The following is a 72,089-nucleotide window of genomic DNA, read 5'->3' on the forward strand; positions in this document are numbered from 1 at the left end:
ATCTATCTTATATGACACAAGAGGTGGTTTCTAGTTGGTGGATACATTGATTGACTTGTTTTTCGAGTGGACTTTGGATGTTCGAACCGAGGAGATGCGAAGCCAAGATTTGGTCTCCAATCGCATTTGCTTTTTTCTTCGGAGTGATGAGAAGAGTATCGTTTATTTTCAAAGGTGGGACGGGTTTTCAAGACTTTCGCTACTTTCCAAAATGGTCTAGTTCGTTCATCGAGACTTTGCACAAGCTTTTCGAAGTTTTCATTTCGGATAGAGGCCATAGGGATGCAATGCACTTATTCAAATTGATTACTTCACGTTTGATTTCAAGGTTTCGAGATTTTTGAAACTGGCGTCTACGGATGTTTCTCAAACGGATCATAATCTGGGTATGGGATTCTAAGTTGATGAACTTACCCCTCACAGGAACTTGTCGAACGCACCTCGTTTCGGCCACTGCTATGACACGTTGGAACTCTTGAATGGCTTCGTCGATGCCCTCTTTAGAGTTGATTGGCGGGTCATCGCTGATGTTGTCGTCCACCACTCGACCGAAATGCACCCAGTTCACGTGATGGTAGTCCTTGCGCTGGTATCTTGGGGTTGGAGCTATGTTGACATCGACTTCAGCCACCACCGGTTGGTGATCGGAGCTTAGGTAGTTGTGCGCTACCGGCTTGGTAACGCTGATGTTCGTCAAGAAGAAGTCCAGCGTGGAAAGATTTCCCGCCGGAGAGATGAAAGTGGGCTCGTCTGGGAACTGCACCGTATACAGTCCGTGCTGAGAGTGATCGAACAGCAAGCGCCCGTTTTGATTTTGCTGGTAATTGCGCCATGCTGCGTGGCGAGCGTTGAGGTCGCCACGACGAAACGGGAACTGTTGCGAGTGATGGCCGTCAGGTCACGCTTGAATTTGACCGCTAGGTCGTTGCTGGCTGTACAATGTCGGGGAAAGTACACAGCGATGGCTTGATGACACAGATGATGTTTGCACTTCCACACCAAGAGACTCTATCACCGAAGAGCGGAAGTGTGGCAGGATAAGGTACTGGATACCCTTTCTCACGATGATCGCAACACCACCACCCTGGAGCTGGTGCGATCAAGTCGGATGATGTTGTGGTCTGGCATCCAGAAGCTGTCGCCTGATTTTAGGTAGTTTTCCGTAAGGAGGCCCACATCGATGCTGTGCTTGCGGAGGAAATCAGCAAGCTCGATTGCTTTCGCTCTGATGGAGCGTTCCAGGTGAAGATGATTAATGGTTTAGCAGCAAAGGTACTGGATGATGAATTTGCCGAGCACTTGGATTTGCTCCGGTTTGCTGCGACACTTGCGTAAAGCGCCGGACATGTTGACGAAGATTTCCATCAGTTTGTCCGCAGAGAACAGATGAGAGTTGTTGTTTGAGGGAGTTGGTTGCCATCTGAAGGCAGGGATTGTTGGCCAACAGGGGGGTTGATTGATGGTTTGGGGTCCAGGCTGCGGGTCTGAAGGCCAGGGAAATTTGCTTCAGTGAAAGCCGGGGGGGTTCATTTTCTGTTTCGACCAAGCTGATGGTTGTTTGATGCATGTTGAGAAAAAAAAAAAAAACATTTTGATGCATGTTTTCGGATTTGTTTGAACTCCTCGCGTTTGGGGCATTGGCGATCCGAACCTTGGTGCGCACCTCCGCAGTTGGAGCATGTAAACACTGCTGCTTCCGCCACCGGACAGCATGTTACAATTTCGAGTGCCATGACCAAAGCCTAGGCACCGTTGGCACTGTGTGACGTCACGATGACCACCACAGTGCGGCTCTCACCGGACGATGATGGAGAAGAGGGAACGGACAACTTGTCAAGCGTTGAGCGTGACTGTCCCCTTCTGGAAGTGGACCAGAAAAAGACAATCCGGGTGTTTTCGGGTGCTTTCATTTTTCCGCGTTATGCGGAAAACTCACGTCGGTTTCGATGTTAGGAAGCCCCCGGATAGCCACCTTGAATGGTTTTTCACCAGGGATGTCGTGGGTGAGGAACTCCTTGAGAATCTTCGTGGCTCGAACGAAACCGTCCTTGACATAAAGTACAACTTTTATGCCAATCTACGTAAGCTTGTACTCGGCGTGGGCGTTCACTGATGCTAATATGCTGACCAGCTTGTTGAGGGGGACATCCTTCACCACCAGTGGCTGAAGCTTTATTTTGGTTGGAGTAATCAGGTTTCCGGCAGGCTTGGGAACTGGAGAGCGCGGCTGCGCCACGCTGGGTGTTTAGTGTGAAACAGATGCACTGGTCTCACTAGCGGGATCCATGCTCTCCGATCCGCGTGATGGACGGTCGCTTCTCGAGCGAACATGGCTTGGGGGGCATTTTCGTTTTGGAGAGCTCTGAAGTGACGCGCGACCCGAAGACTGCTTGCCACCATCAGGGTCGGGCCTCTTTTTTCGCTTACTGTTTTTCCCTTTGCCCATCTTGGGCGGGCGGGGGAATGCAACTTAATTACAGGTTTGAAAAAAACCGCGATTCACAATGCCTCTTGAAGCACGAAATAATGTTCTGAAAAGAACAACTCTTTCTTATTTCGGCTCCAGCTAGCAATTTAAACGCAACGACAACGAAAAGTGAACTGAACTGCTCAACTGTCGAGCGAAGAATGAAAACTAACTAAGTTTAACAGAATAGCGATACGCTGTTTTATAACATAGATACAGATGAAATAAAATTACTTTCTTTTTTGAAGACCGATCTCAAAATTATAGCAGATACACCATACTGCGGGGTGACCACGAACAATTGCTCTGTGAAGTAGTTCCACTTCCCCGTGGTGCAGTGTGGAAACGTGTCTGCCTTATTGCAGATGTACGGCCGAGATCACAAGTCAATTTATTGCTTAAAATATAATAAATATCTTTATTGATAAGTGTGTTTTCATGTTTTGGAAAGGGTGATTCCAAAATTTTAGCCGGCGGTGTACTATTAATGACCTGGAAGAAAAACCAACGCGACGGATCGAAGCAAGCTTTTGTTCGTCGATACTCTCTCTGCACGTGTGTCCACCCTTTTTTCGTTATTATGCTTTGCAACATACCTACATTTTGCGTTCGCTATGATATTTTCGGCATATAAAACAAAAATTTGAGCGAAGTTGATTAGTTTCTCAGCAACTTTTGTACTTAAAACATGCAAATTGAACTCGGACTTGCCTTACTTTATCGCCTTTGCGATAGTTTAGCAAAGCTTAGGAGGTTGACGCTGTTCTGGCGCTTTAACTTGTTGCAGTATTAAGGCTAGTCCAAACTAGGAAACAGTTGATCTCGAGACGGTCTAAATGTCTCCCATTTTATTCTGGTGAGACTGAGATTGTCTCATGTTTCCAACAACAGACAACAAAGTTCGTCTCACAACGAACTTGCAGTTCAAGTTGCCTTGTGTGGATGAGGCGCTAAGGTGTTAAGGTTGACTAAAAACGCCACTTGCGATAGCAAGAATAAATTATATGAACTAGAATTAGAAGAACTAATGAATGCCAAAAATTGTATATGAAAGTCAAAAGGAATCAAAAACGATAAACTCGTAATAAAAAATTTATTAAGTTTTCGAGAAAAGGTAGGGGAGAGTGGGGTATCATGGGCCACTTTTTTCTTTGTTTCATAACTTTTTTGTTATAAAAGATAAAAAGAAAATAAAAATGGAAAGGTTTTCTATATTTTTAAGGTATCATTAGGCATGTTTTTTTTTATTTAAATACATTAATTTCCCGAGTTCTGACTGTTTCAAAAAAAATTATTTTTTGGATTTTGAAAAACTGTTGGGAAACGTGGGCCACCTCATCCAAATTGACAAGATAACATGCAAAGTTTATGATTTGACCCAAAAATGAAATTTCATAATTCATTTAGTTATTTCAAAGCAATTTCAGATGAGGAAATGAAAAAGAGAGTTGTGTATGATCGAATAGTTCCTAAAACCTGGTTCGAGAGCGTTTTGGCAAAATTCCATATATAGAATTTATGTTTGTCTCTATCGCATTAGAAAAGATGGACAAATCATTTTTCAAAACTCTTAATTTGGCATAAGTAAACTTTACATATAGTAATAACGAAAACAGCCACATATAGGTGGCCCAAGATACCCCACAAAATGTGGCCCACGATTCCCCACAAGCTATGATTTGAAAATTGGTTGCGTTTTTGTGATTTATTGATGTTTCATCGAAAATTCGTTTTCCACGTAAAGAACATGACAAAACTAAGATCATAAGCGTATGGGCATATTTTTGTTTTGTACCTTAGGTCTCATACGGATGCAATTTTGCGGGTGCTTGTTTAATTTTGTAAGTACATTTTTCTAGGCTAGTTAAATTTATTTTTATCTCAACACACAGCTGAGATATTAAGAGAGGCCCACGTTTCCCCATGGCCCACGTTACCCCACTCTTCCCTACGAAAAACCGTAATTATACGTAATTCTTGTGATTGTGTCTTATGTACATACAACCTCTCTAACTTTTTTCTTCAACAGATTATAAGCATACATATATGAAAAATATAAAAAAAGCTTCAAGAATGAAGTATTTGCGTACATTAAACATTGCTTTATGTCCGATACTCATTTAATAACTCCGCGTATTGGCTTTATACCTTAGAAACTTTGGAAGAATTTTTTTGCTATCAAGTTTATTTATCCTTAAAACATTTCCAACAGATTTTGTTTAACTTCTTCAAAAATCATCAATCGTAATGGATTTCACTGAAGACTTTTTGATACAAGGATTTATCGAAGAGTATGAAGAGTGATATGCAGAAACAATATCTTCTAGAGGATTCTGAGAACGACACCCGGAATGTCGAAAGTTTATTTTGCATCAAAATAAATGTTTCCATCGGGGAGCCCAAAGGACAATCGAGTAAATCGCATGTAGGATACTGGATCATAAACACGGACTTGGTTAACAATTCCCTGCACAAGATTTGGAATCACACCAAAAACCATCTTGTTCGTGAGGTCATGAGCTTAAAAAGAAATCTCCCGAGAAATAACATTTCGTCAGGGGCCATTGAGGACTCTGTGAATGTTACAGAAAATGAAATGAGTGATATATTGGCTGATCAAGTTACTGATCAACTAATATAATGCTAATATAATTCCTTTTTTTATTTGCTGATAAATGAATTTTTAAATAATTAATTTACATTTTTATTTATTTTTCAATTTATTTCAAATTCCGTTCCGGTCGGTCAATAAAGTTTACAATTTTTTTTTTGAATTTTGAATTTTTGAACTAATGTAATCATTCAGGCGTTCATTTGCAATGCTCAGAAAACAAATGTATCGCTTCAATTTTTTCAAACACTAACGAAATGATTAAAAAATAACATAAATCATTAAATAATCGCAAAAATACAAACTCTAAAAACCAGAGAAATCGGAAATTTCCGATAATATGCCATCTTCAATTAGGGCGGCGATAACACAGCTCATGACACCAACAAGCCAACGTTCAATAGATTCGAGCTTTAATTAATCGCCCGAGAAATCTTCACGTAGCGTTTCCCATCATTACAGTCAATTGGTGTGCACCACGAGAAATAAATACATGCTCGAAACGTGACTTTGGTGAAGCGAAACTATCGCTGAGGAAGAAATTTCAGCTCTGCGCTGCTATACCAAGTTACTGTTAGTCTACGCCTTGTATGTTGGTGGGGAAGATGAAGATTTGGGTCTTGAATTGTTTCTCGTTCGTTTTTTCGAAAAGAAAAATCATCTCTCCTTGCAAAGACAAAGGGTGCAGGTTGGTGTTATATCGGAAAACAACCTGTTTATTCAATTGAAACGCAATCGATTCCTGTCAACGTTTTATCATTCTCAACATTGATCGAACTTTAATTCCATGCAGAGCTTTTCCTCAGTTGTATTGCTTGCTACAGTTTTTGATTTGGATGAAAAAATGCTTCAATCTAACTAGATCTTTAAAACTACTCAAGTTGGTGTTGACTGATGCAAGCGTGCGACTAAATGACGAAATGATAAAGACTTTTTTATATTTCAACACAATTATGCCCCTTTCGAATCACAATCGAATCGAAGAGCTGTTGAACGGTTTAAGCATGTTACAAAGAAATAATGAAGCAACATGTGGTAGGGAACACTAGTTATTAATCTTATTTAGAAGCTGAATAACTTAAGGTTGTATTCCATTATTTATTTTATTATTTATTTACATAGTATTCCGTCTCACGACATAACTTGACGAACATAATTCCTATAATTCACTCGGTCCATGGCAACCGTTCTCCAATTTCTCGGGCACCCCACGTTCGCCAGATCACGCTCCACTTGGTCTAACCACCTCGCTCGTTGCGCCCCCGCTCGTCTTGTTCCTACCGGATTCATAGCGAACATCTGTTTTGCAGGACAGTCGTCCGGCATTCTCGCAACATGTCCCGCCCAGCGTATCCGGCCAGCTTTTACCACCTTCTGGATACTGGGTTCGCCGTAGAGTCGCGCGAGCTCGTGGTTCATCCTTCGCCTCCACACTCCGTTCTCCTGTACGCCGCCAAAGATGGTTCTTAACACGCCAAAGATGGTTCTTGTGCACGTTGATGATGCTGATGTTGAAGAACCGGCCCTTGATTCTCAACCGGCACATTCGAGAGTTGATCGGCCACCACCCGATCACGCGCTTTTGCATCTTTCCCATCACTATGAAAGCTGTTCCAAGCTCGTGTGTGTTGCCGCAGCTCTGGTAGATGGCACGACCATCTGGGTACGTTCGTACCGTGGAGCCCTTCCAGCATACCTCCTGCAGCGCTACGATGTCGAATTTGCGGCTCTTCAATTCGTTGGAGAGCACGTGGGTACTGCCCACAAAATTTAGAGATCGGCAGTTCCATGTTCCAAGTTTCCAATCGCTAGTCCCTTTTCGTCGCGTGGGTCTTTGCCGATTTCCATCCGAAATTTGTTGTTCGTTGTTCGTTGCTTATGTTTTTTGAAGTCACAGGCTCGCAAGGCCCGCAGCTAACCCCACTATCTCGCAGGAGGACCGTCGTGATGTTGCTGTTTTGGGTCCCGAACACCACCAGGACGCTGTTGCACTCCGCACGCCGCCCCTAACATGGAGAACAGACGCGTACGAAGCCCCCTGACTCAGTCTGCATGCGACCAAAGCATCCACCGGGGTTGGGTACCCGATCTCCGCTAAGGTTGCTCGCACCCCAGCTAGCACCACGGGGAGGTAGAGAATCGGAGTTGCAGACAAGAGGTGATATGACCACTACCCGAAGGTTGGGTGTATGGGGTCTCGAGTTGCACATTGTCTACAGTTCACTAGGTTGTATTCCAATAAGTTTTTAATTCATACGAACCCGATGATCCTGCGCAGATCACAGAACAATAATTTTTCATGAGTATGGGAGAATGAGGATACTTGATCTCTTGAATGTCTTACAAAGATCAAATGTTCTAGAAAAATGTGCCAAAATGAACAAAATAACAATGCTTGTAGTTTAAATTTTTTTAACAAAATAATTGTTTGAGTAATTGAACTTTGTTTGAAAAATTTCACGAAATGTAACTTGAAGATCTTTTTGCATCACTTTAAAATGTTCCTTACATGGGAAAATTATGAAAAAAATATTTGTTCCAGAATGTATCAATCGTTCGAGCGTAAAATGAACTTCATAATGCCATATTTTCAAAGCAATGGAAAACTCTCAACTTTTTTCAGAAAAAGTTTTCTAAAATGTTGATTATGGGTACAATTGATCCCCTAGAGTTGGGTACAATTGATCCCCCTTCCAAACGGCATATTCTTCTTCTGAATTGATCGTTTTGATTGCTGATTACGAAATTACTAATATTTATCCAGAAACTAATATTTATCCAGAAACTAATATTTATCAAACAATTGTCTGAAGAAAAGAGCAAACATAATTAATTTACTCTTGATTATAAAAAATAGCGCCTTTTAGTATGCAATGTTATTAGCGTTGAGACAAAGTTGTAGAATTTTCTTCTTATGTCTCCTATAAATTGTGAAACGAGAACAAACATGACCAAAATAGTCAATTTACATTCTATCTTGGGGTTTTGTTTGATTATTATACAAGGATTAGGGCTTCCTGAATAAAAGATCAAGTCTCCTTCAATAGGGGATCAAGTCTCCCCTAACTTCAGAAAAATCGCATTTTTTTTACTTCCACGAAAATGCTTCTAGTTCATCAACGGGTTCAAGTTTCGTTCTAATTTTAGGAGCATAGAAACTTGAAGTTACAAGCTGTCAAAAAATGTCAAAGACGGCGAGTTGCTAAATTTTTCCAAAAAGATATGGTGAAAATAAGCAAAAGGGATCAAGTATCCCCACTCTCCCCTAATAATTAGAAGACAAGATCTCCAGTCAGTGAAAATATGAGAAAATTTATTTCTTAATATATTATGTATTTGTTTGAACCCTACTCGCTATGCGAAACGGACAAGACCAATAATTCATTATACAGTTTTTTTAAAATATATTTCATACGGCGCTTAAGCTGGGTGTAAAGGGTGGTATTGTAAAGGGTGATAAGGTCAAAATTTGTTCAATGGAAATCGCGTGTAAATCGGTGAAATCGTTTATTTAAAAAATCAAATTAAATTTCTTTTTCAAGTTTAATTTGTATAAAATTCAGGAAAAATATTCAGGAGTAGGTTGCGTTGAGCTGACATCACGTCTCTAATTTTCGTCCGATTTTTTCTCCCCAATAACGAGAAGTAAAAACGGTTTTATTTAAATGATATTTTGCTGTAAAGGATTTATAAATTGTGGCTGTTATATTTGAGTGCTGTGTTTTAGGGTTGTTAACAGTATAAAAGTGGAATTTCGTGAAGAGGGCTGATCCTACGCGAACGAGATCAAGGAGGTTTTCCGAAGAAGGAGCCGTGCGCTAAGAAAAACGGATCTTAAGATAAGTCAGATCGTTTCCATTTTTCTGTATCTATATTTTTTCAAATTTATCTTCTTAAGTTAATTAGGAAAAAAAGAATATTTTCAAAATGCTGAATTTTTGACAGCTTCATAATGGGCTCTCTAGCATTATTATTTTTTGTCAAGGTAATTCAGGAAATAGTTTTTTAGGCATTCCTGTTGTGTTTCATACTTCCAGAAGTTGGATTTTTGGTTTTAACACCGCGTATTTCCAGAAGACGATCAATCGAAATAAAAGATAAATAAAAAGTTATCCAGTAAGTACACTACAACTTAACGTTTGAAAAACACTTAACGTAAAGCGAAAATCATAAACTGTGCTTATCGTTACAATCAACGCACAGTACCTTTTAATTAATTTATTATCCATTGCAAGAATTCGAAGACAACCGGTTTTCATTGCATAAAAACACAAAATTCAAATATATAGTAGGTACAGGTTTTCAAAAGTTTTATCATCACGAGGCTGAAAAAAACAAATAGGGGATTTTCAAGAAAGCATTGATTAAAACTGTTATTAACCATCAACATAAATTTGGATTATATTTATAATATTAAACAGTGCTTTAAGTTGATATAAAACAATAAGGCCCAATAAATAACATATTTCATTATTTATACTTTGATGAATAATTAATAATTCCATAATAATTTTGATAATCATCATGGAAATTTATAAATAACTAAATAATTTTACCATCAAAATCTATGTTTCAAGGAAATATATTTTTCATAAAGAGTATGAGGCAAAGAGTTGAATTGCACTGATGAATTCCAAAAACGATTTTATTTAGTTATCACAACCTATAACAAGTTAGAAATTAAATAAAGCAAAAAGGAGATTCACTTCATCCATGAGCAAAATTTTAATATTTTCTATATCTTCTTATAAATTCTCTTCGAAGTTTTATAAATGTCTTAACCTTGAAATATCGTTTTTGGAAAAACATTAGTGTATCAGGGATAAGAATTAGAAAAACAAGTTAGTTGAAAAATAAACACATTTTTCACTTTACTAGGTAAAGGTCTTTCTTCGTTTCTTTCAAAAGCCTCAAAGACACAAATAGGAGTTTCCTTAAGAAAAATCTAGGAGCCTAGGAGGTGTAGGAAAACTCGATCTCACCATTGACCAAAATGGGTCCTGATCTATAACCTTTTCCCTACTAACACAGCCCTTTCCTTGGATATTTAAATATGTATACATTCGCAGACGTATAGACGGTTTCTATACTTGGTGATGTTGACTTACCTTTGTATCTGAATTATTCAAAACTAACCTTTGGAAGGGACAAAAGGTTGTTAATTGATCCTATGAAATATCCTACTAACAATCCCTCCTTCATTCCTCATTGACTACTAGGACGTGGCCGGCGCCGTTATTGATCATTTTCAAAGGAGAGCATGAGTTTTGTGCATTGTGAATGAACTGCTAGTCCCAAGCACCATTCTTTTGGCCCTTGCATAAAGCTGATGGCCTCGATCAATCACGGAGTAGCAACCATTGGCGACGTAGAACTTGTTCTGCTTAGCCACGCCAGCGATCATGGAATTTGAAGTGCATAAGTAGAACAAAGTCTAATCAAATATGTTATCTGAAATTTTAAATGAATTATCATATCTGAACACTTCAAGTTCAATGATTACAGGTGGATATGAGTAGTCAACTAAGCTAAGCTAAGCTAAGCTATAAAATTCAGGAAAAATATTCAGTTAGGCTTCCGCTTCCTTCTTCGCCGCAGAAAGCCAGTTTGCCTTGAACTGCTGCTCGTCCTTAGCAGTTTTTTTGGTCTTCTTTAGGTTCCGCTTAGCAAGAGCCGAGTATTTCTCAATTGGGCAGAGCTCTGGCGTGTTGGGAGAGTTCTTGTCCTTGGGAACCACCTGCACGTTGATGGCGGCGTACCACTCCATGGCCTTTTTACCGTAATAGCAAGATGCCAAATACGGCCAAAACAGTACGGAACAACCGTGTTTCTTCAGGAAAGACAGCAGACGTTTATTCACACAATCTTTCACGTAAATTTCTTGGTTTACAGTCCCGGAAGCTATGAAAATGCTGCTTTTCAAGCCACAGGTACAGACGGCTTGCCAAACCAGATATTTCTTCGCGAACTTAGCCAGTTTCACGTGCTTGAAAGTATCTGCTACCTTTCCCCTTCCTTTTGCCGTATAAAACTCCTGTCCCGGAAGCTGCTTGTAGTCGGCTTTAACGTAGGTTTCGTCCTCCATTACCACGCAGTCAAACTTCGTCAGCATCGTCGTGTACAACCTCCGGGATCGCGCTTTGGCCGTCGTATTTTGCTTATCATCGCGATTTGGAGTCACTACCGTCGTAAGTCGATAGTCCGGTTCGTTTATTGGCTCGATGCACGGTTGTAGACGATACACCTAGCTTATTTGCGGCATCTCGGAGAGAGAAGTTAGGGTTTCGCTTGAAACTACCGGCAACTCTCTTTGTCGTCTCAGCGGCTTCCGGTTTTCGATTTCCCCCCGATCCAGACTTCCTGGCTGTCGGTAAACGTTCCCCATACACTTTAATTACATTTGTAACGGTTGATTTGGCAACTTTTAGCGATTTTGCCAGCTTTGCGTGCGAGTAGCTCGGATTTTCGCGATGCGCGAGCAAAATTTTGATACGCTGCTCTTCTTCCTTGGACGGCATTTTGACAACTGAAGAGTGAATTCCAAAATCAAAATAGTAGCAACATGCTATACACACACCTTCAAAATGAGGGGTGTTCAGGTTTTTTAAATGCAAAATTGAATGAAATACGTCAAGTTGATACTGACTAAATTTTGACCGTATCACCCTTTATTTGAAAAGCGATTAAAAAAATCGACTTCTCGCCAAGAACATTGCCTGGATCACATTACGGACAGTAAGTCTCATAATCAAACAGCCGTCGAGACCGGATAAATGATGAAATCCACAGAAATAAAACTACCACTTTCGTTGGTCGGTTGAAAAGCCCAATTAGTGCCATGATGATTACTGAGTTCAAAGTTTTTGTCCCCGGGGAAAAGTTTTCTACTTTGGATGAATATGTCGCTTGATTTATTAAAAAAATATTTACGTTATCCCTTCTCTTTCAATAAACTTATTCGCACAGAATTCCGCAAACTGCTGCCCGTCTTTGATTATTTTTCCCCAACTGGAACTCAGAAAATCGTGTTTACGGACTAGGATAGTACATAAGCGAAAGTTTAAGGATCAGTTGGAGCAATTTGAGGCAACATACCAAAAGTAGAGCTCCCTATTTTCTGGCAAACGAACGGTATAACGACTATTTGGTCACAGACTAAAACGTATTTAATGAGTGGCCACCGGTAGTGAACGAAAAAAATAGAGAAGCCAGCATTTTCGTTAACTGTGGAAAGTTTTCCAGAGAAAACAGACCATAATTCAAAGCTGTTTAAATTTCATGAAACGTTCCAGGAGAAATTTGCGGATACGATAAACGTGACTTACATTTACCAAAGATTCGAACCATGGCTTGTGGCACTTCTGTACTGAAGTATGGAGGCTATATGAAGGAGACGGTGCTTTCACACAGCATTAGCTCAAGCCTGTGGTGTGGTTGGGTTGGAATCAAGTTGGCCGAGGGTTGCGTCCCGATGGGCCAAGTTCGAAGGAATTCAAACCCAAGGTTAAGAATGAACACCGCATGCTGAGGTTTTCTTTTCGTTCGGGGCGTAGAAAAATCACTAAATCAATTGGTTTCGAGAAGCAGGAGCATCGTTTGACGTTTCGCCGAACTCGTTTCTGGAAATTTCGATCGCAAATATCTTTCTGAACTACCATTATGATTCAAACAAGAGTCAAACTAACATCGCTGGACCGGAACTTTGTTGTTCATCTAGTTGTTTTTCGTGATGACTGAAGCACTTGATCAGCTTTATTTCTTTTTCATTTGTTTTGTCAAAACATTACTTTTCTACCTCAAATGGGTCAAATGATTAAACAACTGATAGAAGACAATCTTAGTAAATAAATTGTGTTTTGAATATCGCTAAATTGTTTAGAGGAAAGTGAGGTTACGTGGGCCAGGGGGAAACGTGGGCCACTCTGAATATCTCAGATGTGTGTTGTACGCTTATTTTATTTATTAAGCTACAAAAAAATACTCACATAATTAAACAAGCACCCGCTAATTGCATCGATGGGAAACCTAAAATTCATAACAAAAATATGCTCATACGCTTACGATCTTAGTTTTGTCTTGTTCTTTCACGCGGAAAAGGAATTTTTGATGAAACATCAATAAGTCATACAAACGCAACCAATTTGCAAATCATAGCTTGTGGGGAATCGTGGGCCACATTTTGTGGGGTATGTTGGACCACCTATATTTAATGTTTTTATACACATTCAGAACTTAACCCTTTAATGCATAGTGTTGTTTTAAAACTACACTAATCAAAATCCAAATATCTCGAAAACGCGTGGAAATTTTTTAGTGATGTATTCAGTCCATGGTATTTTTATTGCGATATTCTAATGTATGTGTGAGATATCGAACAAAGTATGCGGAAAAATTGCAAAAATCAAATTTATTTATTTTTTTGAATAAAGTTGTTTTTGGAAAATCGTTGTTATTTCTTCAGATTTGCAAATTCTAACAAATTTTTTAATCTCAATCAATCAGAAACACCTTCCTGCACTCAATTATCAGGGTTTGGAAGAAATTGGCGAAATCGTATTATAATTAATTTAGAATTTCAAAAATTATTGTTCAACTTTGATTGACCATAACTTTTATAATACTCAAAATAACGACTTCAAATCTGTTGTGTTGTGTTATTCGAATTAAAATGTTATTATTTCAATGCCAATAGCTGATATTATCATTTAAAAAAAGTCATGCATTAAAGGGTTAAAATAAGTTTTTCTTATCAGTAATTTTTCTTATGCTAAATGAAGAGTTATGAAAAATGTTATGTCAATCCTATAAAAGGGATTTTGCCGAAACTTTCACGAGCCAGGTTTTCGAAACAATTCGATCATACACAACTCTCTTTTTAAATTCATCATCTGAAATTACATTAAAATAACGAATTAAATTATGGAATTACAGTTTTAGGTCAACTTATAAACTTTGCATGTTATTTGGTTAATGTGTATTTCCCACCACTTTTTCAAAATCCAAAAAATATTGCTTTTTTTAAAACAGTTAGAACTTGGGGCAAACAACTTATTCAACATTTGAAAAAAAATTGCCTTATAATACCTTAGAGTTGTAAAAAATCATACTATTTTTTTTTCATTTTATCTTTTATAATAAAGAAGTTATGATGCACTCTCCTGTATCTTATTAAAAATGGAAATTTGATATCTTTCCGCTGAATTAGCTGTAACTTTGTTGAATTTTCTTTTTTTTTATATGAATAAAAATATAGAATAAAAAAAACACATTATTATTTTTTTACTCCGCACTAAAATACCTGTTCAGCTTAGTTAAAATTTTGAATTTTAAAATTTCCGAAAACGTCTAGCAACATTCCTATCACATACGGCTAAAATAGAAACAGTGCTGTAAAAAAATACAACGCCCAAAGATCTTGAAAACATTTTTGCATGGCAAAATTTTCAAAATGACTACAGTTCTACCACTTTTTCCCAACACCAGTGAACTTGCTCTAACAATAAACAATGATTTGACGATTTACAACTCGAATCCTCTTTATGAAACTTGATACATAAATAAATATTTCCGTGGTAGAAATTATTGCTAAAATTCTTTTATAACTTTTACCTCTTAATTTATATAGCACCATGACATAATTGATATTATTATGCGTTGAGAGTTAAATAACACAATTTTTTAATACATAAATGCTCTGAGTCATAAATTTTGTTTGGTGTTGGAAATTTAGTTTCAGCTACAAAATTCGACAATCAACGAACATGCTTCAAACTCTTAACTTCAATCCCATAAATCGACAAGTACTGCAATCAACGATCATTATTCATATCCTCACCATGGTAAATGTTTTTAAACATTTTTTTTACAAAAAAGTGATCAACGTTACCTCAGCTTACGGTAAGTACTCCAAAAATCTAAAGGAAAAATTTACCACGTTGTTTGATATCAGGATACTTTTCAAAGAACTTCAAGCGCCTACCAAAAAGTCAATAAAAGTCCCGAGGTTAAGTATCGATCTTGTTTCCTACTGTTACTCCGTAATTCACCGATGTGCATTTGACTTTCATGAGAAACCCTTTTTGCACTTGGCAAAACAATTCACATTTTTCCGCTATTCGATCGGCGGCTCAGGCCACGAAGGAAGGAAAAATTGAGATACAATACTGCCTACGGCGGAATCTCACAACTTTCGGGCACCGATAAATCATGACAAAGGTGCCTTAACTTTGAGCCAATTTTGGAAAAGAAGCGGATGTGTCAAACTTTAGCTGGCCTGTGCACGTTAGAGTTAAGTAATCTTCTTAGGATTTTCTTGTACATTTTAGGACAAAATTTTCAAATTATTTTTAATGAAAATTTAAAATCCTGAATCTCAATAATTTAACTATTTGATCAAGATTTCAGAATAAGAATTTATTTTTCTGAGCAATTTTTTTTTTAAATCCACTACCGGGTCACTAACCTTGTTAAAATCGAAAGAGATCTTCTCCTTTGCCGAAGGCATTGATGAATCACTTTTTGGCAGTGAATAAAAGAAAACTCTCCCAAACTGAAATCAATTCCTGCCCGGGGGAGAAAAAAAAATCTTTTGTGCTACCCTCCATGCTTCTTACCTTTGTTCGGGAAACTAGTTTTTCTGCTGCCCCGAAAATGATGATGAATAGGACTAATGAAAAATCGTTTTTCAATGTGTAACAATGATGCACTGGGATTTTAAACGCCTAATGAGATTAAAGAAGGAATCAATCACACCTTGGTTTTGTCCTTTTTTTTTTAAACATATTCTATTCTAAAAAGACTTTTCTGTTTTTTAGGAGTGAATAAGTAAAAATAATAGAGTTTAACAGTCCAAGCGACTGTTCTTGAACATCCTATACACAGCAAAAAATGTGTTGCGATATTACATCGGAAACGTGCGCATAACTTGAGTTGCAAAGGCGACTATAAGAATTTAAGTTTTTAATTGGTTTTGAGCGTGAGCATTTGCCACTAAATGTATTAAATTATGTTGTATTTTTTATAAGCATTGGTTCCCTATTTCGATGAAATGGTTGTGATTCATGTTGGTTGATATTTTATTGAGATAATATAGCATGCAGCTTTGTATGAATGTTTTTTTTTGTTCAAAGAGATTTTTTTAAAGCAATTTAAGATTTGTTCAAGATTTTCTCTTGTCAATTTATTTAAAATTTTGAACCGCAAGTGAATAAATTTGATGAAACTAAAACTAAACTTGAAAACAACGCTGATTTTTTTGAAAAGTACTATTGATAACGGATTCGTGCTTTGACGCTTTTCTTTATTTTTCGATTTTTAAGAGATAATAATATTGATTGAAACGCATCTCCTTTAGCAAAATAAATTTTTTGAGTATCAAAACATAAACTTAAATAAGAAAATTTAAAAAAGAAATTGATAAAGAACTTGTTGTAAACAATGTTGGTTTATTTTTCAAGGATCTTAAACTTGCTCTATAGAACGTACAGAAGTATGATCTATCTTTTTTTCTTCTTTTATGTTTTCAAAGGCATTGAATAAAATTTTTGGGATACCTGCATTTATTTGATCTGACTTCAACAGCATATTTCTGGAATTTCTTTTATTTATATCATTTTAAAAGATGTTCATGTTTAGCTGTAAAAACTTATGGTCCACGTTTGTCAAAATGATAATATCTTTTTCTCTTAAATTTGGCTAAAAATATGCGAGCTTAAGTTTGCAATTGATTTCGATTTTTTTACCTTCTGCACCATATGCACAATGCACAGTTTTATTAATCACTTATACCTGTCTTACACCTGTTAAGCCTGGATGAGAAAAAGGACGAGCCACATGTTCTCAGCATTTTTATACCGATGAAAATGCTTATTCGGCACAAAGCCACCTATCCAACCTATTCGCGCGCGAAGTGTTCGCGGCTCACACTCATACCTATACATGTTCTATTTCCTAACGATAAATCCATTATTTACTAATTCTTATAATAAGGGATCGTACTAGTTGTTGTGCGCTACTCGCAATTTTTGAGTTCGAACGAGTTTCTGTATCGGGTTTGATTTTTTTTTAATATAAATTTTTGAAGAAATTCCAGAATTTAGGACGCGCACAACGGAAATTCGAAATAATAGAAGAAAAAAAATTCAAAATAGTTCTCAACGCCACGGAAATGGTAACACAACCTTCACTGATCACTAATCGTACTTCCATAGCCAGAACTTATGTCTGATCCCAAAGAATAATAAAGGAGTTTTATTATTCTTCTTGTCTTTGTTCATGTTTTCCATTATTTTAACATCAAAATATTAAAATAACAGAAAACATAAATTGGTTGGGCCTACCATGGAGCAGAGAACGCAAAGACATCTGGAACACAGTGTAGCGGTCGCACCTTTTAAATTTTAAATTCTTTCGAACCGTGTAGAATGCATCGGTTCTGCCAGTTGTATGCAAGTTGCATTACTCCATCCGATGCCTTTATCGACCCTTGTATCGAAGGTTGAATGCTAAAGCTTTTCCTTTCAAGGTGGAATCCATAAAGTTTTGTGAAGGGAGTCTCAGCCGGGCATTTCGACCTTGGTGTGCTGTCCCTATTCTAGGGTGGCGCATAAGCAGCACGCTAGTATCGGATCGAACAGTGCTGGCTACAAATTGGCGCCCAACGAAAAGGTTCTGAATTTCTGGTAGATTCTCAGGAACAAACATCATTTCGATGTCCATCAGCAGATTATTAAACTGCAAGGTTGGGTTAGAAAGATTCGATTTGTAAACTCGTTTTGGACTTGTTTTTGATTGCTATTTCAAATATTTTAGGAACTTATGTACACAGTTTTGCCATTAAGGAATGGTGATGAGTTGGTTAGGTGATTCTTGTTGAATCACGGCTGCGTATGGAAATTCATACTGTTATTTGGCGTATAGTTTCACCCTATACTGTTGCACTGTTTACAGTGGTTCAGGATAAGATCGCTGTTAATTTTTTCGGAGTAGGAGAATAAAAGGAAATTTGTCAGGTTTTCTGCTGTTTAATTATCAATTTTATTTCACTCTTTATTTACATTATTTTTTTTTACTATCACTTTCTTATTTTAATTTTTAATTATTTTTTTTTAAATTTTTATTATTCATTGTTTAAATTTTTATTTATTATTTAATTTTAACATTTTTTTTTTTGCTAGAATATAAGTTTTTTTTTGTACCTTAAATTCTGCAAATTGTTTTTGAAATTGGTAAAAATTGGTTCCTCTAGTCCGTTAACATGGAAAGCTATCCTAGAGTTGATCACTTAACAAGTGACGAGGTCAATTACGAATTGACAATCCGTGGGGAAGTTAAGGCTTTGGAAAGTAACTGGGATGAGAAGTGTAGACTGTTGAGAAGATTATTCCAGGAGGATACTAAGGAGAATCGAGATTACGAATCGCCATATACCATCGATCAAGAATTCGACAGGATCGCAGGAATAGTCAACGATTTACGTCAGCGGTTAGAAGAGAAACCGGATGAGATATGCATCTCGCGCCTCAAACATTATCTGCAGCGGACACTTAGGAGCCGCGCACCTGACCAAGCAGCCAAAGACATGGTTAGGGAACTGGCAAATGATATCAGGTCCATTCTCGGCAAATATCGCCAATCGAAAAGCAAGAAACTCACTTCAGAGAATGAGTCGGACATTGATTCGCAGAGGTCGCAACGTACGCTGCACGAGAAACCTATCGCTTCAGCAGGCCGGATGTTACCACCAAGAACTCATCACGACGCGTTAACGGTTACTTCGGTTCAGCAGATGGTCCCCCCTACAAATCCTCCTCTCATACCGGTAATGGCTACTATGGGAACGACTACAGGGATGAGTACACAGCATTCACTTGGGAATGTCTCAGTGCCTCAGACCTATAGTTCACCTCAAGTAGTTCCGTTTCCAATATCGGTCCCGAATTACTACACAGCCCCTTCAGTTTGGCCTTTAGGGCAGTTCCATACTCCCCCGGTCAACACGGTTTGGTCTCAAACGCCGACACCATACACAGGAGCCATTCCGAAACAGAACCTGGATCGAAGCAGAAGCGGAAATGAACCCGAGACGGCGGCTTTGGTAAAACGCATAGCGGAGCTCGAGGAACAATTGCTACAAATGTGGAGCAAGCCACCTGGGAATTCCTCGAAGGCAAGAAGAAGGGATGAAAGATCGCCTGAGATGCGGAAACTGAAAACAGTGAAAGACCCAGTAATTCAGCAACCGGGAAGCAGTCATTTCCAAGGATTTCAACCGAAGAGACGAAATAAATCGAATAATTCAGAGGAAGAATGTAACGGGAAACAGCAGACTTCAAATAAGCTCGGAAGGACACCACATCGGCAGCGACATTTACGGGATCGACAGTTGGAAACCGACAGCGAGGACGAGTTTCAACCACGGTATCAGGACACTCAACGGTTTAGAAGAGGAAGAAATGACCCAGATCAACGAAACGACGGTTCATCAGAAGATGAAGGATCTTCAATTTCGCGCGACCGACGACCACAACGGGTTATAAGTGACGCAGAGATCCAGAATGCTGATAGGCGGATGGAAAAATGGCATCTGACCTTCGACGGAGATTCGCGGCACTGTACACTGGAGGATTTCCTTCATAAAGTCCGGAGGTTGGCGAGAATGGATCGAATTTCGGATGATGTGCTACTGCAACGGGTTCACACCATCCTTCGTAAGGAACCATACGATTGGTACCTGTGCTACGCCGATGATTTTCACAGCTGGGATGAATTCGAAGAAGGCATCAAATACATGTACGGCAATCCGTCTAAGGATCAGGGAACGAAGCAAAAAATGAACGAAAGAAAACAGTTGAGAAGTGGTCGGACGAATCCGTCCGACCTTTAAAATTTAGCTGTACAGCAATCGACCGCACCCTCTGAACGCGGTCGACGGCCCAAGCACTGCACGGTTTAGATTTGTATATGTAAATAGTTAGCAATACAATCGCACGCACTGGTAGGAGCTAGAGTAGGAATGTATCTGTATATAGTAGCATTAGTCTTATAAGAAACGAAATGGATATCCAACGAAGAATGAAATGAATTGTACGCCAGAAACATTATGTTTGCCTTTATGAATTCCTCTTTATCATACATCTAGCATTATTCCCTCCATAAAACTTCATAATCGGAATAATATATACAATGTTATTGAATCCTACCAAAGTATTTTAATTCGAGATTTTAGAAAGCACATCACTACGCGCAACGCTTAGAGATTCCCACATGTTCACTTTGAATTTAGCCTCTTCCATGACCGTTCGCCATCTGGTGGTGAGGGGATTGTAGTCCAGTGATGCGAAATGCAGGTATGAGCGATCTCGTACCGAGGAATTTTTATGTTTCTTTTAGGTTTTGTTAATTTTTTGAGTGTGACCGAGAAATTCTCGAGTTTTTCGATTGCGGATTCGGTGGAGCCACTAGTTCGATCCTTTATCCGATCGGATAATTCTATGGACTCGCCTTGAAGGGAGTCTCAGCCGGGCATTTCGACCTTGGTGTGCTGTCCCTATTCTAGGGTGGCGCATAAGCAGCACGCTAGTATCGGATCGAACAGTGCTGGCTACAACAGGATCAGAAGAAACGTGGACCACCAGTACCATACGTTTCTAATGGGGAATATCGTTGGAAACATGCTAAGAAAAATGCTTCTTGATGAAGAAACTGCACGTAATGTGAAGTAATTCACGAATCACTGGGACCATTCTTCAGAGGCTGGAAATGATTTATTTTGTACACAGAAATCACAATTCCTGAACAGAAGTATTTTGAAGAATTTGATGAAATAAATAAATGGATTTAAAGATTCTAAGGTTTACTTTTTCTAAGTTGAACTGTTTTGGATTTCAGTGCACAATCATTTCTGGTCATCGTCCAAGGATAAAGCGCCTTTACTCGCTCTTGAAAATGAAAAAGAGAATCGAAAAATATTAGTAGATCATAAAACCTTTCGAGGTCTGTTTAGAACTCAAAAGGTTTTATCAAAAAATTAACTTTAATAATAGAAATGTACTGTTACTGATGCATTTCCAATGCATGTTAGAATTTTTATTTGAAGAAAAAAATGAACACAAACTACGATTTCACTAAAAGAGTAAGCTTTTCAAAATTGTAAGTCCCGATTGATTATGAGTATAACTATTTACCTTCAAAAAGACTTAATTGCACGAGTAAAAAATATTGAGGATACTTATCTTAGCGCAGCAGAAGACGTGCTAAGAGAGACGTTTAAATTGAAAACGAAAAGTTTTCTTTTCCCTAAATCAAACACAAAGCCTTTCTAGGTAAAACGACGATTTTTCTTCATGATTTTTGAAATGTACAATAATCGAAGAAGTTTTTAATTTCTAGGACATTTTTAGGTTAACTCCCTCTTCCGTGAATTGCTGAACGTCCAGCAGCTGTTCTCCCAGATACCATTCGTCACCATCCCTGAATCACCTCCTTTGTCTACACTCCACCACAAAACTCGACAAAAATATTCAATCACAGCAATCCACCAAACACAAGGCATCACCAATGCAGAAAAACACAACAACAACGCGTCGTAACAACGTAAAGGAAGGAAATTTTTCTTCCAATACAACTTTCTCATACACAATTATGAAAAAATAAATAGTCTTAAAATTCTATACCTTTTAATTATAAAAAACACTTTTTGAGGGCATGTGTAACTGAACATAAGATTCGAAAAATAACATTCGCAATCGCGGGGCAGTTTTTTCGCCTTTGATCCCCAGGTGCTAAGTTTAACAAACAATATTGAAACACGCCTTTCATTCCAGCGAAAATTAATGAGTTATGAGTACAACACAACATACTTGATTCACATAATGTTCCATCAGCCAAATGAACAAACATGTGTCTGAATGTGTCTAAACATGTGTTTTACTATTTTCATATGAACAATTACAATTTTCAAATTTTTTTGCGAAAGCGACGTAAAAAAACGCGTGCGTTCCGAACCGATCACCGCCAACTTGCACGGAAATGGTATCACAACCTTCGGTTAAAAAAGAGGCTTCAGCAAAAACGTAGTACGTATTTTGGTTAAAAACCGCAATCTAAAAAAAAAAGAATAATAGATAGTAATTTTGAAACACAAAATAAATTATTAGATTTAATACCTATACTCACAATCACTGGATATTGAGTATTAATCACAATTCTGTCAATACGTATAAAAAATATTTAAACAATTCTATCATATATGTATAAAAAATATTTAAGCATGGCACATGGAATAATTTTTTTTTATATGAGATTTCAATAAGAAATTCAATTGAATATGATTTTCTTAATGATTTAAACTCGATGAGAATTAAAAACTGAAAACATTGAATGTATGAAAAAATAGTTTACCTGGACGTCAAATAAAATGCCTTTGATGACTTCCTTCAGTAGTTTGGCTAACCCACCGAATATTTTGCTGTCATTTGCAGTTACTTCAGCCTTGATACTGTATGTAACGTTCGCGGTCGGTATGTTTTTGATGTTTGAACCATTCGTTGTTTGTTGATGTTGAAATTTTTTCAAAAGTTCCGGAACTAACTCCTGTATATTTTTGAAAATGATGATCGAGCAATAATTTTTGTCTGACTACAGGAAATTCATTCAGAAGATCTTTTATATTCAAATTTCCGACTTTAAATCGAATGAACCCTACCGTTGCCTCAATGACTACTTGGGTCATCGGTTCGTTTCGAGACATGGCCTCCGAATACTCAGGGTGACTGTCCGATTGCCCACTTGTGTTGTAATTTTGTAGTAATTTTTGTCAACTCCAACAATGCATTGACGATCCTCATCACCATTGAGTAAAGGTTTCAACACATGCTGGCCAGAACTTTGCGGTCGCCGAAGGCATGTCGCATGGCTTTTCAATTTTTCGGCCAGACTGCCACTTCCATCACCAATTATAAGACTTTCATCTTCAACTTCCAGTAGGGTTGGGAAGTTGGGGTTATTTTAATTGCTTTTTGTCTAATAAATTCAAATGGAATTTTAGTTCCGGACGAATCTCATCCCGAAGGAAGTCAAATATAATGATTTGATTCTCGGTAAATTCCGTAAACATAAAAAAAAATCCAAATAAACCTTAAAGTTGAAGATTTGTTCAGGAATTCCGTTAATTGTTATGTTACTTACCTGCCAAGCAAATCCTTCTGGGCTGCAAAATCCTTCCTTCTTGTTTTGAAGCGCGGAGGAAAACAAATTAAAATTTCGACAACCGCGGACTACTGTGTTGTAATATTACAACGGATAATATTATATTACACAGGACGGCGTGTTCAGATTCCTTTCATCGTTTGGATGTAATGAAAAGCATTCAACATATGTAATATTTTTTTTTATGTAAATGCATTAAAGCCGAAAGATGTGTATTATTACATAAAAAAACATTGACAATTTTTGTTTGGCTCACATCCACTGAAATTACATCGGCCTACGTTACATTTTTTTTTGCTGTGTATGACTCAAAATTGTAATTCACTTTCAATAGCTTATCGATATCCGAGCGAGAATCATCAAAGTGAACGTGAACACTCGACGAAAACTCCTGAACTTATGCTGTACAATGGTAGGAACCCAACAAGGAAATTAAAAAAAAAAATTATGCTGTACAATTCTGGACAAAATCCTATATTGCATATGAGTAAATTTATCATCCCGAGGATTTCACCCAAACAATTATAAAAACAGCAATATTTATTGAAGAAAGTGGGTTTTGGAAAATCACGTTTTTTCTCCAAAAATCCATCATTGAATGAACAATGTTCAGTTAACCTTTCTTGGCAGTTCAACAAGGGGACAATAAGCCGGTAATGGTCATAATTATAGACCCGAATTGCTATTTTGGCTGTATCTTTAAAACTACAGATCCGATTTCCATAAATTATACCATTTTAGAATTGTCTACATGTCATCTATCTAAGAAAATACTATAATTTTGTTGTTGTCTGAAAATTGAGCGGAAGGACAAAATGGTCAAAAACCCGTTTTTGAACAGATATCGTGACCATCCCGATTGAAATAATGAAATTTCACCTTAACTGCAAAATAAAATAACTTTATAGTTTCTAGGACCATTCTTCATTTTGTACACAGAAATCGCAAAACCTTAGCGAAATTATTTTGTAATTAATTGTCATAAATAAAAGGATTTTAAAATTCTAAATTTTATTTCATATCCTTGAACTGTTTAAGATTTCAGTGTACATTCATTTCTGGTCATGGATCAAGAATATATCGCCTTTACTCGCTCTCGGAAATAAAATAGAAAAATGAAAAAGATCTCGTAAGGTTTTCTAGAAAAAATCAATCTAATAAAAAAAATCACTCATCAGAAGAATTCAAAGAGGAATTGTTAGATATGATTTAAAAAATTGAGTTTGGATGAATAATCTCAACGAAAATCTATTTTTTTTGTTTTGCTTTTCGCTTTTGACACGGACCAAGATGTTATCCACAAAGCCAGAACCTAAATCTTAACTTCATGACTAAAAAATGATTGAGGACGCTTATCATTCTAAATTTTTCCAAAGAACCCCACAAGCGTGTTTTTTGTGAAACTTCATCTGTATTTCACTCTAACACATGGAATATTATGGCTAAAACATGACCCACAGGTTCACAGTCAAATATTTATCTTCTTTGGGATCTCAATTAGGCAATAGCAAAAAAATTGTAGCAGGCCAGAAACAGGCAACGTGCATGCAAGAGAAACGAAAAAACACTTTTTTATGCCACCATGAATCACTTTCTAGAACCCTTCTGTATTCCTTAAATTTTCATTTAAGAACGTGGACTTGCTGAGTTCAATTCAATAGTATCTGCTTGATTTTCACCAACAACACTGATATGGAACTCCAGCCAGCGAACACTTCAATTATTTTTGTATTATGATTCCTGGGGATGCGATTTGGAATTTCAACGTTACAGTCACGATTTTTCTTTTTTAACTAAAATTTTCTCCATTCTTCACTTAAATTTGAACATAGATCTGGGCATGAAATACCAAAGAGAACACATTCATGGGCTTAAAATTTCACAAGAGATGATTTACAGGAATTATCCACTACAGGATTTTTTTTTTGAAAACTCAGCACGAACACATTAAAATCGCATTTCCAGTGGAAAAACACTCATTTACTTAAATAGTTCCGCAATCAGACGAAAAACTATCCGAATACACCGGAGTAAACTTCAACAACGAATTAATATCATGAATCATTATGAAAATTATTATTTTTCCCGGAAACTGAACACAAAAAAAATGCCTGAGCAGAAAAAAACACGACAGCATTCCACCAAGGCTTGCTAAGCTCCCTCATATATAGTTCATTAACTCATAATATGAAATTTTTAAAATATATTTAAATAACTGTATTGTTGTTTTGTTCTATTTGGCACATTTTTCTAGAACATTTGATCTTTGTAAGACATTACGGTTTCGAAATATGTATAGTGTAGGAATCAAGTATTCCCAGGGCCAGGGATCAAGTATCCTCATTTTACTCCTTATTCATAAAACTGGGCTGATGAATAATTCAATCCGTAAGAACATAAAAACCAATGAAAACAAACTAAATTTTGATTTTATTGCGATATTTTTACCGCTTTAAAAATCGCGAAAAACATACAACGAGTGATTTCAGAAATCCGCTGAGCCGTATTTCAACATAAAATGGATTAAATGTTGAAGTGTCGTATTCGATTTCTTATAATATTATTTAAAAATTAAATTTTGTTTTTCAGAATAATTATGAACTTTTTAAAATAACCAAGCACTTTTATTGTTTCAATATGAGCTTTCAATCTATCTGAAATTTATTAATCAAAAGTTTTTCAATACGACTTCAACAAAAAGAGTTATCTTTGATGCAAAACACCCATTTTTAGGGACTTTTCGGCTTTAAGATTGAAGACCATAAAAATCAAAACTTAAATTTGTAAGAAGTTTCTGATAGCAGACATTAGGACAATTTTAAAATGGTGCAGCTCAGTTGTTTTGATTTTATTACCAAAACAATAATCCAGGTCTATATGAGATCAACCGAATAATTGTCCTGGTAAACCTATTCAGAAATCTTAAAATGAGAAATTGTAGAACTCTTCATTTTAAGAAATGTCAGAAAATTTCATGTATCTACCTTTAACCGTTCGCTTCGAGAAAGTAAAATTCGGGTCATAAAGACCCTAACCGCAAAAGAAGGTTAACATGAAAAAATGTTCCAAATTAATTTAAAAATTTCAAAAATGATTGTTGAACTTCAATGGATTATAAATTAAGCCCTTGGAACCAAAGGGGTATAAGTGCTTAAAATCTTATTTCGAGAAAACACGCTTTTAAATTTTTGTGTTTTGCATTTTTCATGTATTTTTCGAGAATTTGTATTTTTCTATCGAATGTAAGAGTAACAAAATAAAATTCAAAAAATCTACAAAAATATCAAATATAGTTTGAAATCGTTTGGCATCATTAACTCAAAATCGACCATTTTGTCACTTATGCCCCTTTGGCTCTGAGACCCTCAAATAACGGGTGTTAAATAAAAAATGAGAATGTTTTCAATACCTTTCAGTAACTCAAATAAAGAGCGCAAAATTTTCTTTCTCCGAGAAAATTGCTCTTTGGGGCTTGGGCTCCCTAGAAACAGTAGGCGTGTTTGGTTTTGCTAGTTTGAATTTAGTCAAAGCAAAGATGTCGAAACAGCACGTGCTCCGCGAACGCAATGTACGGTTCTACGAAACGCATTTCCAGCAAGCAAAAAAGAGCATGGTGGCACATTTTAAGGAAGAAAATGTACCTGTCAGTACGGTATAGCGTATCCTGGGTTCCCTGAACGTAGAGCGGAAGGTCGGAAGTGGTCGTCCGGTGACGATAATGACGAAGCAGAGGAAGACATCGTTAAAGAAGCTGTTTGACAACAAGGACGCAACCAGCCTGCGTGACGCCGGTCGGAAATATGGCTGCTCACACGTATTGATCCATCGTACCCTCAAGATGGAAGGAATCGTCTGCAGAAAGAAGACGAGGTCGCCGGAGTACACGGAGGAGCAGATTAAGACGGTTAAATCACAGTCTCGGTGGATGACCAAAAAATACCGCGGGACGTCATTCGTTCTGGCTGACTGGCGTACCTTGAGGAGAAAAAGATACCGTTCGTGCCGAAATATCGTAACCCAACAAACTTGCCCCAGAGCCGCCCAATAGAGGATTTCTTTGGCTCACTCAGTGCTCTAGTGTATAAAAACAATTGGAGGGCCAAGGACACGAAGCAACTGACTACAAGAATCCGGAATTGTATCCGGAAAATGGACGTAAGTGCCGTACAACGTTCTTGTGAGAGCATCGCGACAAAGTTGCGTCGAACATCAGACCACGGCCCTTACTCAAACATTCACTGACATTTTTTTTGAAGAAAATATGTTATATTATGTTATTAATAAAAAATACTGAAATCGATGAAAAAAATAACAATTTTTTTATATGTGATTGAAAAAATTCTCATTTTTTATTTAGCACCCGTTATAATCTACAAAAATCAAATCAATTTTTGTGTTTTATGTTAAGCTGAATTGCTAGATTTTTTTAAGTGACTCAATTAATCCCATTCTACGAAATCATTTATTCAAGCATCCAGAAGATTTTGTATCTGATTTGAAGTTTTTTTTAATACCTTGAAAGATTAAAAGAAAGCATCAACTTCCGCATCCCGTAGCGTAGAGGATATATAGCCTTCAAGTCTTCTAAGCTAATGGGCATGAGTTCGAATCCCTGTTACGGCATACATAGTACACTTTCTGTGGACTGGTGGTTTTAGCATTTATAAGATGCTAAGTAGCCATCATATCTTCGAAAGATGTACGCTTAGAATTACGAAAAAAATGAATCTTTTCGAGGAAACATCAAGTTTCATTGAGGTCCTGTATGTGTTTGTGTTCGTTTAAAAAAAAACTGCGCAAGATTATTTGTAAAGTTTTGAGGTGTTTTTCACGAATTATACATTTATTAATCACTGACTTGATCCTCGACACGAATTTGTGGCTTAACATTGTGTCACTGATAAAAATCTACATACACCTTCATACAAAAATTGGACCAAGATGTAATCTGGAGAAAAAACTGGCAACCACACTCTTGTTCCATTAACTGTAAAAAGCTTTAGAACTGCCTCCATTTGGGTCCAAATCTTATCACATTTGGACCAATCCTTTAAAAATTCTAAAGTTTGACTTGAAAATGGTATACAGTACCGTGCTTTGGTCGAGTGTGGGTCTAAACCGGCTGTTTGGACCAAGGATTTAGTTGCCCTAATGTTTCTAAATGGATAGTAAAACAATAGCATGAAATTAAAAAAAAATGTAACCTACATAATTTTTCGTTTTTTGTTATTGGCGATTTGCGAATAGCGCTTTAAGCTTGAAGCGTTAACTTTTTCAGCACATTTAGCGGTTTAGAATGGCTATCGCTAGCTTTGCATGAGTTAGCGATTCAATTAGCGGCGCTTATCTTTCAGTTAGCGATGCCGAACGCTGCTGATTCATGATTCCGCATTGATTGTAAAATTTCCCCATTTTGGATTACATATCATAGCGCCAGTAGTTAATAAACGCCTGAATTTATACCATATATGTTGCTGAATATAGCTTCCTCATTAATTAATTATATGATAAATTTTAGATTTTCAAATTTGATTACTTAACAATTCGATGAGATTTCGGATCAACAAGAGAAAAATGAGAATCGGCATGGAATTGTTTTACCAAACTCAATAAACTTTGACCCTGTTCGTTTTTGGCAACACGCTCGTCAAGTTTGTGTTATCAAAATCCAATTGTTGCCAAAATCCAACGGTTTATCACAAATGTTTCCAAACTCGAACGGGGTCTGTGTATGTTTTTTTAAATCCAATTTAACAAAAAAGCGCTTAAGCAAATCAACTTAACTGTTCCATAAATAAAATAAATCCTTCTGATTTCTAGAAAAATGCATTGCTCCTTCATCTGTTTTTAGTTTTATCTAAATATATGATTCCCCGGGCTAATTACTATTGATTGACAGCTCTTGAGGCTATGCTTCAAATAATCGTGTGATGAGAAAGCAAAAGGAAAATTTCGATTCAGAAATGACTGGATATTTCCCAACTTTCAAGCTCTTTCCTGGTGGTGAGCAGACATGAATAAAACCGAACCTACCTCGAATGTGGGATCCCAAAGGTTGGAAGGTCAGTTAACGTTTGGGATGATAAATGGCAATGGAGTGCTTACATGCGTCAAGCACCTTCCCCCGCCTGGCAGCTTTTCTTTTGATTATTCTCTCTCGGATGCTTAGTTTCTAATGGCAGGCAGCAGCTCAGGAAAGAGCACAACAAAATATAAAACACCGAGTCTCGGTTTGGTACTGGTTCTGGGGGCCATTTTAACACAAAGGAACGTCAAAAGCCGGCTCTCAGGAATTCAACGCCACGGGGAACGAACAAAATACCAAACAGAAGGACATATTTATCGACCAAATAATCCCACCACAGATGGCAGAGTTCCAAAAGAATGACCCGTGAACGCCTGAAGTCCAGCACAAGTTGATACATAAAACTCAAACTTATTAGATGCAAGCAAGGCTATCGGGCGTATTTTAAATATAATCGTGAAAGAAAACGGGAAGAAGTTATATCGTTTGGTTTGTATGTCGGTTGTCCGAAACATACTCTATGTTGTTGTTCTAAAAATAATAACGTTTGAATGAATCTGCAAACGAAAGCCTTCAGAAGGATATCTTATTTATTTAAAATTTCGATGCATTGATGTGGTTATTGAAAAATCGGTATCTAAACTTTTTCTATTCCGCGGTTGAATTAAAGGAAATCTTTCGATTGTTTTGAATCAGTTCATGATTAATCTATTTTTCTAAAATGATTTTTCCTGTTTTCAAAACTTTAACAATACATTACCATAACAAATTTTTTGTAACTAAATAAATTCACATACCGTCAACTGGAGCAACATGCAACACTTTTCAACTTCAATGGCTTCTAAAATCTTAATGCTTACAACAGATAACTTGTACATCAAAAGTTTTAAGGTAGATGGGACACCAAACTGACGTAGTCAGAAAAATATTGGTTTTACCAGTTATTTTTAAATTTACAAAAACATGCGATTTTCACCCTACTAAGAAAAAGGGGTATGTTGCAATAGACTGAGTCGATTTGGGGTCATTTTCGAATTTCTCAAACCCTGGGGTCTCAAAAGCTTCGTTTTGGTCCAAAACTCATCCATGATTTTTTGCAGAATTTTTAAGTAACGTTTACATGAGTAAATTTGGACTTTTAGGTTTGTATGGGAAAATTAAATATTTTGTACTGAAAAATCAACATCATTTTTGTTTCTTCTGTGGGACCGAGCCAGCTGGTGGTTTTTGTGCCAATTTATAAAATTCCTAAAGGAAATTTTCCGCTGAACAACTTTGTCAAAGATCGTAAATTCGTATCTTATTAGACAAAAAAGTTATTAGCTGTTTAACAGGAGTATGTCTTTTGGCATTGATAAACAATAAATTCAATAGACACCACTGCTTGTGCCCCGCGAAGTATTGCATGAAAAGTAGTCATGCAATACCTCGCAAGGCACACAACAGTGGTGTCTATTGAATTTATTGTTTATCAATGCCAAAAGACATACCTCTGTTAAACAGCTAATAACTTTTTTGTCTAATAAGATACGAATTTACGGTCCTCGACAAAGTTGTTCAGCGGAAAATTTCCTTTAGGAATTTTATAAATTGGCACAAAAACCACCAGCTGGCTCGGTTCCACAGAAGAAACAAAAATGATGTTGATTTTTCAGTACAAAATATTCAATTTTCCCATACAAACCTAAAAGTCCAAATTTACTCATGTAAACGTTACTTAAAAATTCTGCAAAAAATCATGGATGAGTTTTGGACCAAAACGAAGCTTTTAAGACCCCAGGGTATGAGAAATTCGAAAATGACCCCAAATCGACTCAGTCTAATGTTGCAACAAACTCTGTAATGAATGAAAAATCAACAGAAAACGTTTGAAAATGTAAAGTTTTTCATACATTTGTGATGTCATAACACATAAAGCACCAATTGCAGTAATTTTTGGTTTTTTGGAATTAAATTTTACATTTTTCTATGGAAAATGTTTTTAAGAAAGAAAGTGTTAATCTGCTGCATACATTTAGGGGTAAAAAATACTACAAAATATTCTATGATCTTAAATCATGTAAATAAATCTTAGGTTGGAAAAAATTTTAATGTTAACAAATGCATAATGCAAAACAATCATATCCCAGCTTATTGAAACGCGATTTATGAGATTTAGTCCTGATTAGCATTTTGTTGCATTTTGCTCAGTCAGCTCACTGAATTATAAAAATATTTATTTAAAAAAATTTGGAGACTGTCCGAAAAATATTTATGCACCAACAGTGTTGGTATTGGATAATGAAAGCGATATAAAGTTTGTAAGTGATATCATTAAGCCAATCTGTCATACGAGGTAAAGTTTTTACGGCATTGAAAAATGTTAAAACTTTACCATCTATTGCTCGATTATTTTGAATTTTTTATGAGAATCAAAAACTTTAAAACACTCTTTCACGATGTCATCATCAAATTGTTATCATTCAATCATATCTTTATTACAGTATATTGAAATAAAAATTGAATGAGTGTTGTGGTATACAAATGTTGCATCTAACCCTGCTTTAGCATGATGCCCCGTTTGATGGTACATCATTTGATTATATTTGCTTCAAAAGTTTTCAAGTAATACAAAAAAATATGTAAAACAGTCTTTTTCCTTCTCCCGTCTACTTCCTGAAACAAACTTTTTGTGAGTATAGAAAAAATATGAAATCCTTTTCTTCCCTTTCTATCTCTATTTTTTTAGGATTCTCAAATCATCAAACCTTCCAAAACCATCGGTGGGCCGAAGTCGCTTTGTGATGGAAGTGTGATATCTACCTTGAGTGTACTGTCACTGCGGCCAAAGGATAAAACGCCCAGTCAAATCACCAAACAATCAGGCCGATTTTCATTACGATATTCAGCTCTCGGGTTGTGATTTTTTTCCGACCAGACCCCACTTTCTTTCTCCACTTTGTTTGAAACAACTATAAAAACCTTCCTCGTATATAAATACACTGTCATTCCAAATTTTCTAACAATTGCTCGATTAGTTTTCGCAAAACAAATTGTAAGAGAGCCTCCCTTCTCGCTTTCCACTGCCTCTTTAGAAGAAGTGAGGGGTCTCAAATTAACAAAAACATATTTCTCATACCCAAACACAGACCGCACGCTCTTTTTTTTTAACTCAAGATTAAGTATAATCGAGGTTCAAAACATAGTTCGCTTCTATGAACTTGAAGTTGAGTACCCTTTTTCCTCCTTGCGATGAATCAAAACGGAGTTCGAACTGCGAACTCAAAATTGATCCCTTTTTTTCCTTCGGCGAGGGATCAAAGCTGAGTTCGACCTTATGAACTAAAAATTGAACTCTCTTTGTTGGCCTGAAACACTAAGCGAGTTCAGTCCGAACCGGAACAGCAACCAACGAACATGTCGCAAAATCTTGTCGTTCCGGAACAATTACCGGAAGACTATGAAGGAACTTCATAATGGAATGCATGTTCACCGTGTCAGCGTAAAATTCTGTCCGTCATTGTCATTATATGGTGAGCGGCTTGGAATGTCCGGAAACTTCCGGATGTTGTTTACTTCCCGTGGAAAGTAACATCCGGAAGTTTTCTTTGACCGGGAGTGTCAAAACTTTCCACCGCTCTGTAATTGCAATGCAATGTACCGGAACAGCAACATCCGGGTACAACAAATTTTATTCATCCTTTAATTCCCTGAAAATAAGCTACCCTCGAAAAAAAAAAAGGATAAATTCGAGTTCGGCTGCCGAACTTAGTATTGATAATGCCTATCAGAACTTAGTTTTGCTATTGCCCAGTCAAACTCAAAGTTGAGGGCGGCCATTGAAGTGCTGTTTTGAACCAAAACTACTCAATTTTGAGTTTAAAAAAAGAGCGTGCGATCGACCGACCGAAATATTAAAGCAATCGTAGTAGCCTGTGAAATTCATGAAATATCATTCTCTTTTACTGTAAATTTCAAAGGGACAAGTCTTGTTATTTCAATCCGTATTCAGAAAAGAGAACCCAGAATTTTTTTTCCCAATATCAAATACTTTCATCGTATAATCTAGGTCAAATTGAATTGAACGGAAAATTATAAACAGACAAGTTATTGTTGCTGCTGTTCAGTTGTTGGTATCGGAAGGAATGGAATCAAATTTGGAATCGGATTCCGATTTAGAATTTGAAGTGACATTTTTTAGCGTCAGCCACTAAGAGAAGAACTTTACGGATGACGAGGTATGTACTAAGCGTAATGCATTTCCCGGATGATTTCCGGCACTATCGAATCATCTGCAGCAGCTATCATTGACATATCCGAGTCATAGGGAGTGGTCATGATAGTGCTTCCGGATGTTTTGTTATTCCTTAAGCCATCCTTATTTCTCTTGGAAATTGTTTTGAAGCGATTCTCTGCTTGGCTAGCTGAAAATGATGTGCTGAATTAAGTGTTTATTTTTCCAACTATAAATTCCCACACCATTCTCTTGTGTTTGAATCGCTTCATAGTCCCGACTGAATCCATGTTTCGCATGTATTTATATACTTAGCAGCTTCGGACCATATCATGTCCGTTTTGTATGGCCGACCGTCAGATATAGCCGACGTGGAGGGTCATTGTAGCCCGAAGTATGGCGCGACATCACTAAAATGCGCTTCACCGACGACATGATCTAAGGAAAAATAAAATTTACAAAAATAATTCGACAGATTAAGGATTCATAATGCACTCAGAATTCGAGTTCACTTTTTCCAGTTTTTTGTTTGCGTTTTCAGCATGCTCACGTCTCCCTAGAAATGATGAATAGTGTTCACTATGGTTATAATACAAAGTTCCCTTGTAAGTATCGCGTTCTTCTTCATAACTTAGATTATTTTTTGATTTCTGAAAAACCCGCTGTAGAGGATATAGATGGAAAAGTAGAAGATAAATAAAATAAATAGAATTGAGTACCCATATGCATACAAAACAGAAAAAAAATTCTGAACGAAAAATGTTCTCTTTATCAATTTAAATCCAGAGAGAAAAAAAAAAAAAAAAAAAAAAAGATGACGGTCTCTCCTAGATAACGGTCCCTCCATTCTCAAAGAAGAAGGCATCAAATGGAGAAGCAATTTGTCTTGTTTGGTTCAGCAGTTTTCACTGCTGCCAACAATTGAAGAGTTTACTTGATGTTCATTTCAGAGTAATTGTAAAGCGGGCCACAGACTACACAACATTTGTACAAATGCGATGAGATTCGATGGAATTTTGTCGCTGTAAACATGATTTGCATAGTGTATGGCACTGCTTGAATGAGTGCCCAAACGGTTGGAGTAAAATCGGTCGGGATCGAAATATTTTGTACAAAACATCCTCCCAGCCGGGGTGGAGATGGTTTTTTTTTATTGCTGTTGCTGTTTTCGCCAGCAATCGTTTGTGTTCGCGTGAAATATGTTTGTGTAGTGTGTGGGCGAGCATAGATCAAACAATCGTCGTGGAATCATCGAATTTGTACAGGCCAATTTGTGTAGTCTATGGCCCGCTTAAAATTACGACACACGCCATCTTGTTTATTGGCTAGGCACTCTTGAATTTCAATCACCAGTAAATCTTTATTTTAGAATCTCCCTGCCAACGTGCCAAGGCATAATTTATAGAATCACTTCTACCATCGTTCGAAGCATCTCTTAGCTTTCATGCTTATGATGAATCGACTCACAATGTATTAAGATATTATTAATATTGAATCGCCTCAACCACTATGTTAAGACATCTTTTATATTCCACTGAATAATGAATCGCCAATCGCTAATGCATCTTAAATTTATTATACCATGATATTAAGACATCTTTTATATTCCACTCAATAATAAATCGCCTCAAACAACTAAGGCATCTCGAATATTTCACTTGATCCACTTAAGTACAATATTTGCTTCATACTTTCTCGGTATCCGTTTCGATAGGACTACGTTTATGTTTAAACTTCAGGATTGTTAAGCTTTCCCATGTGTTCCGGTCGCTGGTTTGTAGAGAAAGAGAACGCATTTCCCGCGTTTCACACAAAGGCTACTTTGACCGATTTTTCATAACTATGAACAACAACAACCAGAAGAAATCAGCTGTTTAATCGACATCCAGAATGAGCAGGGTTGTATCAAAAACGTGCTTAGACATATTGGGACCCCCTATATTCCGTATAAGCTACCGTGAATGTTTATACCACGAAAAAATCTATGCGCTATAAGGTTGAATTTTAAATTAAAATGTGAGATAGCACTGATTTATTTAATGAACATACACGATAACTTTTGAAAGATGATAACTTAAACCCCGATTTTTTATTTTAGCAATTCATCACAACTTTGAAAATTCTTTCTTACGCATTTTCACTCAAAAGCAAATTTCAACCAAAAACTCTTTAAATCTTAAACTGCCAATGTGATTTCAAAGCGAAAAACATCGGCAACATCCTTTTTAACTGAAACCTAACCATTTGATAGGGTTTTTAGCCATTTGTTCTATACAGGCTTTCTCATAGAAAATGTCCGTTTTTTTTTAAATATCCAAAAAATTATCATAGAATGACCATAAAAACAACTCTAAAACTCTACCTATACAAAGGAACAAAAAGTTAAACTTTCATATAAAACAACCCATTTGCTTCTAAATGCTATCATTTTATCAGAAGAGGTGTTTGTTTGTGAGTCTTCGAGAAAACAGATATTTAAAAACTTCAAAACTACCTGCAAGTAATATTAAAAAATCTTTAACAAACCAAATTTAGCCTATTTGAAATTCAATTTATAGGCTTTCAAACGTAGAAATCAGTACTCAGATATTTTAATTTCAGACTTAGTTAATGAGGTTTATCTGTAGAAAATTCATGTTGATCAAAGTTCCCCCAGTTCACGGTACCTAAATAAGTATCGGTTTTGTTACGACATTATCCTTATCAAAGAAAATTTATAGCATTCCATGTTACCTAGTCGGTTTCACTAAAAAGGAGGACCTGCTTAATACAGACAAAATCACTGTTAATTTCATCATCGTCGTCATTAACTCGAAATTTGTCACAGGTTCTAAAAAATGTCTTCTGAAACATTCCCAATTGCCAGTCGTTTTGAAGTTCATTCGAGGACTGCGTCCATTTTCTCGAAGAATAGGAAGGCATAAGGATAAAAACCATGAAATTTTCAAAACAAAATTCATTGAATTTTTTTTTATAAACATAGTGAATATGACTGCAACTTTTTTACGTTCCAAACTCAGTTTGCATTTTCTCAGCTTAAATTTAAGGCACCATACACTACACTTAATGTTGAAAGCACCCTTTCTTCCCCTTCTTTCGTTTGCAGGAAGTGTTGTAGCTTTCCCGGTTCCAACTCGGCCAGCTGGTGCAATCTGGTGCTACATTCTGTGTCCGCTGCGTTTCCTTTTCTTCCCCACCAAGCTCCCCAGAATCAGAACTGAACTTTCCCTCTTATTCGCAAATTACCGGAAATGTATGGCGCAACGACGAAAGCTGCTTAAAAATGGAGCTACATATTTTATGCAACTTTATTGGTTTCCTCCAAATTGCTTCATTTTATCTGAGAAAGGAAGAATTCACTTGTCACTCGCTTTGTCATCATTTCCCACTACAGGACTGGCCCCGGACGGTCATTTGGACCACTTGCCTCCAGAGTGTGAACGGTCTGAAAGAAAACCGTTTTTTACTCTCTTTGAAAGGTACCGGATGAAATGAAGTCTAAGAGATTACTTGCTCTTACTTATTGACTTTTAAAAATAATCCAAGTTTTTCAGATTAGAATGTTGGTTAGAATCTCAGGTGTAAAGGAATGCAATTATCAATTCAAACGTCTGAATAAAACAAGGCAGTAGATTTCAAACACCATCACCATCACCAAACACCATCAAACAGCAAAATTGTCCCAAAGAAGATATAAGAGAATATTTGATTAGATAATTTGAAGACCTCAAAGGAATCCGAATGGAATTCATTGTATACATTCAGGGGTATTATCTTTGATTATATACTTTAAAGGGGATATTTTGATCTAATTTATATGCAAGAAACAATTTGTTACTCATTCAAGCATCCTTCTAAAACACGGTTTTATTCTGTATTTTCATTTCATTTTGAAAAGGCCTAAAAATGGATTTTCTTCTTCAAAGCCCAACGGATCTGTTTTTTTTTCTTATTGCTAAACCACTTTGATGTTTCAAGTCTCTTAGTCCATTTCGAAGTGAATCTAGAATTGCAAGTTTCAAACTGCCTGGTGATGGATTTAGGCTCGGTTTTTGTTTTTCATTTCCTAATGTAAAGTAATGGTCGGTAAGAGAAAAATAGTTGAAAATCGATTTGTTCCTAATTCATTTTCTAGCATAGGGTAGGTGATTTCATTTGTTGGCATCGTTTAAAAGTTTGACGAAAGTTGAGTCAATAGAATCTTGATTTAAAAAAAGATTAATTGAACACAAAAGTTTAATCGACAGGGTAACAGTCTTTGGGCAACATGGAACAATCTGCATTAAATCAAATAAAAAATAGTGAAAATAGTAAACAAAAGAGACGAAATGTCACGATTGGAATTTTCTATTTTCTGTCAGTGTCATTCCAATCGAGCAAAAGACTTATCAAACTGGAAAATTTGGCATTGCGAAAGCGAAAGTATTATCATTCATATCTGTAAACAAAAGGTAAATTACCAAATCACAGATTTGAATGCTCGATTTTAATGGCAAACGAGATTTTCTAGGACTTAATTCTTGGTACTTATTTGGTAAGTAATGAATTATTTTTAATATTTTTCATTTTGTGTTTTTATTGCCAGTACAAGATGTTGCCGGATCAGCGGAGTCGAAAAGGGGAGGTTTACCAATGAAATTCCCGGATTCCTGAACAGAATCCCCCGGAGTGCTCAGTGTGGTAGGAATACTGGAGTTTGCATATTGCTGATTGGTAAGTGAGAATTCAAATACACCAGTCATTGAAATTTACTGCTGTATCAGTAGGGGAGAGTGGGGATACTTGATCCGCTTTTCTTATTTTCACCATATCTTTTTGGAAAAATTTAGCAACTCGCCGTCTTTGACATTTTCTGACAGCTTGTAACTTCAAGTTTCTATGCTCCAAAAATTAGAACGATACTTGAACCCGTTGATGAACTAGAAGCATTTTCGTGGGAGTAAAAAAATTGCGATTTTTCTGAAGTTAGGCGAGACTTGATCCCCTATTGAAGGAGACTTGATCTTTTTTTCAGGAAGGCCTAATCCTTGTATAAAAATCAAACAAAACCCCAAGATAGAATGTTAATTGACTATTTTGGTCATGTTTGTTCTCATTTCACAATTTATAGCAGACATAAGAAGAAAATTCTATAACTATGTCTCAACGCTAATAACATTGCATACTGAAAGGCGCTATTTTTTATAATTAAGAGAAAATTAATTATTTTTGCTCTTTTCTTCAGACAATTGTTTGAAAGATATTAGTTTTTGGATAAATATAAGTAATTTCGTAATCAGCAATCATAACGATCAATTCAGAAGAAGAATAAGCCGTTTGGGAGGGGGATCAATTATACCCAACTCTAGGGGATCAATTGTACCCATAATCAACATTTTAGAAAACTTTTTCTGAAAAAAGTTGAGAGTTTTCCATTGCTTTGAAAATATGGCATCATGAAGTTCATTTTACGCTCGAACGATTGATGCATTGGAACAAGTATTTTTTTCATAATTTTCCCATGTAACGAACATTTTAAAGTGATGAAAAAAGATCTTCAAGTTACATTTTGTGAAATTTTTCAAACAAAGTTCAATTACTCAAACAATTATTTTGTTAAAATTTTTAAACTACAAGCATTGTTATTTTGCTCATTTTGGCACATTTTTCTAGAACATTTGATCTTTGTAAGACATTCCATTTTCGAAATATAGCTAAGGAATCAAGTATCCCCAAGGATCAAGTATCCTCATTCTCCCCTACTTAATTTATTACCAATTAGGGTGAGTGCTCCTACTTTGGACCTAGAGCCTACTTTAGTCCTAAAATGCCGGAAATTGTCAATAATTCATTTTGCTAGCATAGTATAAATATATTACTATGCACACAATGAACTGTTATTCTTCCTGAATCCTACCATACTGCTTTTTGCCATAAAAAGTTGTTCTCATAAAATTTTCAACGTTTTTTAAAATGTACCTCCTCATAAGTGGTAAATCAGACAGCTCAATTAGTAGGGCGCGATTTGTGAAATTAGGGTGAATAAGGAAAAATCAGGTTTTTTTACTGTCCAAGCCAAATTTTAAAGGGAAATTACTCTCTTTGTGAAAAACATAAGCCATACTACCTATTTTACCTAAAATAAATGAAAATCAATGGAAATCCCGGAAAATTTGTAATGGGTCCAAATATAGAAGACTTTGACTTTGGTGTTCCATTTTTAGACCTAATATCACCAAAACTTTGTTTCAATAGCAACAATTTGACAAAAGTGCGAATTTTTAGTTGTAGCATAATTAAAAACTAATATTTATTGATCATTTCTGAAATTTTTTGTCAGCTTTACACAAATAAACTACAAGTAAGTAAACAAAAAAAATTCCAGCTATTGTTCTACTGATAGAGCTGACAAGGAGTGAAAGTGTTTGAGATATTCATAACAAAAATTTAAGGTTTTTAGTCGTTAAAAATCTGTAATACTTTTTTATGATAATATTTGATTAAAGCTTACATGTTTAATGATTTTTTTTGTTCATTTTCGCAAAATCATACTTTTTATAGGAATTTTAGATCTAGGTCCAATGAAAGGAACCAGTCCAGTACCAAAATAGGAACAGTAGGTTCAAAGATGGAAATTTCGGTCATCCATATCTTTGCAAATCTTTCAATAACGGTGAAACCTATGTCGAACATTATCATTGATACTTGCAGATTAGATCATGAAATATTAATTAATTTCCTGAAAAATATAAACCTCACGCCCATTTATGAGAAAAGCAAAATTTTTCATAAACCATCGCTTAAAGGGTCCAAAGTAGGGCAACTAACCCTATTTCAAAATTGTTACTCTCTGCGGTGTTCCATGATTTCATATGGATTGGATACAAATCGCTTGATTTTTGGTATTCATTCGTAGTTTTGTATGTTTAGCTCTAGAAAATTCATGTTCCTTGTCTAGTCTCACAACAACCACAGTAGGCTATATTTTACTGCTGGCTGCTGTCAACTCACAGAGGAGGAAAAGGAGGAAAGAAAAAAAAGAAAAATGGAAGGCGAAAAGGAAGCTTGCTTCCGGAAAATTCGCTCTCTTCTTTACTAGGCGTCCGTGAGTGAAGTCCGTGTTGTGTTTAGTGTTCGTGGAGTTCCAAAGATTTCGCCCGGATTCTTAAAAGAGTTTCTAATGAAATGAAGAATTTATAAGTTTCCTGATTAGCATAAACCAAAGCATTTCCTGTGAAATCTTTCAGGATTGGAAATTCGGTATAATTAGCCAAGTATGGCTTGGTTGAAATACATGAGTTTACACATGTACTACGTACCAATCCCTTTTTAGAGACTCTATGAATTATAAATTGTGAAATGTGGTATATAACATTTCGTCCTGATTCATTAAACGATATACAAGAGGTGGTTGGATTAGATTCTAGAGTAGAATGCGAAAAAAACGTTATTCAGATCAGCGTTCCAACGTTGCGCTAATTCACGTACATTTCGCGGAAAATCAATAAGCAATTAGTTCTCATCAGGATTATAGGATGACCCATGTATATGAGTTAAAAACACAATCTAGGCACAATTTTCCCGTATGTTTGGATCAGTGCTGATAAATATCGTTCATGGTCGTCTGACCTTAACATAGCAATCTATATCAATATCATCTCTTTGAAAATCCTGTCATAAGCGACGCGATCAGAGCATTCCATTTTTCTGTCGTCTTGTTGCTGACAGGAATAAGTGTTGCATGACATTTGTAGCATACCAACACCGCTCGGTCGCGTTTATTTCTTTAAAAATAATCTCGTGATTAGTGCTATGATTTTCCGGAGGTATGTGCTCTTCATGCATCGACAACAAGCGATAAAGATCAAGCTGTTTCCGGGACATCTCAAGAGGAAGCCTGGAATGGATAGAGTTCACCAGGCTAATTGCTACAGAGACAACCAGATCAGGTAAGGAGTGTTCGTTTTTTATTCCAATTAAAGTCTTAGATAAAAATCTAGTTTAACAGGAATTACCGGTGGAACTAAATGTTGACCTGCAAGCATCCAAGAATATACCTCGGAACTGCACGATATCTTCTGGCCTTGAAAAACCGTCAGTTTTTTTATGTCATTCAAGAAGCTTCCAGTTGATATGGATGATAAAAAAAACCTCACTCTAGTGTGGATTCAGCTTCTTTACCGATTGCCATTGAGCCAGAGCTTCATCCACTTCCGTCGAATTACCGGGTCTCCAGAAATGAAAATCTTCCCCCACCACTCATTCGGGAAGAGTTCCAACATGGATCGGTACTTGCCGATCATTTACCATTTCTCGTGGTTCGTGGTGAAGCATTGCGAATAATTTTGTAATAAATAAATTCTATTTATACAATTTCCGTCTGTTTCATTTAGTTGATTGACAAATACAAAGACCCATCGACTTGAATCCCCTCATTTCTTTTTTTAAATTTTGGTATCTTCTATTCAATAATCATTATTGGTATTCGTAGATTAAGCCAAAATCATACTATCTAAAACTAAGATTTCAAGCCGCATTGAATACCCAAATTTCTATAATCCAATGAACAAAAAATGTTATGGAAGGTTTACTCGACAGGCAACATAAACAAATAACCATCATGATGGCTTGGATGTCACTCATTTACAAATGTCGCGATATCCGACGATATGTAACAGTGATATGATACATAAGTAGCATGACAGGGATATTTACGAGTATATCAATATCGCGTGACATTGTAGGTTTGATGGTTACTGTTTGCCTGCTCTGGTTTGGATAACGTGCCGCTATTAAGCCTACCCCCATTCTGACGCATAGGGGAGAGTGGGGATACTTGATCCCCTTTTCTTATTTTCACCATATCTTTTTGGAAAAATATAGCAACTCGCCGTCTTTGACATTTTCTGACAGCTTGTAACTTCAAGTTTCTATGCTCTAAAAATTAGAACGATACTTGAACCCGTAGATGAACTAGAAGCATTTTCGTGGGAGTAAAAAAATTGCGATTTTTCTGAAGTTAGGGGAGACTTGATCCCCTATTGGAGGAGGCTTGATCTTTTATTCAGGAAGCCCTAATCCTTGTATAAAAATCAAACAAACCCCAAGATAGAATGTTAATTGACTATTTTGGTCATGTTTGTTCTCATTTTACAATTTATAGCAGACATAAGAAGAAAATTCTATAACTTTGTCTCAACGCTAATAACATTGCATACTTAAAGGCGCTATTTTTCATAATTTAGAGAAAATTAATTATTTTTGCTCTTTTCTTCAGACAATTGTTTGATAAATATTAGTTTTTGGATAAATATTAGTAATTTCGTAATCAGCAATCATAACGATCGATTCAGAAGAAGAATATGCCGTTTGGAAGGGGGATCAATTGTACCCAACTCTAGGGGATCAATTGTACCCATAATCAACATTTTAGAAAACTTTTTCCAAAAAAAAGTTGAAAGTTTTCAATTGCTTTGAAAATATGGCATTATGAAGTTTCTTTTACGCTCGAACGATTGATACATTGGAACAAATATTTTTTTCAAAATTTTACCATGTAAGGAACATTTTAAAGTGATGAAAAAAGATCTTCAAGTTACATTTTGTGAAATTTTTCAAACAAAGTTCTATTACTCAAACAATTATTTTGTTAAAAAATTTTAAACTACAAGCATTGTGATTTTGCTCATTTTGGCACATTTTTCTAGAATATTTGATCTTTGTAAGACATTCCAGTTTCGAGATATAGCTAAGGAATCAAGTATCCCCAGGGATCAAGTATCCTCATTCTCCCCTACTGACTTTAGCAGGTTCCTAAATTGCAATGCCGTTGGTTTCTTTTGCCTGATTCGAATTTGCGAGAACAGGTTTTCTATGCAGTCTTGCGTGAACCAACTGGTTGATAAAAATGAATAGTACATTCTTTGAACCAGTAGCGGAGAAAAATCATCGTGTCATGGTACATTTCCGTGTAACCTGGAAAAAAGATGCATATTTTCCGGTATATTTTCAAAAAACTGAACAGTTAGAGACATGGGACGTGAGATATGAGACTTCAGAATTAAGATCTATAACTTAACTTGAGACCTATGCCTGACTTGAAACTTTGAGACATGAAAAATGGGACTTTAGACATAAGACATGAAACCTGAGTAATGACTTGAATTGAGACATTGACTCCTGAAGGCTAGTCCACACTTGGAGACAGCTCGTCTCGAGACGGTCTCAGCGCCTCCCGTTTTATTTCCAACAATAACAACAGACAACAAAGTTCGTCTCATAACAGAAATCACAATTCAAGTTGCCTAATTCGGACTAGGATTGAGACTTAAGACCTGATATCTGAGACGTGAGCCGTGAGATGTGAGTCTCGGTTAACGTCCTACTTCTCATGTCCCACGGCTTACACGCTAGAAATTATTAAACCATTTATGATGCAAAAATAACCATTTTTGATCTTTTCCCGGGAAATGTCATTTTATGAGTTCTCCATGAGAAGTCATAAAATGACTTCTAGGGGAGAAGTTCGAATATGGTTATTTTTCAACCGAATGGAATTTCTGCGGAGAACATGGAAAATGGTTATTTTTCAACCTTATTTGGAAGAGCAGTTTGTTTTGATGAACGAATTTAATGGAAATGGCAGGCAATGTTAATAAATGTTTATGAGTATCAATAGTTTATTTTCTATTTTGTGGTGCACAATTTATCCGATACATATTCGGAGAACATGACAATATAATTTTTATAAGGTTTTTAATATCTGTTCGCTAAACTATTTCTTGCTGTGATTTTTTTTTTTTTTTTTCAAGGGAGTTTAACAACCAGGGTCATTCTTCCCTAAATTCTTGCTGTGAACTTGATATTATAATTATGATTATTACAATTATTGTAATAATTGATGCTTCAAGTCAATTTTGATTCAGCATCAGATATTCCGCAGGAGATTACCACACGATGCATTTATTGATTGCAGGAAAAGCCTTTGAGGTGAAACTGAACGTAGTTTTGGATCCGCCCAATCAGTGGAGCTGAAAAGGATGCCAAAGGTCATAATTCTATTCTAAAATACTGGAAAGACTTACTGGAAGATTGTGTAAATATCTCCGGATCTGGAAAATGCCGCTCGGCTCTAATCTTGTCCACTGGGATCCACTCGGATGCAGTTCCATAAAGGTTGATTCCCCGGGTCGTCAAATATCTTTTGCTGGCTGGGTGGTTTCACCGGATGATTGATTAACTCCGAGCTACTTTCCGTGTTCTTCGCGTGATTGGCCATGATTTTCGTTAAGCTGTTAGAACAAACACTTTTTCGAAATTTTATTCTTGAATTCCGGAGTAATAACAAAATAATAAACGAGCTACCTGCACCACCAAAAAAAACAAAATGTCGAATTTCAGAATTCAATAAAATTTTGGTTCGAGAGTTGAGGTTAAATTTTCTACCATTTTATGGTTAACGCTTTTAAACTTCGAATATAGTTAAAAATTCAACCATAATCTTTCTTAAAAAATAACCATATTGGCAGTTTTACAGGGAAACCCAGAAAATGGTTATTTTGTAAATATAAATGGTTATATAAAATCGAGCGTGTACGTCTGTTTTCTCACTTATCTCTTTTTGAGGTTAATTTCTCATTGACTCAGGTATCAGGTCTCAAGTCTCAGTTCTCAAGTCGCATGTTTAATGTCTCGTATCTCAAGTCTTATCTTCCAAGCCTCAGAACAAAGGTTCCTAATCAGGCTTGTAAGTGGTCACCATCGTTTGAATTTTTTCGGAGACATCCACAACACATCGTTCGTGACAATCATGGAGAGCGCAATCGTTTGATCGGAGAGCAAAAAAAAAAGTCAAATGAAATTTTGATCTTTGTTGTGGTTAGTCGTTTGACTTTCATCCCTCTTGCATAAATAATCATTCCACATAGTTCTACCAACACATCCAAACATCACCCGGCGCCGCAGAGTGGCGAATTTTTTTTCAACAGGAGTGAGTGAATAGAAAAGATTGCATTTGATTATTGGCGATGGGCGCGCTCGCTATCCCGGTATACGATTTCTCATGTGTTAAACAGAGAAAGCTATAGCCTTCACTCCAATTTCACTCCGATTAGCTGTCATTCTTATGGAAATCTGTGTAAGAGTAATTTCTTTTTAGCAGTCTCAAGCCCAATTGAGTCTGTAAGTTCTGCTGCGTGAAAGAGATAGGCGATGTCGTAAACTGTCGGGAATTATGGTCGTTTGACCATCAAATCGTGTATCAAGACACGACATTTCGTTCGACAATCACACAAAGAAGAATGAATGTCGTTTCGTTTGATGGCAGTCGACTGTTCGGCAAGTGTTTGGTCGCATTCGTTTGATGGCACGAACAATGAAACTGATAAAAGCAGGCTGTGCGACTGTCAGAGAAAATGTCGATGGTTTACAAGTCTGTTCCTAATGTAACATTTGAGTTTAGTTTAATAATTTGTTGCTAAAATATCCTGTCATCATCATCATTTGAGTAAATTCTACAATTGTTGGCTAAAATATTCGTTGCGGTACCTGTAGTCATCGTCATCGTCATCAAAAATTAATGAAAACAAACCAAGAAATGTGGTGAAAAGTTCACTTTAATTTTCGCCATCGCGCTCGTTAGTTTTCCCGCGTGTTGTTCCTGTTCATTTTGCTCTTAGCTGAGGATTCCGTCTCGGATTGATAGCTGCTGCCGGATCCTTCAATCTACAGACATCAGGTCAGTAGTTCGAGTGGGCAGAGGAGTTTGCAAGCGAGAAAAATCACAATATATTTTCCAATTTCACTCCCCTATAAATCCGCCCTTAGGAACAGCCGACGGAAGGTCCGCGCAGGAATAAGATTTTGATGTGGGCCAGCACCGACTAAGAGGCCCAAAGAATTGTGTTCCTAGGCCCCAGATTGGGTGAGTGCGGATATTTGAATGGAAAAACGATTTGCTGATTGGATGTTGTATTTAATGGGCTTTTTTTCTTGGGAGCTGAAATTTTTCGGGGCAATTGGTGCGATCAGAACTTCTTCCGCAGTCGCCGGGTGCAGGAGCTGATGCCATTCTTCGCCGATGGTGATGATCTATCGCCTGCTGCCAGTGGTGCTCAACGGTCGTTGGTATCAGATGACATATTGGTCGCTGTGGAAAAATGTGAAGAAGAAATAAGAAAAAGAACTAAGTACTAGCGCTAGTCAGAAGAAAAGGAAGAATTTTAAGTAAAATGAGAAGAAAGTAAGAAGCAATCAAATAGGAAGAAGAGGCAACAGTGAAGTAAGAAGAATAGAAGCAGAATGGAAGAAGAAGAAGAAGAGAATGATGTTGAGCAGGAAAAGAAGAAGAAGAGAGAGAAGGCGATAATATGCGGTCTAGAAAAATAAGAAAGCAATGATTGAAAATAGAAAATAAGCAACAAATTTGTTTTGGTTTTGTTTTGTGGCGTAGTTTTATGAATGTTTCAGTTATTTGTGTTTCTTCCCCCACTGCTAGCCGGGAGTGAAGCTAAAGAACTTCAACACTAACTTGAAAACTTCTCAAGTGTTTTCCATAGAAAAAAGCTCAAATACCGTGCTGACTACCGAAAACCGTGTAAAAAAATCTTCGTGTACTTACTTTGATTCAATGCTGAACGATCGATTCGACATCAAACCATTTGAAAAGGTTTTCAATGAAAAAAGCGGTGGTAAGGATATCTAGTCGATTTGCTAAATATGCCCCAAGTAACATTTAAAGTTTTTTAGCAGGCCTATAGATAAAGTTTTGGTTTTATAAGGGGCTTGGGGAGTCCAATAAAACTAACGGTGTTACTTGGGTGCTACTAAAAAATCGCAAAGCCGCTGACACATTGAGATTGACGAATTTATAAGAATTGATGACCTTCTTAGCATCGGATTTGGATCTTCTGTTGCAATTCATATCGTCTAGCTTTAGTTTTTATGCAACCTTGAGCAAATTAGTTTTCTTTAAAATTTACTAGTTCGGTCGGTATTACCTCTAATGAGCACAGATTGTTCGACAAAAGCACTTCAGGAGGCAAATAGAGTACACCGTTGCCAACCCAACCTTATACAGCAGATTTGAAGGCATGGACGACATCTGGCGTAATCTCGAGTGTTCTGTCTGGATCAACTTCAGGCCAACCTCGTTCCACAGTTTTTTTGTTCCCAGGTGCACAAACTGATGTTATGAAGTGTAGGGCTTTACATGCTAGGACCTCTAAACGACAGATCAGAGTCCATTGGATGTTCATCATACTTTTGTCTGCCACGTTGTTGCTGGTGAAACTGTATGCCACTACCTGTTTCTACCTTCTTTTTATGCCAACAAGCATGAAAACCAGAGCTAAACTGGTTAGAGCGCTTCGATCCCTTGCTGTGACGTTTCCTACGAATTTGCCAGAAGCAATACAATATGAACGTGCCTCTTCGATTGACATTTCATCGAAAACGATGCCACAATCTAAATCTGCTTCATCCAAGGCGTTCAAATTTATGGCAAGCAGCTCCATTACGTCATGCAAAATTCCAGAATCGAAAGCCATATCTCCCATTCGCCTTTGTAGAGTTCGTTCGGATGGAACCGGGTATTTCTGACGTTTGTGTGCGTACCCCTTTTTCCAATAGACGAACTTTGTCTTCAAACTGCCCGTTATTGTTCCGTTGCTTCATTCTTTTTTTTTTTTTTTGTATAGAAAAATTAAGGATAATCACTCGCACGCAACTACCGGTGATGTTTACTCCCCGGCCATTAATGTAGACTGGCGAACCGCGTGGCAAATGTAAACAATAACAGAGAGGCGCAAGTGAGAGAGAACGTCAATTCGCTATTGTTCTAATAGAGAATTCGTTTTCAAGTGGTGGTGCACCGGGGCACTACCGGTAGTGCACTTTTTGCTGTTTTCATGCTCGTTTTCACGAAGAGTAGTCCACTGGTATTGCACCATAAAGTGGACGGTGGAACACTCTGAAAATATTCGGTGTTGCTTGCGCTCTCACCAATACTATCATGAATTTTGACAGCACGTGCTTCCCGATGTAAACAAATATCAACTGGTTGGTTTATTTCTATACCGCAAAGTTGCGTTTGAGCTGTTTTTTTCTCTTTATTATCCCGAAGAACGGATACTTGTTCCGGATTCAATACCAGTGCCGTTTCCAACAGAGGCGGAGGATTTTACCTGGATGGCACGTTCCAAAGCAAACAACGCTCCCAAGAAGAAATGTGCCCAGAAGGCTTGCTGCAATCGGTTCCAGGCGATGCCGAAAAAGAGGAGCAAATCCGAGTGCAAAAAGGCCAACCCAAAGATTTGGGGGAATCGCCCAAACCGAAAAATTTTCTTGTTCGGGAGGGTCCTATAAGTTGGTCTCCACAGCTAGAAGCGTTCAGCTGCATCGAAGCTACTCTGCTACAAGCCAGCTTCGAGCTGTGCCTTAGGGCGACGATGCTCGGTTGCACCAAGTCCCGGATTCCCACCCGTTGCCCTTCAAAAACGGTAGTTCGAGACTACACCCGCATTGGGAGCTTCAATTTCGTTCGTTTCGGTCTGTTAGCAAAACTTTCTCCCCCGACTTCCGCCATCCGAGTTCGCCATTTTGACTTCCAATAATTTTTTTTGTAATCTGAAAACGAAAATAGGTACTCGAACGAAGATGAGATTTGCGAGGAATAAACGTTCAAAATACCGGAACCTTCAAGCTGGGGTAACTGCAGTCTAGCAGCAGCAGCAGCAAGAATCAGCCGCCCAGAATCAGCCGGTATTGCAGTTATTATCAGAGCCAGAGGAGAATCTACCAAGCAAAATAAATCTGAAATCTTCACAATTCAACATAATATATAAATTCATGCTAAAATTATCATATTATTTAAAAGACAATGATCAGCTAAAGTAAATTTCATTTCAATTTTCGAAGTCAAACGAAAACAAATACCAGCTGTAATGGATTTTTGACAGCTTGATGTTTTCTGTTGACACTGTCGATTTCACGCACACCAACAAAGGTGAGTGCAAAACTCGATTCATGCTCGTTTTCAACGTGGATGGTGCAACACTTTCGGGTGGTGAAAACGAATACGGTATAAAAATCGACGACCCAGTTCGCGCGTTCTCTCAGAAATCGACCGAGCATGCAAAAAATTGAGAGTTGAGTCACCGAACTTAGAATAAAACGGTTAATTTCGGCGACACTCCAAGAACGCAAATATTCTCAATCGGTTTGTCCTGCCGAGATACCTAGAGGAAAAGAATGCGAATGCGTACATGCGAAATCAGTTTGAATCGTACACTCGTAGGGGAGAGGCGGGCTATATGCGCATATTAAGGAAAACACTCATTTTCTCCCATATTCCGATAGATAGGAGCCTGAAAACTATATGCACATGAGTGGACATCTGTTTTCTATACGTAAGAGCAATTTTTCTGTTAAAATCTCTTACAGTTTTTGTGAAAATAATTTTATAATAAAAGAAGTCAAAATAGCCGATTTCCGAAACCGGCGGGCTAAATGCGCATATTTATGTTTTAAGCTATATTTCATTTACACTCGCAATATTTTGAAATTATTTAATTGAAAATGGTAGAAACGGATGTTAGGCATACGTCAAGGCTGAAATTTTGGTGAAATTTTTTACATCACTAGTTCTTTTGCATGAAACATAGTTAAGTATGCCATATGGCCATATTTCATGGTAATATTTTGTTCATATTGTATTTTTATCGGATCAGTATGAAGTTCTTCTTTTTTCGCTGTAAGATCGTGATTCGAGCGTAGATTTAATGTTTAAATGATAGAAAGTAAAAAATTTATAAGAATAATCTATTTTTATTGATATAGGCATTTAACCTGCCTTGATATGGGCATTCAGAACCTGTCTCGTATTCCAATATCTTATCATCTACAACTTTGCCAAAAGCTTCAATTTGTTGAATTTCCGATTTCCAGATGAATAAGAAAGAAAAACCATTAAAATTTTTGTTCACAGGATCTGTACGCACGATAATTAAAGTTCAATATATTATAACAAAACTGACAAAAATCTTGTTTGAATTTTTAAATTTTTTCGACTTTATATAACAATTTAATTTTTTTCATGCCATGTGTTAAAAGCGTACTACCCTCAAACTGCACTGATTAGATATGATGAATCTCTAGCCATATCGTCAATCGGCTGTATGCGCATATTACCTAACATGCGCATTTAGGAACACTTCCCCCTACGTGTGTTTTTTTTATGTGTGCTTTCAATCGTAGCAGTCGACTTCTCACACGCTCCTTTTTTTAAACTCAAAATTCAGCTCTGATAGGCATACTCAATACTAAGTTCGACAGCCGAACTTAAATTTATCCTTTTTATTCGAGGGTTGTTTATTTTCAGGGATTTGAAGGATGGTTAAATTTTGTTCACTCGCATGTTGCTGTTCCGGTACATTGCATTACAATTACACAGCGGTGGAAAGTTTTGACACTCCCGGTCAAAGAAAACTTCCAGATGTTACTTCCCATGGGACATTCCAAGCCGCTCACCACATGATGACAATGACGGACAGAATTTTACGCTGACACGGTGGACATTCCATTATGAAGTTCCTCATAGTCTTCGGTAATTGTTCCGGAACGACAAAATTTTGCGTCGTGTTCGTAGGTTGCTGTTAAGGTTCGAACTAAACTCGCTAAGTATTTTCAGTTCAACAAAGAGTGTTCAATTTTTAGTTCATCAGGTCGAACTCAGCTTTGCTCCCTCGCCGAAGGAGAAAAAAAAGTGATCAATTTTGAGTTCGTAGTTCGAACTCCGTTTTGAACCATCGCAAGGAGAAAGTTTGGTACTCAACTTTAAGTTCATAGAATCGAACTATGTTTTGAACGTCGGTCTTGAGTTAATTTTGAGTTGAAATAAAGGAGCGTGTAGACAGGCAAATACGCGTCTCGAAAGGAAACATACAAACACGATTCGGATTGTGTTCGTATGTTTCTCTGGAGGGCGTGTCTTGGATTATTTCGTGGCACTCACCCAAGGCACGATGCAAAATCGCCAGAGAGAACGATACGATCCCTGTGTCGATTTGAGTTACCTCTCTGCCGGTTCATGTTTACTGGGGAAGAGTGAGTTAGGAGTGTTCACTGGAATAGATGCCAGGTGAACAGTTAGGAAATCCGTAGAGAAGTATTGCCAATATAACGGATGGATAAACCAACATATCAATCACTACAGTAACCTTACTTAATTATAAGACTTGACGAGAATAAAGATGATTATGTTATCAGTTTCCATTACAAAATAGTATTAAACTTTTTGATATCACAACAAAAACACCAACTTATTCAATATTAAATGTTCTTTTCAAAGCATTTAATGCTAGATCCTGTTGCATATTTTGTTGTTGAATTGCGGTTTGTTGGTACTTTACCACCTGTTGCAACAACTGTCACTTACTCTGGAGATGGCGAATACGCCTTAATTCATAAATGGTGATCAATATAATTTAACAACACCAAAATTGCGTTTCAAAACTTACTCTTCATAAATTTTTTTTGTCCTTGCGAAGATCCGTCCATGTTCCGGAAAACCAGAATGGTGTTCTTCAAGAACCATGCTCGCACCCCCACAACTATCACCGTTTTTCGTTGCGTGGCTACAGCAATACGTTTGGGCGCCGAAACATGAGGAATTCGATTTTGATTGGAACCTGTCATATTTTCACAACCGGAGGATTGTAACTTGTAGTTGGATTTTGGTGATGATGCAATTTGGGCGACTATCGAGTATATAGGCTAGGGTTGCCATCCGTCACCGCAAAAGCGGGACATGTCCCGCTTTTTACCAAAAATGTCCCGCTTTTTTATTGAAAAACTTGCACAAAGTTCACTGAATTACATTGGTAAAAATCAAAGTTTAGCCTCAATTTCAATTCATTAGTTCAACACAGAAAACCTTTCAAATGCGGCTTTTTCTTAAAAAAAAGCAGCATTTTCGTAGTTTATATAAGACAATACTGAATAATTCTAAAGTAACAGTAAGATTCTGATTCAGTTAAGCTTTCTTCGGAGCACGTTCAAACAATGCCATGAAAATATATTAGATTAGATCAAAATATTGTTTAAGTTGATGGCAAATGATTACAGATTTTCATTTTTCAACGTAATCTTAGTTAAATTGCTTTTTTAATCTTACATCACCTTTATCGAATCAATCGTCCAAAGTATACAATGATGGATGTGTTTTTGAAATTTTTCAAATTTCTAAAACAAATTTTAAATATAATTGTTATTAGACAAAGGATTTTTTTCACGATATCAAATTCGCTGTTTAAATGCAGGACTTGAAATATTTTCTTTTTAATAACATGCTAATTTGCGAGAACCTTGGAAAATAACCGTGATTATGGCAAAAAACCATGCAAATAGAAGTCACGTAAGAAAACCTGAGCAAAACCAATCCGAATACAGAAAAACCTTAGTATACTTTCTATAGATATTCTTATAGATCACTTTAGCAGATGGTATACGTATAAATTTGGCTATACAATTGAGCTTTTTTTAAGAGTTTCCTAAATGTCCCGCTTTTTTCGGCTGTGTCCCGCTTTTTTCGAGAAATGTCCCGCTTTTTTCTGGAAGTATCTGGTAAGCCTAATATAGGCACTGCGCCTCTGCTCTTCAACACTTTACCGTTATTTGAAGCCATGTAAATATCTTCTTAACCAAAATGCAACTGCAATTTTCACAATTTTTAAGTTATTTTTGATTAAAACCATCAAAAATTTATGAAATTTTCTCATGTTCAGAAATTTCACACATGATTATATTTCATCAATTGCTACAGCTATCTTAAAGTTTACGAACTATCTTGAAGTTTATGATTTCCTCGTGGATTGCTAATTTAATGAGATGAATTAATTGTTTTTTTTTTATACTTTTCCATACAATATTGAATAGGGTGTAGGGGAGAGTGGGGATATTTGATCCCCTTTTCTTATTTTCACCATATCTTTTTGTAAAAATTTAGCAACTCGCCGTCTTTGACATTTTCTGACAGCTTGTAACTTCAAGTTTCTATGCTCCAAAAATTAGAACGATACTTGAACCCGTTGATGAACTAGAAGCATTTTCGTAGGAGTAAAAAAATTGCGATTTTTCTGAAGTTAGGGGAGACTTGATCCCCTATTGAAGGAGACTTGATCTTTTATTCAGGAAGCCCTAATCCTTGTATAAAAATCAAACAAAACCCCAAGATAGAATGTTAATTTACTATTTTGGTCATGTTTGTTCTCATTTCACAATTTATAGCAGACATAAGAAGAAAATTCTATAACTTTGTCTCAACGCTAATAACATTGCATACTTAAAGGCGCTATTTTTTATAATTAAGAGAAAACTAATTATTTTTGCTCTTTTCTTCAGACAATTGATTGATAAATATTAGTTTTTGGATAAATTTTAGTAATTTCGTAATCAGCAATCATAACGATCAATTCAGAAGAAGAATATGCCGTTTGGAATATGGCATTATGAGGTTCATTTTACGCTCGAACGATTGAAACATTGGAACAAATATTTTTTTCATAATTTTCCCATGTAAGGAACATTTTAAAGTGATGAAAAATAATCTTCAAGTTATATTTTGTGCAATTTTTCAAACAAAGTTCAATTACTCGAACAATTATTTTGTTAAAAATTTTTAAACTACAAGCTTTGTTATTTGCTCATTTTGACACATTTTTCTAGAACATTTGATCTTTGTAAGACATTTCAGTTTCGAGATATAGCTAAGGAATCAAGTATCCCCAGGGATCAAGTATCCTCATTCTCCCCTATACAAAAATGTCAGCGAATCTAATTCACCGTTCCAAAAATCGCCTTTGCTTATGCAACCAAAACTATAATTTTACAACCAACATTTTACTCATAAATTCTTTATCTACGAGTACAATAGATGATAGCGTAGGTACTTTACAAACATTTTGGATTGTGTTGTAATGCAGCCAACCTCGAATGTGTGGTGGAACGGTCGAAGATAGAAAATAAAATCCCATGCAGCTGGTCAGCATCCCGTGCACGGAAATAACGAAAAAAAAAAAAACATTTAAAATTATTTAACGCACGAGAATGCTCATTAAACATACACTGTTCCCATTTGCAATTATTGTCTGCGATTATTGGGGCGTTCAGTGTTGCCGCAGTGTTGGTATTACTACATGTAAGTACGTCCCCACATAAATACATAGATACAAAACACTCCGGATGCATAACTGCTGTGCGGCCCCGAGTTTTCCATTAGTAAATTAACGCTTCCGGCCAGCCCAGAGCGACACAGTAATTGCGGCTAATTTTTTTTTTCGACCAAGGGCAATAAAAAGTGTGTTGTTCTGATTGTGAATTAATTTGCCTAGCTGTTTTATAACGCAGAGCAAAGCTACGAACGATCGATTGGATTCCTAAATTTTACTTCTGTGAATATACCAAACAACGAAAATAAATCAATTAATTTTAAATCCTGAATTCGAATTCTAGAAAATTAGTAGGAAACAATTGCATGTAATACAATTCATTAGGGTTCATTTGGTAAGTTATGGATACCAACAGCAAATCACATAAATAAACAAAAAAATAGAATTTTTATTTTAACATTCTAAAACCTAAGCCGGGGTTTACTAAAATCGGCATTAAAGCATGGGTTATTTCAACTTATTTTTTGGTCAGAATGATTCAAAACATGTTTATCTAACAGTTATTGGAAGTCAGGTCCAAGAGATGTAACTATTCTGGTTTGATTTAAAAAAAAAAAGAATCCCAAGTACCTACGGTAAAATAAATGTAAACCCCACCTGAAGACGGGGTTGGGAAAACACGAAACAAATCGACCAATATGTAAAATATTTACTTTTCGTATAAGTTAAAATATCTCTGTAATTAGTGGAACAATTTTAACGAAAATAATATTAAAATATAGATAAGAGTCAGTATGTTGTAAAATTTAGGGGAAAAAATTGTTAAAGTGTGTAAATACTACAACCGAAACTGCACTTAAAAGTAAGTTCTTTAGTCTATTGTGTTGTGAGCCTACTTGGTTGAATGATTCAACTAAATCAAAGCAATCGAAAGATTCCTTTTGATTCATCCCCAGTTCTTTAGCCCCTGTAGTTATACAAATTTCCCCAACGCTAAAAGTTTATCTCGTATTAAGAACTAAAGTTGTTTGTAGTCATAAAACTAAACTTCTGTGAATTTTACAGTGAAAAAAGGGATTTGGTGTGTCAATTCAAATTTCATGGTAACATTTAGTTTTGCTTAATTCCTTTTCTTATTATCCTATCTTCTAGTCATTTTAATTTTTTTTGTTTTGTCTGAAGATTATCTTCATCTTTCCACGGCTTTTTCATTTACGTCCTTGTCTGCCAATATTTTCACGTTTTGAAACAAAGTAAATTTGTAAATTTTTCTCACCTTTTTTCTTCTAAAACTTTACTCCTTACTCAACCGGTCTGATTGGTGCAAATCCGGTGCATAATTAATATACCTCAAGATGAAGCAACCACAAGGAACATTACCTTTGCCTGAAGAATTTCACGCAAACCTTTTGTCTCGATATTCAGGTGAGTTGCAGTGAGCTTGAGTGCCGATGCATAACAGCAATTCTCACTCGCTTTCGAGACGACTACCTTCAACAGTAACAACAACACAAACGCCGACCCGAGAGTAATTTGCATTTATAAGTCTAAATTTTCTTCTACCCCTAAACATAACTGGAGCATGATTAATTTGGGTTTAATGTTTATTCTTCTGTTGGTGCAGAGAAAACTTTGCCGAGCAACACAAAAGGGAGGGTGGCTTCCTTGAATAGTTCGTTAGGCGAAGCGTTCTTGTGAAACTGTGAGTGCATTTAGAAACTTCAAGCTTCAGACTGACTGCATTATACATCAGGTAATGCAGTGTTGTATTTCTCCTCAGCTTAGCTTTTGCGATAGTTTCGATGATGTGATTCCATCCATGGAACACGGTTTTCGCAGGAAAGGAAGAGATTTCTTCAGCTAACAATGTGTGAAGCTGAAAATAAGTATAATTTGGGTTGTGATTCACGGATATTTTTTATCTCTTTGGGATAAATTTAAAACACTTACTGTGATAAGGAATTTAATCCTAATCATCAATTGGAAAATTTTCGAACTTCTTGACTAGCTACAATCAGGTCCTATGCGACATCCATTTATTACGTTACTCAAAAAATCAACATTCACGTAACGCTTAAGAACCCCCTCACCCCTTAGCTTCATGAAGCTAAGAAAGCGTTTTGTTACTTCGAATGCCTTCATCCGTGTAGATATTTCAACAATCGTTCTCAATAAATCGGGTTGAGTTTCTTCGATGAGTGATCTACCAATTGTTGAGTTTACGTGTAAAAAGTCTTTTGCAATTGGAACACGTTCGATAAAATTTTGGATCAACTTTTTCTGTTCACTTCGAAGTTTTTTTCGCCGCTCTTGCGCCTGAATTTTTCTGCGCAGCTCACTTTCTTTCTCCATTCGCTCTGTGAGTAGTTTCTTCAGACGAAGCAGTCGCAAGTCTCAAGACTTGTTCCCAAGTTCTCCTAACCTTACCTAGAAAGATAGCATTTATAATAAAAGGTTTTTAACCATATTAATCGATGCGATTTGAAATACTTACCATCTCATTACAAATCACCGACAACATTTTTCAGCTGCTTCTGCGCTAGAGCTAAACGTTAAGCCGGACTTTAGCCGGAACAGCAACCAAGGCACTTCCATCTTCCTTAGTGTCTTTGGCGTCTATTGATGAATCGTCGGAATTTTGGTTACTTGAACCTCCTCTAGTCCAGAATTGGAGCAATTTTCCTTTCTGATCAATGGAAGTTTTTTTCCTGCTCCGCTATTCTTTTTAAAATCAACTCTTTAAAATCTTTTGGGTCATTTTTTTTTCAACTCTTTCCACTGTTCAATAGCTTGTTCTTGAGCCTGTTTCTCAGTTTGGCAAGATAAGCTTTTGTTATAGCCGCGTACAATTTTTGATAAAGCTGGTTTCGATCTATTCTCACAAGAACACACAAGAGTAAGATCAAACCAACAGATACACTACGAATGTAAAGAAACACTGAGCTTCAAACGATTGTTGATGAAATGCATCGTACACAATTGATATGTTTTATCCAAAACCGGTTGAAATGTGAAAGTTTAAATAAAGGGAAAAATCGTTACGTAACACTGAGCATATCTCCCTCCATAGGGGACATAGGCATAGGACATAGGGGAGGTCACAAATCGTAACTTTTGAGTTAACCCCCCCCCCCTCCCCTCTCCTCTATGAGGATTAAGTAATTAATGGACGCTCTCCTATCGGCTTCCATGACATTTTGGCGACACAACACTAGCGTCAACTAATAGTGTTTTCGTTTATAAGCAGGGGCAACCTAGTTATCCACGAGTGTTGCCCTAACTGCTGTCATTGTGTTCGTTTATTAATCCAGAAGTCCACCAGTTTTGCCCGAGGTTTGAACCTCAAGCAGGCGGTTGCAAACTGTAGAAGTCGTCAGTGTTGGGGGTAAGCATAAGGGTGATACGGTCAAAATTTGTAAATGTAAATGTGTAAATCGCGTGTAAATCGGTGGAATTGTTTTTTTTTTAAATCAAATAAAATTTCTTTTTCAAGTTTAATTAGTATAAAATTCAGGAAAAATACTCAGTTAGGCTTCCGCTTTTCCAAATCCGAATTGCCGGGCCTTACGCTCAACCCCTGCCATCAGATTTTGTACAGCCACCTTGTCCACCTTCTTCGTCGCAGAAGCCAGTTTGCCTTGAACTGCTGCTCGTCCTTAGCAGTTTTTTTGGTCTTTTTAGGTTCCGCTTGACAATAGCACAGTATTTCTGAATTGGGCGGAGCTCTGGCGTGTTGGGAGGGTTCTTGTCCTTGGGAACTACCTGCACGTTGTTGGCGGCGTACCACTTCATGGCCTTTTTACCGTAATGGCAAGATGCCAAATCCGGCCAAAACAGTACGGAACAACCGTGTTTCTTCAGGAACAGCAGCAGACGTTTATTCAAACACTCTTTCACGTAAATTTCTTGGTTGACAGTCCCAGAAGCTATGAAAATGCTGCTTTTCAAGCCACAGGTACAGATGGCTTGCCAAACCGAATATTTCTTTGCGAACTTTGACAGTTTGATGTGCTTGAAAATATCTGCTACCTTTCCCCTTCCTTTTGCCGTATAAAACTCCTGTCCCGGAAGCTGCTTGTAGTCGGCTTTGACGTAGGTTTCGTCGTCCATTACCACGCAGTCAAACTTTGTCAGCATCGTCTTGTACAGCCTCCGGGATCGCGGGATCGATAGTCCGGCTCGTTTTTTGGCTCGATGCACGGTTGTAGACGATACACCCAGCTTATTTGCGGCATCTCGGAGAGAGAGGTTAGGGTTTCGCTTGAAACTACCGGCAACTCTTTTTGTCGTCTCAGCGGCTTCCGGTTTTCGATTTCCCCCGATTCAGACTTCCTGGCTGTCGACAAACGTTCCCCAAACACTTTAATTACATTTGTAACGGTTGATTTGGCAACTTTTAGCAATTTTGCCAGCTTTGCGTGCGAGTAGCTCGGATTTTCGCGATGCGCGAGCAAAATTTTGATACGTTGCTCTTCTTCCTTGGACGGCATTTTGACAACTGAAGAGTGAATTCCGAAATCAAAATAGGAGCAATATTCTAGACACACACACCTTCAAAATGAGGGGTGTTCAGGTTTTTTAAATGCAAAATTGAAAGAAATACGTCAAGTTGATATTGACCAAATTTTGACCGTATCACCCTTTATAGCAACCATACATATATTTGCATCGTCCCGGGTGACGATTTTGTTTGTTTATTCCGACAAAGTTTTGCCCCAGTGGAGGAAACGAAAACGGAATAAGAGATGGGAGTTATTAAGCAAACACTAGCGACACCATGTCCTCCATAGAAAAGTTTAGATTAGTTGGGGAGCTTTTGGAAAGCTTTTGAAAACGGCCATACATTTCTCCTACCCACGGTAAAAATAAACAAGGTAGGCTACTAACACGAGTAAACAACTGGTTTGAATGTAAACAACTGACGTCATTCCTATTGATATCGGTAACGAGTTGTGTTGTGGAACGGTGGATAAGATGGTGAAGTGCGCAGTTAATCAATGTTTAAACTACGAGGTCGAAGCTTATTGCTCAAAAAAGCTTAATTTTTTTTGGTTTCCGCGTGATCAAAAATTGAGGGTTGCATGGTTGAAAGCGTGCGACCGAAATAATACAGACCAGCACTTGAAGGTGTGCTCAGAGCACTTCAGTGCAGAAGCTTATAGGCTGCAGGACATCCTCTTAAACACTGAATTCACCAAGCGAAGGCTGAGACCAGGAGCTGTTCCCAGCCTAAAGTTACCGACTCCGGATGAGTTCGATGCTTCAGAAATTCCCGTTATCAGGTCATTGTTCAATATATTCACCAATGTTAACATAATTATTTTCATTCTTCTTACAGTCTTGAATCGCCTGAGAAGTTGCCGGAAGAGTATTTTGAAGATGGAACAGCGAATATTGAAACACAATCGTCAAGCCTTAACGAAGTTGGTACTCAAACTGGTACTCAAGGTAGCAGTTCCAAAAGTACGGCTGTACAAACGGTCTAAGCAGTTGTTCGACATTTTTATCAATTTTGAACCTACCGAGACAGACCACACATTCTAGGGCTCGATCACTTTATGCTCATTCAAATGAATAGGTATTTAATTCCACTTTATATGATATTTTACTAAAATTGGCATTCCTCCACTCATGCACCAAAGCAATTGAATGCAATGCTCGCACATTTTTGTCATGTCAAAAGGAACATTGATACAGGACCTACTAAATAAGCTTTTGGTGTTGACTCAACTTCTGCTCTTCACCGCAATCCATATGGCTCATCCATAGGACCATTTACAAATTTTAAATATAAATTAGCAGCTTTCAATTAATAATTTTAGTCACTCTCGGTAGTTTCAAAAATAAAAATAGCGTTATGTGATGTTGAAATATGCATTTTAGGAGACAACTTGAAAGCTCTCTGCGAATGGAAAACCGCGTATTGAAAAAGAAACTGAACTCAGAAAAACGAAAGAATAAGGCGAGCGTTTCTCTGCTTCGGAAGTCAAAAACATTGCATTGTAATGTTTCCAAGATTTTTTCAAAGGGGCAGCTGCGAAAATTGATGGATCCTCACCAGCGACGTGTTCGTTGGACATCTGATGACATGTCTCGTGCTATATCATTACATGCTGCTGGCGCAAAAGCATACCGATTGCTTTTGTCACGCGGACACCCGTTACCTGCTATTTCGACGCTCAAGAAATGGGCAGGGAAATTAAAAACTTGCTCCCGATATTTTAAAGCCGGTGCTGGATCTTTTGGAAAAATAGTGGATACAGCGAGAAAGAACGTGTTTGTATTTTGTCATTTGATGAAATGAAAATCAAATCGATATACGAGTACCACCGGAGCTGCGATACAGTTTTTAAGCCGTCGAAATACGTCCAAGTAGGAATGATGCGCGGATTATTCAAAAATTGGAAACAGGTCATCTACTACAATTTCGATTCAGCGATGACAGCCACCACAATAGCGAATATAATTCAAACATTGAAACATATCAATTTCAACGTTGTCGCTATTGTTTGTGACATGAGTCCGACCAATATGGGTCTTTGGCGGGAACTTAATATTAGCTGCGAAAAACCCTATTTCACCGAAGATGACCTTAAAGTTTTCACTTTCGCAGATTCTCCTCATCTCATGAAACTTATTCGTAATCATTTTCTTGATTCTGGTTACGTATTGGACAAGGAAGGAAGCAAGCACTGGCTTACCTCCAAACCAATTATCGAGTTGTTGAATATGCAACCAAATGAACTGAAGATTTGTCATAAAATCACATTGACGCATCTGGAAGTCAAAGGTGACGACAAAAGGTGAAATACGCTGTCCACTTATTTTCGAACTCTGTCGCCCAATGAATCAAAAGAGCAGTGAGCTTAGGCGTAATGACATCTCAAGATGCATTGATAACGAGCGATTTCATAAAAACCATGAACGATTGGTTTGATCTTTTCAATTCGTCATCAGCAACGAACGGTATGAGAGAAAGGTTCAAAGCATTGACAATACAAATCCGGTTCATCAAGCTATTATAAATGATTCCAATGAGCTGATTTCGCAACTACGAGTTCCGAATAAATGTGCTCTTTTACCTTGCCAAAAAGGCATTCTCGTAAATAATGCAGCACTGATTGGTTTGTCCGAATGGCTCCAAAGCACTTACGGTAATCCTTACATATTAACAAGACGGACGCAACAAGATGATCTGGAGTGTCTGTTCGGAACCATACGTTAAAAAAGGAGGGTTGCATGATCATCCTACAGCCTTGGAATTCACATACAGGTTGAGAAACTGCATTTTAGGTAAAATATATTCAAATTTATTATTTAATAATTTTTATTCTCACTTAATATTACACTCAGTCAACTTATTCAGATTGTTCATGGATTTTCAAAGGTCTGATAATCAAACATAAACTATATTTTCTCAGGACGTTCCGATGCAACGCAGCAATTAAACAGCAGTAATGTGGAGGAGTCGCAAGAAGAGTATGACGAGCAGCAGTTTACGGGCTGCTTGCTGCATTGTATTGCTAACGACGAAAAGAATCTGGGATACGACGAAAATCTTGGCTGCGACAGCCAATTCCATGCTGACTTGGAGCAAGAGGAGTTTTCATCATGCTACTTGGAGTTTGAAGAAGATGCAATTGAATATATTGCGGGATATTAGATCAAAAAACTCAAACTTCAAGATGCTCCGCCGGACGAAACCACGTTCACCTGGGTAAATACACTTTTCGAAGGTGGTTCTTCAGCTTTCTCTATATACTTGCTAGGAAAAAACCATAATGCAAACAGGATCGTCAAGTAAGTTGTTAACATTTTGCATTACATTAATTATTTGCTACATTTTTCCCCAACATGGTAGTAAAATTGATTAACATTTTCTTAAAGTAAATTTTACCAAGCATTGAACACAAACAACATTTACTACGCAACTACAGAATGCAACATGTATTCCACCCAGCCACCTCGCGCGTAAGTTAATGCTGCATACGATTTCTTTCAAAAACGGGTTTTCTTAAAGCCAAAATTATGACAAATATTTCATCCGAAAGTTGTTTTTCAATTAAAGTTAAGATAAAAAAGTTATTAAGCTTCAAAAATTGGATAACTTTTTTAAGGGTGATATTCATCACTGTTTTAATGAGGCGACCAATGATGACCGATTTTAAGCATTGTTGTTGCGCTCGATTGCAATTTTTTAATGTTTTTCAGATATTTGAGTTTGGATGATATTCACTTGATAGTTCGGAAAGAAGTAAGGGCGGAAAAATGCTTGACAATTAAAAAAAAATGCATAACCACAGGGGCTTTGGAACATGACTGAACAATTTGTGGTGGCAATAAAAAAAACAGTTTTTATCAATAACTTTGGTTCTCGTCGGTCAATATTTGACGAAACGGCATGCATTTCACATTGAGTGTTCTGGTGGGACATTTAGTCGCCTCATTAAAGCAGTGATGAATATCACCCTTAAAAAAGTTATCCAATTTTTGAAGCTTAATAACTTTTTTATCTTAACTTTAATTGAAAAACAACTTTCGGATGAAATATTTGTCATAATTTTGGCTTTAAGAAAACCCGTCTTTGAAAGAAATCGGTCGAAGGAGACAAAAGTTATTGACGAAATACTGGTTTTTCATGTTCCTCTCGAACAAAATGTCTCAAAATCCCATACAAACTTCAGGCTCGTTGAACGACCCCTTCCCGTGGTCCGATCTGGTCCAAATTTGGCATGAGATCTTGTACTAGGCCCAGGATCAATTTTGGTTTTAGTGCGATAATGTGCTTTTACTCAAAGCTTGAATGGAAAGCTGCAATGCTTGAGAAGAAAGCTGCGAAGTTTAGATCTCGCAGACAAATTTATGATACCATTCAACTCTCAAAACCTCAAAATATCAGTGGCAATATTTTTGGCTTTCTTACAGAAAGGCATAGCGAACGGTCAGTTGGGGATATCATTAATTAAGGGTCCAAGACCCCACTTTATATATACCAATTGACTCAGTTCGACGAGTTACGATGATGTCCGTGAATTTGTATGGTCCATTTAAACGTTCTTACCACATTAACTCCTATTCTAGGTTTCACGATTTTGATAAATTTAGTATCAAAAAATCGGATTTTTTTTCCTGTAAGTCATATCTCAAAACCAAAAAAAAATCAAAATTGTTTAAAAATTTTCTATTCCATAACATATCATGCTTACGTTGGCTCCAAAAAAGGTAGCCATTTGCTCAGCAGCAGTAGCCAGCAATCGCTAAATTAATTACAGAGGCGATCGAAAATTTGACAAAAAGTTCATCAAACAACAGAGAATCGATCCCACGCCATCTAGCATGAGAGTTTAGGGGGCTAACCCCTTGACCACTAGTGAGCGTCGAGAAATGTGGCTCTAAAACTTGAACTATTTTGAAATAGTTATTGAAATATTTTGATTGTAAATGAACTCGTTGAATATCAGTTCGCTTATCCTCCAAAAAACGTACTGGCCATCTTTTTTTATATTGAGTTTAGTAATTTTTGCTATCGATTTTCTTTAATCATAATCTTTTTTATAGATTAATAATATATAATTCAGAAAAAAAGGAATCCATTATTGTGTCATTTATTTCCAAAGATAATTGACACTCTGTAAGAAAGCCTCCAATCCACTGATAAGTGTATTAAATCGGGTTTTTTGTTTTGTTCATATATTTTTTTACTGAGCCACAAACGCTTTTATAGGAATATTTTATAGGAATAAAATAGGAATATGCATGATGAAGCTGTTTATATTTAGGCTAAAAAAACAGTGAAAGAAACTTTGCCAACAAAAAACGAACAAAATTAGAGTTTTATAGTTCTTTCTAGATCTATCATTTCCTTCTTAGGCGTTAAGGAACAATTCCCATGAAATCATTTACAGTGTGACCAAGTGACAAAGTTTTAAGATAAATACAGTAGTTTTTCGATTTTATCACGGTCGAAAAAAATTTCACCGTGAATATGGCGAAACCGTGAATTGGGCGAAACTAAAAATTAAAGTGGAAAAAGCATTTTTATTGTCTTTAATCAGTAATTTTTAATGTTTTCAGTAGTGAAAACGTTTTGTATCAATAAATTTTGATTATAAGATGTAATTATCAAAGATTACTAAACACATAGGTGTCGTGATCGATGGTCTCATCCATCCAATTCTCCATCTTGTTCGAACTCTTCCTGCCTGTTTGTTGGTACGCACAAAGTTTGAATACGTCTGTTTCTCACTACACCTTTCTTCAAAACTGCTCGCTCAAGATTTTTTATTGCTCTTTTTTTTAAGTTCTCTTTTCTTCGAGTTGAAAGACAATGGATCGATTTTTAGTTCAAATTAATCTCTAAAGTAATTTTTAGATTTTTTCTTGAAATAAAACCATGTACAATATCAATTTGATAGTCTACATCTAATTAAAGTGAATTATTTTGTTTTTATGGAAATTTAACAGTATTATGTCGATTTTGAAAAAAAGTTCAATTAAAAATACATCACAAAATTTTCTCCTGCAAATTTCAAATTTTAATATTTTAATCTTCACACCTTTGATAAACCAAAAAGTTTACCTTTTTCGAAAAATATTTTGAAATTTGCTTAAATTGGACCTTTAAAGTGTGTTTCTCGAAATTTACTATACAGGCAGATTTGTTTTTCATATGCAGAAAAACAAAAATCTTAGTCCTTTTTACATATTTTAAGGCAAATCTAGCAGAATTTCATGTTTATCTTCCATTTTCATATTATTGAATACCTATATACCATAACATAAAATATGAAAAACATCATGAACAAAGATGTTCTACGCTTTTGAACGAAAATTAAGGTCCTGGAAATAGTTTCTGAACGATTTCTAATAAAGCGGGATAAAATCGAAACAATAACCGTGATAAAATCGAGCGTGAATTTGGCGAGTATTGATAAAATCGAACAGTGATATAATTGAAAAACTACTGTAGAAGACTTTCAGTCCATGCCCTGTTTGTGGGATGTAACAAACGTAAACGAAAACACTAGAGTGTCCATTTTCCGGCTATTTTCGCGTTCCCGGGAATCGGGGAATCTAACCATCTTATTCCCGGGAATTCTCGGGATCCCAGGAAAAATAAAAATGAAGATTTTCACACTATACTGCATACGAAACCTTATCTATATGATATTTTTAAATTTTTAGGTAGCAGTATTGGAAAACATTTCAAACTTTTTTTGTGCCTTTAAAAATCAATTACCTAGCTATTATAAAACCCAAGACTCAAAAACTAAGTACTTCAACCAACAAACTTGAAATTTGAAATATTTTGGAAAGATTTTTCACTATCGATATAAGTTGATTAGTTTGAGTTCAGCTCTCAAAATTAAATCTCGTTAATTCTTCAGATAACTATCCCTTTGTTTCAAAAAAATTCATTTCTATGCCGATGATTTCGCTAAAGTCAACAGTATGCGAAACGGAAGTTCTAAATTATGAATAAGATTCTTTTCGTAGCGTTTCTTTGTTGGAATTGTTTGGTTTTATAGATTTTTTGTCGTTTTTCACATTTCTGGTATTTCCGGGAAATTTAAGCGTTTCCCGGGATGCGGGAATTCCCGAATATTTTAAATTCTCTGACTACTTAGGAATCGAAGGGGAGGGGGAGCATTGAAAATGTCCACGCTTGTCTACAAAGGGGGAGAAGGAGGTAGGAGGTTTAGCTCATGAATATTTTCGAAAATTGAAGTTTCAAAATTGTTTGTTTTTAAGTAAAAAAAAAAACAAATGTAAAAAACTTTAGAAAAGAGACAAATTTAAGGTAATTAGTATTAAATATAAAATGACTACGACAAATACGAAGTGTAGATAAATGCTCGATGTTCAATGATTTTATTACATAAAAAACTGCCTTAAGGCAGAATTCAGCGAAGAACGGAAATCAATTTTTGTATGGAAAAAGCAAAACACATCAAATATATGCTTTTTGTATTCAAATATGAGCGTGTGGAGATAAATGGCACCAACACCAATTTGTTGCACTTGATTCAAGCTTCAATGTGAATTATTAGTTTTGAAAATCCACTTGCACGATTTTGCTCGTGAAGTTGATGAAAAAAAAAGTTGCAATAAGTTAGCTAGGAAACGTCGTAGATTGTTAAAATCTTGTGCAAAACGTGTGATATGAATGTCTCAACAAATGTTTAGTACATCTTATTCATGTAAATCTTCATCTAACAATAGTTAAGTTCACAAAACTACTTGAAAGTTAACTCTAACTCTGTTCTGAGCATGGATAGAGTTTGTGTGTTTTCAACAAAGTTTCATATTTTTGCGTATTCTATAACTTTGTAGGACAAAATAAAGCTGTATCTCTTGAAGCAAAATAGTTAGAATTTTCATTTTTTTTTTTCATACCTAGTAGACTTTTAATAATTTTTAATCCTTTCAAGTTATGAAGCATATTTGAAGGAGCAAATGGTCTCAAGACACTTTAGAACTAAAATGAAAGACAGAGGCGCTAGGAAAAAAGTTCCACTTTTTGCCCTTTTGGACTGCACAGTAGTCCAGAAATGTTTTTTGTGTATTATTCGAATGATGATATTTTATGTGTTTTTGAATATGTTATAATTTTTATTTTGGTAAAAATTGAGAAATAAAAAAATAATCCTTCTTCTTTCTCAAACGAAGTCGTCTAGTTGTGACCCAGATTTGCATGTTATCTGGTCTAAACTCAGTGGCTCGGATAACGCGGAAGCTTGGATAAGCGTGGTTCTACCACGTTCTACTGTATATTCCGAATACTATAAGATAGGAAAAAATATAAAAGGCCGCTCTTACCTCAATTCCTCTAAAACAGTCTACAGTGCAGACTCTGCACTATAGCTAAAAAATGCTATGCTTAAATTTGGGATTTAAAATGTTGACTTGTCACCTCCTGGATAAGCTACCTTTGTACCCGTTTTGGGTTGTCCCATCGTAAAAACGCAAGGTGCGCCATTCTAATCGACGTCGTCTCCCAGTAGCTATAGCATACATACATAGGTTCTTATACCGATTGGCGTTTGTGCAGTCAGGTACCCGGATGCAAACGACATTAGCTTGTGCATTGTTTGACCAGATAAAAGGATAAGCTTGTCTATCTATCAATAGACGATGGCGTGGGTGCCTCGTCATTGTATGCACCTGTGGGATCCGAGCCCAGATCGAACCATGGAAGAAGGTGTAGCATGTGACTCAACTCGACTCGACTGGGTGTGTTTAACCATCAACGACGGTGGTGTGCGGTGGGTATGTAAATCTATTCTCCTGGAACTTCGACTCCTGCGAGACGACGATGGCGACGGAATCCCAGCTTCCGATAGAGCTGAGAGCCATTTATTTCCTTTGACACCGTAGGGCACGGTAATTAATGTTGTTTATGGCTTGCCCATCGAATATTCATGAAACTCCAGAAGGAAACACTGTGTAACTGTATTAAAGTTACTTTGCCAGCAAGAACTACATACGAAAGATCTGTACGGAACCAAACAACCACTCATGAGTTAAATCGAACCAATTTATTTAATTTACACGCCGGATTCATGTATTGATCATCATAAATCATTCAGGTTACTCTTATCGAGTAAGAAGTTAAATCGCTTTTTGAATGTCGGGATATTCCAGATTTTAGAAAAGTAATAAGAGAAACGAAGCACTTTTAAATTCGTGGAAAGCTTATCTGAATAGAGAAATTTATCTAAGATAAACTGCACTAGGACTGAAGACATCAATTAGCAGCTCGCTAAAAATGTGGAACATTGAACCATAGACGTAAAGTGGTAACATGCATAGCTTTTGGTAATACAAGTAACTTGGTAAACGTGGGCATTGTATGCAAACTCATTCATACAGACAAGATACAAACTGCACAACATCGAAACAATTGTACAAAATTAATGCACGTTAGAAGTTACAAAGATATATTTTCAATTGAGGAACATATTCCAAATTTTAAAAGAAATCTATTTTCCTTCATACGCTACATCTCTCTTGTTTCCAAACCGATTTGTGTGAACTTCCCTGTCTCTCAAATATAATTCTCAGACAATATTCAGCTACAACTATTGATTTTTACGATATTGATAGTTCACGAGAAAGAAAACCGGAAGAATCATGCTTCGGATAAAGACTATAGATTAGGGTTACCATATCCTGCGACACCAAAAAAACATTGAGATCATTTATCCAAAAAATCAGGAGAAACGTTAAACAGTAGTAACCCGGTTATCTGAGCTGCCGTGTTATCCCAGACATCTGGTTGACTCAAGATCCATATATTAAAGAGCTTTGCGCCCGGATGGTATGCAAAAGGATGTACAGTTGTAGAGCCCCGCTTACCCGAGGTGTCCAAATTTTTGATGAAACATCAATAAGTCAAACAAACGCAACCAATTTGCAAATTAGCTTGTGGGGAATCGTGGGCCACATTTTGTGAAGTATCTTGGGTCACCTATATTTGTATGTTTTTATACACATTTAGAACTTAAAATACGTTTTCCTATTTAGTCATTTCTTTTGCTAAATGAAGAGTCATAAAAATATGTTGTCCCCATCCTATATAACGAGTTTTTCCGAAACGTTCGTGAGCCAGGTTTTCGAAACTATTCGATCATACACAACTCTCTTTTGAATTTCATCATCTGAAATGACTTTAAAATAACGTAATTAATTATGAAATTACAGTTTTGAGTCAACTAATAAACTTTGCATGTTATTTGGTCAATTTGGATGTGGTGCCCACGATTCCCCTCCATTTTTCGAAATCCAAAAAATATTGTTTTTTTTTAAACCGTCAGAACTTCGGGAAAACAACTTATTAAAAATTAAAAAAAAGCTTTATGATACACCATATTGAATCAATCTTTTATTTAATGTATAGTAATGAAGTTATGTTTTAATGATTACAAAATGGTGATGACATATCTTCTCGTATCTTAAGCTAGTTTTTTAAAGTTTTTTATCTATTTATATAAAAAGCAATTTCTGTATGTTTGTTTGTTTGTCCTCTATAGACTCAGCCGTCTTAAGAGCTAGAGGTCTGAAATTTGGCATAGATGCTCATTAGGACCAGGAATGATGAAAAATGTGTTTAGATTTTCGGATGACCCCTTCTGAAGGGGGTCGGCCATACATGTAACTATGAAAAGGCTACTGCCCAGCACTTTTAGGACTCTCCCAATTCTTGCCTCAGGGTCGGCTTTTCGAGTGAAAATACAACAAAGTAATGCTGGCTGACTTTATTTCGAGCTACGCTCGCCTTACTTTATTCCCATCAATGGATCAGAAATAGCTAGGCGCTTGTCGACTAAATAACTGTCCCCGAAATATCAAATGTCTCCTACCTCACACGACTGCTTTTCGGGTCCCTCGTCCTTGGTACAATCCGCCCTCTGGCGGCCCCGGGCATCCAACTGCTCACCGTACCTTGTAGATGTACTTGCACTGCGTGGGAGGGTTCGGTTGTGTGGTTCGTAGTACGGTACGGTTTCCCTGTGGATGTGTTGATCTGCGGAGTTCGCCTTGAGCTGTTGGCACGGTAGCTGAACCCGGGTCCTCGGCGTACCTGCTGACCTCGTTTGTGCTGGATGCACGATGTAGACACGTGGCTGCTGCGGATCGGCGGAATGTCTACTCCGGTATTTTGATCGAATCGGGATATTCAGGGGATTGAAAATACGGAAATTCGGGCAAACATGAATCTTCCGTCTTCAGGGATTCTCACTGGAAGTTCATAACCAAATCTCGGGGTCCTGGTAGTTCTCTATACACACACTCGGTTGTTTGAGACGCAATTCACCGTAATATCACGAGTTCAACGTACGGAATACTACTCAGGATTAAAGAATACGGATGTTAGCATAATTGCGCGGTGACTTTGTGGCTACGTATAGTACTCGCTTGACGACTAAACATCCAATGGCCGTTTTTTACAATTTCCCAATTCTCGTACCCGGCCATTCCTTTCCTCCCCCTGTATCCCTTTCGTCTCCTTTCCCTTCAGCAACCCAGTTTTCTCAGGCATTCGTTGTGTACAACCCTGACTTCAAGGATCATGTCAGGTGCTGCCATCTGTTGTTTTCTGCCAACATTCATCCTAACTTATGTTGACTGGCTGCGTCCGGGTTGTTTCCTTTACTTTGGGGTTTAAAGATCGGTCCGTTTCACTCTCCACTAAACCAACAGCACTCCTTCGACATTTAATCTGACGCGACGAATCCTAATAATGTTGACTAGTAAACTTCACATGGTTACATACAAGACAAATGTTGTTGCGATAATGACGTTACTTTTCGTCGAATTGTGTTGAAAATTTGCACTCGAGTGTTTTGAAAGACGAGCATTTGTTTCCAGTTGTCAAATTTTGTGTAAGGTGTAGGATACAGATGAATAGCAGAAATGAATAGATTAAAATAACGTATAATATACTCTGAGTAAAATCTACTTTCTATTGAATGTTATTATCTAAGCGTGTCTAAAAAGCCTTTTCAGAATTGACAGAAGAGAAAAAAGGGAGAGAAAAAACGGTTATAGATCTAGAGTCAGTTTATTGGCGAATTTTAGAGGCAACGGACGCGAGTGTTAAGTTCTGAATGGAAGTTGTTCGGAAGCTTCTTGGAAAGAATACGACATTGGCGCAGTTGAGACTCCTCGGATCAGTGAGCGCCTTCTGAACGAAGGCAAGTGTGAAAATTGAATGAAATTGTGAATTTAGGAATCTGATTTCCGAAAAAAGAAGATTTGCGAAGAAAATAAAAAGGAAGAGAAATCTAAGAAGCTTTTTCAGAAACAGGACTTCGATGAGAAGGCGAAGATCCTGAATGATAGATTGAAAAAAAAAATAATAATAACAATAATTAGCTTAGAATGGGACTTCGATGAGAAGGCGAAGATCCTAAATGATTGATTGAAAAAAAAGAATAATAACAATAATTAGCTTAGAATGGGGCTTCGATGGGAAGGCGAAGTTCTCAAAAGTTGTTTTTTGTTGCCATTGATAAAAAAAAAATGAAAAAAAAATAAACAAAGAAAATAATGAATCAGAATGTAACGGACTTCGATGGGAAGGCGAAGTTCTTAGTAAACAATAATTGACTTCGATGAGAAGGCGAAGTTCAATAATAAATGTAACGGATTTCGATGAGAAGGCGAAATTCTTCAAAAAAAAAAAAAAAGAACAGAAAGGAAAAACAAGTATTTCCAAAAATTGTGATAAAAGTAAAATGAAATAGAGATTATATTTAATTAAGAAATGCTTCTTAGGTTTCTCTGAATAATGCCTTTTTAAGAATGTGGGAAATGAATTCCAAGGGAACAGAAAAGTTACTCGAAAAACTTGTTCAAAAAAAAAGCGAAAACATTGGAGTTAATCGAAAAAAAAATTAGGTCAAAATCAAAAATGCAAA

The sequence above is a fragment of the Uranotaenia lowii genome, chromosome 2, assembly GCF_029784155.1.
Source record: "Uranotaenia lowii strain MFRU-FL chromosome 2, ASM2978415v1, whole genome shotgun sequence".
Taxonomy (NCBI): Eukaryota; Metazoa; Arthropoda; class Insecta; order Diptera; family Culicidae; genus Uranotaenia; species Uranotaenia lowii.